Source organism: Hevea brasiliensis, chromosome 6 (genome assembly GCF_030052815.1).
Source record: "Hevea brasiliensis isolate MT/VB/25A 57/8 chromosome 6, ASM3005281v1, whole genome shotgun sequence".
Lineage (NCBI taxonomy): Eukaryota > Viridiplantae > Streptophyta > Magnoliopsida > Malpighiales > Euphorbiaceae > Hevea > Hevea brasiliensis.
The window spans coordinates 26,745,217-26,817,305 of NC_079498.1; the positions used below are offsets into that span (position 1 = coordinate 26,745,217).

At 31.8% G+C, this 72,089-nt stretch overlaps 6 protein-coding genes, 1 non-coding gene and 1 pseudogene across 10 annotated transcripts; 3 read left to right on the top strand and 5 right to left on the bottom strand.

Annotated features, from left to right (window-relative positions):
* The first annotated feature begins 8,942 nt into the window (after nt 1–8,942).
* On the top strand, nt 8,943–11,380 carry LOC110649802 (S-norcoclaurine synthase 1-like). Its single transcript, XM_021804506.2, has 4 exons — nt 8,943–9,402; nt 9,487–9,734; nt 10,482–10,806; nt 10,997–11,380. The coding sequence occupies exons 1-4, from the start codon at nt 9,145–9,147 to the stop codon at nt 11,240–11,242; spliced, it is 1,077 nt and encodes a 358-aa protein (XP_021660198.2). The 5' UTR covers nt 8,943–9,144; the 3' UTR covers nt 11,243–11,380.
* A 1,740-nt stretch (nt 11,381–13,120) lies between these two features.
* On the bottom strand, nt 13,121–17,666 carry LOC110649800 (probable LRR receptor-like serine/threonine-protein kinase At3g47570). The gene is made up of 3 exons (XM_058148509.1): nt 14,931–17,666; nt 14,195–14,646; nt 13,121–13,380 (listed from the first exon to the last, which is right to left on the bottom strand). The coding sequence occupies exons 1-2, from the start codon at nt 17,617–17,619 to the stop codon at nt 14,201–14,203; spliced, it is 3,135 nt and encodes a 1,044-aa protein (XP_058004492.1). The 5' UTR covers nt 17,620–17,666; the 3' UTR covers nt 13,121–13,380; nt 14,195–14,200.
* Nucleotides 17,667–21,188: 3,522 nt separating this feature from the next.
* LOC131180617 (LRR receptor-like serine/threonine-protein kinase EFR) lies at nt 21,189–22,604 on the bottom strand. The gene is made up of 3 exons (XM_058147964.1): nt 22,385–22,604; nt 21,564–22,243; nt 21,189–21,383 (listed from the first exon to the last, which is right to left on the bottom strand). The coding sequence occupies exons 1-3, from the start codon at nt 22,602–22,604 to the stop codon at nt 21,189–21,191; spliced, it is 1,095 nt and encodes a 364-aa protein (XP_058003947.1).
* A 2,089-nt stretch (nt 22,605–24,693) lies between these two features.
* On the top strand, nt 24,694–43,087 carry LOC110650557 (protein FAR1-RELATED SEQUENCE 5). Of its 4 annotated transcripts, none has more exons than XM_058148511.1 (5): nt 24,709–25,109; nt 25,838–26,277; nt 27,802–27,989; nt 41,826–41,879; nt 42,500–43,087. In XM_058148511.1, the coding sequence occupies exons 1-4, from the start codon at nt 24,950–24,952 to the stop codon at nt 41,839–41,841; spliced, it is 804 nt and encodes a 267-aa protein (XP_058004494.1). In that variant the 5' UTR covers nt 24,709–24,949; the 3' UTR covers nt 41,842–41,879; nt 42,500–43,087. The 4 variants fall into 4 exon arrangements, with proteins under 4 accessions (XP_058004497.1, XP_058004496.1, XP_058004494.1 ...); XM_058148512.1 differs by having other exon boundaries at nt 24,710–25,109; nt 42,550–43,087; XM_058148514.1 differs by lacking the exons at nt 27,802–27,989; nt 41,826–41,879 and having other exon boundaries at nt 24,694–25,109.
* LOC131181121 (small nucleolar RNA R71) lies at nt 30,339–30,445 on the bottom strand. The gene has a single exon (XR_009149749.1). It is a non-coding gene; the product is annotated as a small nucleolar RNA R71 (small nucleolar RNA).
* A 720-nt stretch (nt 43,088–43,807) lies between the features above and the next one.
* On the bottom strand, nt 43,808–47,122 carry LOC131180618 (probable LRR receptor-like serine/threonine-protein kinase At3g47570; annotated as a pseudogene).
* Nucleotides 47,123–62,540: 15,418 nt separating this feature from the next.
* LOC131180797 (S-norcoclaurine synthase 1-like) lies at nt 62,541–65,036 on the top strand. The gene is made up of 4 exons (XM_058148510.1): nt 62,541–63,020; nt 63,105–63,352; nt 64,097–64,421; nt 64,613–65,036. Exons 1-4 carry the CDS (start codon nt 62,763–62,765, stop codon nt 64,856–64,858), a joined length of 1,077 nt encoding a protein of 358 aa, XP_058004493.1. The 5' UTR covers nt 62,541–62,762; the 3' UTR covers nt 64,859–65,036.
* Nucleotides 65,037–66,780: 1,744 nt separating this feature from the next.
* On the bottom strand, nt 66,781–71,278 carry LOC110649799 (putative receptor-like protein kinase At3g47110). The gene is made up of 3 exons (XM_058148508.1): nt 68,507–71,278; nt 67,768–68,219; nt 66,781–66,961 (listed from the first exon to the last, which is right to left on the bottom strand). Exons 1-2 carry the CDS (start codon nt 71,193–71,195, stop codon nt 67,774–67,776), a joined length of 3,135 nt encoding a protein of 1,044 aa, XP_058004491.1. The 5' UTR covers nt 71,196–71,278; the 3' UTR covers nt 66,781–66,961; nt 67,768–67,773.
* Nucleotides 71,279–72,089: the final 811 nt, after the last annotated feature.

A 72,089-nucleotide genomic window follows, 5' to 3' on the forward strand; every position in this document is an offset into this window, starting at 1 on the left:
TTAATAATAAATTAGTATAGTAATTTTTGTGAAATCCATAAAATAATAAAATATTATTGAAAAATCTTTTAGTAGATGGTGAAATAAAATATTAGTTTTATATTTTACAAATTAAAATTCAATTACTAAAAAAAAACCAAAATTAACCCAGAAATAAAAAGGGAGAGGGTAAAAAACAAGCCCATTATATTTGGGCCCAAGCTTGCTTGTATTTTTTTTTTCTTTTTTCACTCACGCTACTGCTCAAGTTAAGTCTAACGTTTGAGTTTTAATCAAAAATTAATTATAAAAAAGTTATAAAGTAGAATAAAACAGCAAAAGATGTTTCTCTAATTACTAAAAACAATAAGAAAATCACTTAAAAATTAATTATGACTAATCTTAACATTTTAATTTTAAATCACATATCCAATTATTTAAAATTGAGAGTAATTATAGTTAAATTTTAAAATGAAATTAAAAAAAAAATTCAATTTTATTAAAAAAATAACAATTTATAATTAATTTTGTTATAACAAGCATGCAAATCTAAGGCATACACAAATCGCACAATCACACAGTATAGAAAAAAGAAGAAGAATAACACAGGATATAATGTGGTTCAACCGTAAGATCTATGTCCATGGATAAGACAAGAGAAGAGAAAAAGTTCTACTATGATGAAAAGTGCAAGATACAATCACTCAGAACTCTCAAACCCTAACCTCAGTGTGTTTCATGAATATCTTACAACTCTACTACAAAGGGCAGAATATTATAATATTTATACTGGTCCATACCATGGGGGCGTTGCCCTCGCACCCTCAAACAGATCAACGATGGGCTTCGGGCCTGAGCCTATTAGCTCGTACCCTTCGCTACCATCACAGATCTCACTTTTTATCTTAATCGAGTTGCAGTGCAAAACTTTCGGGTCGAGTCATAATTTAGATCCATGAAATATATCCAAAATTCAAGCCACAAAAAATAACAATTCTTCCCCTTGGCTTGAATTCCCTCCATCATCAATAAAATAACCACAAACTCTCTGTCTTGCCATATGCTCGTGCAATGATACTACTGAGCACTACAAACACCAACCAAGTCTAGGCATTGCCTAAACTTGCTAACTGGGATTCCCTTGGTCATCGTATCTACTAGATTATCTTGTGTAGAGGCTTTCTGCACAACTACTGTCTCCTGAGATACAATGTCTTGAATGAAGTGATATTTGACATCAATGAGCTTAGTTCGCTCATGGTACATCTGATTCTTTGTGAGATGTATTGCTTTCTGGCTATCACGAAACACTGTTGGCATATTCTGTATCAACCCAAGATCACCCACCAACCCTGTAACTATAAAGCTTCCTTTACCACCTCTGCTAAAACCATATATTCAGCCTCTGTGGTAGATAAAGCAACTGTAGCTTGCAATGTTGCCTCCTCGTGCTCAAAACAATTAGCCTTTTTCATTCTTGACTTAGATCTAGCCTTAGTTTTCTTATTGCTGGAAGAACCCTCCCTTGAATGTGTTCTTCCCCTGCTCACTAAACCTTTCCCCTCAAATCTTTCTCTATTATCTAGAAAATTCTTTTTCAACTCCTTTGATTTTAGAGAATTACTAATATGTCTAGTGAAATAGTGTTTTTTTCATACAACAGAGCATCAACAAAAGCCTCATAGGAGAGTGGCAAAGAACATAACATAATAAGAGCCTGATCCTCACTATCAATCTCTATATCAACATTCTTCAAGTACATAATGATTGAATTAAATTCAACCAGATGTTCTTTAATAGGCGTACATTTGCTCATTCTCAGATTGTAAAGCCTTTTCTTCAGATACAGGCTATTGGTAAGCTATTTAGTAGAGTATAACTCCTCCAATTTCTTCCATGCCACAGATACTGAGCTTTCACTTGCAATCTCTTGTAGAATATTATCAGTTACGCTCATAAAAATCATACTCAAGGCTCTCTCCTTCAGATCAACCTTCTCTGCCTCTTTCATACCTTCTAAAAAGTTATCCTAATTGCCTTCCATAGAACTTGTAGGATCAAGGAAGATTTAATTTTAATCTTTCACAGATTGAAACTCGATCCACCATCAAACTTCTCCATCTCATACTTTGTTAAAGATGATGCCATCTGTAAACCCTAGGTTTTGTGTGACACTCCTTACTCGGCCTACAGTGTAGCCGAGCAAGGAATACCACACTTTGTGTTGGAGCATTTTATCTTATCTTATTTAATTCATCCTTAATTTAAATCCCAATTATATATTTTAATATCAAAATTTTCAACCGGAGAAACTGATGGAATTTCCCCTGTTTTATTAATATTTGGCGTATGACACTATTCACTTGTTTAAAAATATTTCATATAAATTCATAGGCTTTCATCCATCATCTCAAACTCAATTCATATAACCATTTCTATACATATTCATTCATGCTCAATTTATATATGAAATACTCAAATTTCATTAATTTACATCATATACAAATTTAATTACACAAGTTCATAATTTACATTATAAAATTAATAAATATTTACAATGTACAAAATTACATTGCCATAATCTAGTGAACCCTACCAAAATGTACTTCGTCAGGAGATGACACTATCTGACACTGATGCAGATCCGATCAGAACAATCCCTGTCGGATGTTTATTGGGCCTTATCTTTTTCTCCAGTACTTACGCGAGGAAAAATCAACGCGCTAAGCATAACGCTTAGTGGTGCAATAATAATATGGAAAGAAACTAAATAAAAATAAAATAATGAACTTATGTTATATTTTCATAGGAGATGCATTTTTTTTAATTAATATTTGAATGATATTTATTTTGTTGATTCTTCCATTCCTTTAATTATTAGTTAATTTTCAACATTTAATTCTAATGCCCAAGTAACCTATGACAAACTGACTGGACTGGATAAACGAGTAAACTAGTACTGGACACATCTGTGTCTCGGGCAGTCATACCGTGAGACACATAATATCAATCAGGTATGCAACAGAGTGGCTAAAAAGCCATGATAGCAATCGGGCATAAAGCCATGTGTATCATCATGTAACAGAATGGTTGGAAGCCATAAATAACAGAATGGCATAAAGCCATGATAACAGAATGGCACAAGCCATAAGCAGTACTACAAATCAGAACCCTATTGGCATGCTAATTTATCCAACCAATACAAGCATGTATAGGCATACATGGGCAATTCATATTCTTAAGTGTTCATAAATCAAATAATTTCTTCACATGTTATATATTCATGCTTCATCATAAATTTATTCTAATCATGTTACGAACATGAGCCCCAAACACATATTCATATAATATTCATGTTCCTTAAGTCATTGGTATTAGTTATCAATCATATTCTAAGCCATTCTAGAAGTACTTTATAAATTCTAGGATTTGTATCTTGACTTACTCATATATTAGGCCAAGCTATAGTAGGAATTTGACCACACTTTCTTCATGAAAGTTGTTCCTTATTATCTTAGGTTTAATTTCCCTTTTGAATCCTCCAATTTGGAGTTGTGTAGCTCTAGTTATGGTCAATTTTCTCGGGTCTGGTCTAAGGTACTGACTTGTACTTTACTAAGTTTCCAGAATTTTTACCATATTTTGCAAGTGATTTCTAAGCACCTTAGGCTCAAAACTGGGTTCAGGTCCCTAAAACAAAGTTTTAGACCTTTGTCTTTCCTTTTCAAATCATTTGATTCACTCCAATTGGAGTTTTCTAGTGAAAGTTATGGTCTGATTAGTATCCGGGTGTCAATTGGCAATTTGTTTCACTTATAGGAATTTCCATGATTGGAGTTCCTGATTTATCCTAGTAATTTCCCTAAGTTGCATTGAGATTCAGGTTCTAGCCAAAACATCAAAGTTGTAGCCCTAGGTCTTATGAAGATTTTGGCTTTTGAATCACTATATTTGTAATTTTATAGACTAAGTTATGACATTTTTACCACAACTAGTTGGGTGGCCTAAGGTCCAGAATTTTTAGATCAGGTTTGGTCCAAGCAGATTTGATGGACAATTTTTGCTTAGCAATTTCAATTAGTTAGGGCCAAAACTAAATCTCTTAATCTTTATGAAAAATGTTTTACTATGTCTTAGGATTTTATGGGTTTAAGAATCAAGTCATTTGGAGTTTCCTAGAGTAAGTTATGCCTAAATGACTAAATACTGTTCATATGGTCATTCTGTCCAGGTTCAGAATGCCACATCCGAATTCAAGCAAATTTTAGTGCAATTTGTGTTCAATTTCTAGGCAAGTTTTCTTCATAAAAATCGTGGCATTATGTCTTAAGTTTAATCTCCAATTAGCCTCACACCAATTGGAGCTGTTTAGCTCTACTTATAGCCATAAAATCCCACTGGACTCAGAGGTCCAAAAATCCTGCGCAAAGATCACACTTCCAATTCTTAATTCAATTCAACAACCAACTTCAAATCACAACCAACACACATCAATTGGTTAATAATTGACCTCAATAACATCAATTTCATACCATAGCACCAAATTCCCAATTTCTTCAAAACCCTAATTTCACTTCTTCACAAATTCATGAAATCTAATGCAACTTCAATCAAAATTCATATATACACATCAATTAACATTAGTATACAAGTGTGATTTCATCAAAATCATCAAAGACCCTAGCCCACTCAAGTGGACCAAAATTTCCTCTTCCCTCTATATGCATGATTTCTTTCATTTTATGTGCGTATATCAACTCAAATCAACTTACTTGCAAGGATTAAACAACTAATTTAAGGGTTGATTGCACTTATCTCACTTGAGAGATTTTCCAACTTCCAAAACTTCAAATTTTCTTCTTCTTTTGCTCTCAAACTCTTAAGCAAGGTCTAAAATCAAATTTTAGTGTTGGAACTTATAGGGAATATGGTGAAAATCTAGAGAAATTTGAGCTTGAAGGGAATGAAAATGGTGGAAGGAAAGAATAGCAGAGGTTCAGCCAAGGGAATGTGAGGGAAGAAGATGACCAATTTTTATTTTATTTAATTTCTTTTGTCTCTTTTATATTGGTTTGTCTAATTATAATTGGTTAAAAATTTTAATCACATCATCCATAGTCATGCTTATGTCATAATTGGGAATTTAATTTTCATTTCTTCTATCTTCTTCTTTTCCATTACATATTTCTATTTGAATTTTTTTTTAAATTTCCTTCTTAATTTATTATATTAATTTCACATAATTTAATTGACAATTTGGTCAAAAGTCAACTATGAGTACCAAATATCCAAAATACCCCTCATCGAGTTATAGTCTATCTTCTTCGATAATGACTTTTAACTCCATAACTCGAAGGTCAATTTGATTTTAATACTGCTTATTTCAATATATTTTCATTTTAATTTTTTTTGGGTCCTCAAACTGGCTTTGAAGAGTACTATTCATGAACTGAAAATAGTACTGTTTAGAGCTCAGAAGTTCAGAATGTTACACTTCGCGCACAAATCTCTGATATCAGTTTGTTATAACATGCACATAAATTTAAGGCACACACAAATTGCACAATCGCATAGTATAGAAAAGAAAAGAAGAATAATACAGAATTTAATGTGATTTAACCATAAGGTCTACGTCCAGGGACAAGACAAGAGAAAAAGTTCTACTATGATGAAAGAACAATATACAATCACTCAGAACTTTCAAACCCTTACCTCAATATATTTTCTGAATATCTTACAATTCTACCACAAAAGGCAGAATATTATAATATTTATACTAGTCCATACCGCGGCGGCGTTGCCCTTACATCCCCAAACAGATCAGTGGTGGGCTTCGAGTTTGGGTCTATTGGCCCGCGCCCTCCGCTATCACCATAGATCTCACTTTTTATCCCATCGAGTCGCAGCACGAAGCTTTCGGGTCAGATCACAATTCGGGTCTATGAAAACATATCCAAATTTCAAGTCACAAAAATAATAAATTTATTTTTTTGTGAATAACAAAATGAATTTAAATAATAATTTAATATCTTTTGCATTTTGCTGCTATAAATTTTAAGGGGCGACAATAATTACTCCTAATTTTAAAGATTCGGATCTGTGATCCTTAATAACTAGCGAAAAGATTTTGCTTTTTTCTTTTAATTTGTTTTAATAGATAAAACATACGCACACATGGATTAGTAATAGAAATGGATCGCCGTTAAAATTATGACAATTTTAATAGAATTTTTATTCCTATATAACCCACACACGCACACTCACATCTAATTAGCCTATATATATATATATATATATATATATATATATATATATATATATATATATATATATATATAATGATGTGTACATATGCACTTATATACACACATATCCATGATCTCCTTTGTTCATTGTTCTTGCAATTTAGGAAAGCCAATAGATAAATAAATTAAAAATAGCTAAAGCAAGGCATGTGGAACTAATGCGCTGTTGCAAACTCCTATGCAAAGATTCATATATAGATTAAACAATAACAGCAAAGGAGAATTGATGATGTCCTGCGCCCTTCAAAATTCCCCTGAATATCAAAACTAGAAGAAAAAATAAGCCAAATATGGCATAAAAAATTCGGTATAGCACAATTTCATTTCCATAAAAAGAAATCATATAAATTCCCATTCGTATAATATTTTATTAAAAATTGAGTGACTAAGCACAACAAATTAACTAAGTTTTAATTTACGAATCAACTACACATAGTTCAATTAAAGTAGACAATTTAATAATTGGTTTTGAAAAGATTTTGAGTTTGAATTTCGATAGAATTTTTTTTTTAAGTTTAATAAAATAAAAAATTATATAATAAAACAGTTTATGGAATGATAATTTAATAATCAGTGGACATGTATATATGTGTGGTCCCAATGAGTGAACCTAAGACTTATAAAGAAAACGAGCAACGATGACGGAGAAAGTGATCTAGGATACAAAGATTGTTGCGGCAATAGAGAAGGCAATGGATTAGGTATTTGTGAGTATTCAGTCCTATTAAACTCTAATAGGATAAGTTTAAGTAGTATATAATTTGAATTTGAAATAAATTCGGATTTGAAAAATAATACTTGTGACGGATCTATGTTTTGAGTATTAGGTATCTTTTACCTAAAACCGTTTATGAAAATAATTAATTAAATATAAAATATATTTTTTATAATAATTTTTATAAATTTTTATATATTATATTTTAAAAATAGAATTTAAATATTTTATAAAATTATTAAAATTTTTAAATATAAATTATCAATAAAAAATATTTTTTATATAAATTATCAATTAAAATATATAAAATTAAATAAATTTAAATTTTTTCAATAATAATAATTAAGTTTAAGACATATTGAGGTAATTAATAATAAATTTTAATTAAATTTAAGATATATTTAAGTATTAAATATATTAATCGAATTTAAATTTAAATTAAATAATTTTCATAAATACTTAATGTATCGCCACCGACCTGTGAGTGAGAGTGAGGGTACAGTGGAACTGGCAAGTAGAGGACATAATTTATTCACAACACGCATATACGTATGCATGATTGGATCGTACATCTGGATTTAGCTAGGGAATAATTTTCTTGAAACCAGAGGACTGTGACTTGCATAGAAGTAACCCCTTCGATTTTAATTAAAATTTATACTATAATATATTAATAATGGTGCATGGATGATTCTATCGTCGTCTTGTGCTATTGGAAACTTGGGTGCTTTATGATTCAAGACGGTTGAAGGGTAATTTTTATAGTAGTACCTGAATTTTATTTTATATTTTATTTTTATTTTTTAATTTTAATTTTAATTTATTATTAAAAAATTTTTAAATTTTAATTTTATTTCACAAAAATTCCTCCAAGTATCAAGTTTTCAGGATAAAAAAAAAATAATGGAATAGCTTTTCACCTCATTTCAGCTCAAATCTAAAAAAATATTAATTATTTTAATCACTATCTAGATTTATCATAAAAATATTAATATTATTATAACAATTTACTTTTTAGAAATAAGGATTAATATTTATTAAAAAGTATTGAAATTGTATTTATAAATATCACATTATAGTTTAACTAAATTTTTTTAATATGAAAATTTACCGTTGAAAGTTAAAAGGATTTTTTATGAAATAAAATTAAAATTTAAAAATTACAACAAAATCGTAATTATCAGGAATACCAATACCATTATAACAATCTGTTTTTCTAGAAAAGAGGATTAATCATTACTGAAAAATATTAAAATTATATTTATAAATATTATATTATAATTTAACGAAATTTTTTTAATATGAAAATTTACTATTGGAGATTAAAAGGATTTTTTATGAAATAAAATTAAAATTAAAAAATGGCAACAAAATGGCAATTATCAGGGATACGAAAGAAGAAATATTACAATTTTTGTTTTTGATGATCAGGAAATTACCTCATATTGCAATGTCCATCCAAGTCAATAGATAAAAGAAAATGTAAAATAGGTTGAAACTTGAATTTTTTTTAAAGAAACTTAAATTAAAGTTTAACGAGGTAAATCATTTGATGGATTAATTGGTTTAGTTGAGCAATTGCTTTTTTTTTTTTTAATTTTTTTATTCCGTGGTGTCTCTACTTATTTATATGGATAAGATGAGATTAATTTATAGTTAGGCCATGGTGGTATGCAGTAAAACCCTTTTGATAATTTTAGTATTTGAACTCTTAACTTTATAGGTAAATTTAGTCTAAGACTTTGATAAATGTTACAATTTTTAGATTAATTTTTATGATCAAAATAAAACTATTATATTCTAAAAATTTTCTCAGTTTGGATCCTTCACCAACTGATCCCTATTCACTAACTGCCAACACGATCATACCATCTAACTTAGATTGATCCTTATAAATGAGGCAACTTTCCACAAGATACAAAACTGCCGAATCAATGCTTAGGTCAGATTCCACCAAATTTTTTATACCATCAACAAGAAATAAATGTCTTATTCATTTTAATGACAAAGTGCTTGGCCAATGGGTGTAGTTTCTTTCATTTTTAGTTGGATTGATATCACGAATAGGTCTGTCCATGGATATATAGAATTGTTTAAATAAGGTAGATTATCTCTGAAAAAAAAAGAGTAGGGAATATTGGAGAAATGGGGAACGAAGAAGGGTGGACAAAGGACGTAGGAGGTTCTCTTCCTGTTGAGAATGTGCAGGCACTTGCTTCCAAGAAGCTTAAGGACATACCACACAGATACATCCGGCCTGACCTGGAATTTGACGAGGTTTCCATGGATGAATCTCTCCAAATTCCAGTGATTGATATGAGCAAGTTGGTGCGAAATCAATCAGGCCATGGTGATGAACTGGGTGAGCTTCACAGGGCCTGCGAAAACTGGGGATTTTTCCAGGTATCCATTAAAATCCCATCTACCCTTAACAGAATTCTCTGTGTTTTTGGATTCTGAAGTAACTGTAAATAATGGTTGATGTAGCTGATAAATCATGGGGTTCCAGCAGAAGTGATAGAGAATATGAAGATGGAGATAAAAGAGTTCTTTAAGCTGCCATTGGAGGAGAAGATGTCCTGTGCTCAGCTGCCAAATGATATTCAAGGGTATGGGCAAGCCTTTGTTGTTTCTGAAGAGCAAAAGCTTGATTGGGGTGACATGCTTTTCCTTCTTTCCAAGCCTGCCTCAATAAGAAATATGCGATTTTGGCCTACTACTCCCACTTCTTTTAGGTAAATCATTTTGTTAAAGGGAAATATATTCTATTATATCATGATTTGATTCATTTTGATTTCCGGGTTGTTTTTCATTTAATTTTTACAAGATTACTATTTATTCATTTTTAATTTTTTCATATAAATCAATTTAATTTTGATCATAGTTAAGTAGTTGGTTAAGATTGACAGGGAAACCAGTAGAGCTAATGATTACAGGGCAACCACTATTCGATTATAATTAAAAATCTAAATTATTTAGTATATCCACTTTTGATTATCATCAACCTTCTGATTTAATAATAAATATGGTTATAAATTAATTATTAGCCATTTATAAATACTTTAATCAAACACGTAACTTCGTAAAAATTTTAAATACTTATAAGTTCAATTAACTTATAAATACTAAGCTGATTTTCATAAGTAAAATCAAATATTTTTATGTTTTTTAAAAAATTATAATTAAATTAATTGACCTTCTAAGTTTTAATTATTAATATATAAAAAAAGATTTTGAATTATATATTGATATATAAAAATGTAATATTTTTATTAATAGTATATAATAATATATCATAAAGTATAACTTTTTATTAAAAACTGAATTGAAAAATAACTGAATGCATAATCTCAACTGATAGTCTAGCTATAAATCCATAGTTTTTTGATTTTTTTAATCTCTCCTGGCTTATATATTGATGCCCATGGTGTTGTTTTATTATTGAGTCTCCTGTTTTACGTTGGTCACTTAATTTGTATTAGAGCAACCTTTGACAAGTATTCATCAGAGGTGCAAAGAGTTGCAGTATGCTTGTTGCGGTTGATGGGCAGGAATTTGGGGATAGACCCAGAGAAGCTTAGAAGCATATTTGAAGATGGAACACAAGCGATAAGAATGAACTATTATCCACCTTGTGTAGAGGCAAACAAGGTCATGGGCCTAAATACTCACTCTGATTCCACTGGATTGACATTGTTAATTCAAGCAAATGAAGTTCAAGGATTACAAATCAAGAAAAATGGTAAATGGGTACCCATCACACCCATCCCTGGTGCTTTTATTGTCAATATTGGTGACATCATTGAGGTAATTAACATCATTTGCGCTACTTTCTTTAGAGTATTTAGGCCCAGTTTAATATTGCTTTTGTCCACCAACGAGCTTAGTTTAGTAGTATTAGAGTTATCTTTAGGAATGTGAGAGATCCTGAGTTTGAGTTTCTCAATAACATGAAAATGGAATTGGAATTTCAAACCCACGATTCTTATTGAAGCAGATAATGAGCAATGGGAAATATAAGAGCATAGAACACAGAGCTGCTGTAAACCCAGAAAACGAAAGGCTTTCAATTGCAGCATTTAATGGTCCAAATTTGAAGAGCATTATAGCACCTCTGGAAGATCTTGTTAAGGAAGGGACACCAAATTACAAGTCCTTGACACATGAAGAATTTGTGAAGCGGGTTGTGAGCAGCAAACTTGATGGTAAAAGCTTAGTGGGTCACATGAAATTGGTACACTGAAGAAAGCTTTTGCCCAGTTTGGTAGAATAATTTTGTTAATTTGATCTTTGATCTATTAACTTAAGCTTCTCTCCTTGAAGCCTTGTTTAAATTAGTACTATTTTACCATTTTACCAATAACAGAAAGCATATATATTATTAACCTTATTATTATTATTATTATTATTATTATTTATTTCTCTTGATTTTTCTCTTCGCTTTATCCAAATTACATGGTAACTGAAACAAATTACAGTTTGATTTAGTTAATTGCTTAATTATTAACTAAATTGTACATAGCCTAACAAGAGAGCTCACAAAAGAAGCCCAACTCAAGAAACCCATTGGAAAGCATAACTTAACCCAACCCGTTCAAGCACAAACAATACACAAACGAGGAGCACAATTCACCCTCAACTCAAACAAGCCCACAACATGAACAACACAAGTATATACAGACAAATCAAGTGGGGAGCTCCTTTCAACTCTAATGTACTTAAACAATAATGCATATATAACATGCGTATTATTCGATTATAATCGAATAATTGAATTGAACTGATAGAATTTAATTATTTTCATATGAGTAAATTTAATTCTGTTTGATTTTTTATTAGTAATAATCAAAATTTTCAAATTTTATTATTGATTTGATTATCTTTGATTTAATAATTAAACTAATCGAAATAACCGAATTCTTATTAATTAATATAAAAATTATAATTTTATTAATAATATATTATATGTAATTATTATTTTATAATTTTATAATAATATTTAACTTATAATTATTATTTTATTAATATTAAATCACATTTTTTATTTTCTATAAATACAAAAGGATTGTAAATATATATTTATTAATATTTTATTAAATAATTAATAATATAAATTTTATTTTTTTTGTTAATTCGGTTATAACCGATAACCAATCAAATATTTTCGATTCAATTTCTATTCAATTCGGCCCGGTTAATATTTTTAGAGTTGAATAATAATTTATTTAGTTGAAAATTGGGTTCGGTTAACTGAATGCTCATCCTTATATAACACTAAAAAAAAAAAAAATTTCAAATATGGATATAAAATTTTTGTTGATGAAGGCTTAATGATGAATTTTTTATGGACAAAAATTTATTACTGATACTTTCGTTAATAGTAAAAAATTTTCGCCTTTGCTACATTTAGCGACAGGCTTAGCGACGACGTTATTTTGCCATCACTTATTTTAGTGACGTGGTCACTATTGACAAATCTCATGACCGTCAAAGAAATTTGCTAATGCTGTTGCTAATCCATCATTAATTTATCACTAATTTTGATTATTTTTAAAATAATTCATCGGAAATCCATCGATGATCCGTCACTGATTTTACATTATTTGTCAATAAAATTAAATTTTTAATTAAATTTTTTCTTTCATTCTTATAAATTTATTAAAACAATTCATAACAATAGACCAATTATAATGTTCTAGATCAATATAATTAAAATGTATATATTATTAAAATTAAATAATTCATACAAATTAAAGTACCTGATATTTAAAAAAATATATGATCACACCTATAAAAAAGTATCACTTATATATATATATATATATATATATATATATATATATATATATATAAAACAATTTAGGAAAGATATAATCGCACGAAGAAGAACAAAACTAAAATAAAAAGAGGAACAAAATAAATTTAAAATAAGGGATTTGGATATATGATTGTAATATATATAAATTATTAATAAATTATATATATAAATTATTAATAAATTATGAATTTAAAATAATATCATTTTATTTATTAAAAAATTTTGAAAGGATAAAGACAACTGAAAATGGACGAGTTTATACATGTGGTATCCAGAAAAAAAAAAAAAAGAAATTAATGATGATGGTTGATAATTAAGGCAAATCAATTTATTAATAAAAGCATACATATATAATAGAACAAACAGTAAGCAGGTGCCAAAGTTTTACACCATACATAATCGATTTATGGTAAAAATAAAAGGCAACTGCATGCCTTTGAAGTTTTCTTATGCCAACAAGAGATGTTCAGAAAAATATAAATACAGCTTTATTTACTTTGCAAGGGCTTAGTAAAGGAGACGCAGGAGCTAGTCTTCTGAATTCTTCAGTAAATGTTTTTCTCCTGAAAATTGAAGAAAGAAATTAGTAAAATTAGTCAATATGAGCGACAAAAGGAGAAGAATTCCAATTAAGCAAGAATATATTAACAACTTCATGTAATAATTTTTGCTTAAAAAAAAGAAAAAAATTTCATGTATCAATTGAAATCTTGGAAGCATTTTGAATTATACTTAGGCCCTGTTTAGTCACTGTTTTTATAGTCAAAATACTATCTCTCTTATTTATACTGTTTGACAGCATAATGTTTATACTAATGTTTAGAGGTTGGGGGAGTAGTTCATTAAAAGTTACTTTTCCTAACTTTTAGAGGTTAAAAGATCATTTTGACTAAAGTCAATAAGATGATAAACTAGTTTACATTTAACAGCTAATCTAATAGCTATTTTTACCAAATAATTTTATTTTAAATCATTATATAAACAACTAACAGCTACTAAAATAACTAACTGCTATTAAAACAATCAATATTATCGAACATGGTCTAGAGATGGTAATTCATACTTATTCTAGTAATCTGTTTCAAATTTATAACAGAATTAATTGAAAAAATGGATTTGTTTAAGGAAGTATTTTCAACTATATTAATAGGTGGCAACTCTTGACTAACCTGAATTTCATTTTAAAGTTGAAAGAATAAATTTTATTTTCAAATATATTAATTTTTTCTGAAAAATATTAACATTTTGACTTCAAACGACCCATAACTCATAAAATGACAAGAAATTGTTTTTAATCGATTATCAGCAACAACATTTATCAATTTTATTGGTTATATTAAAAGACAAAGAAACTTTAGACAATTGCAATTTACTTGCCTGCGTTTATCCATAGATTCGAATTCCCAGGAAAGTGCTTCTAATCAAATGCAGTTCTTTAACAACCTCCCTCATATTCATTCTATCTTTGGGTGATTCTGTTGAACATGCTACTCCAACTTTGAATACCGAAAGCAAGCAACCTTTCTCATTAGCAATGCTTGTTTGGATCAGGTTCCCATTATTGGTTGACTCTGCTTCTGCACGTATTTCTATTTGCACATCTTTTCCAGCATTTGTTGCTGGTGTTTCTTTTATTCCACTTGAGATAAGGGTTGGGTCTGTGATCTGCGCTAGTCTTTCTGGCAGTGCATCCTTCACAAAGTTGTGCAAATTTAAATGGCCTTCAAATATTTTATCTGTTGGCCTTTTTCCTGAGAACATCTCCAATACAAGGATCCCAAAACTATACACATCGCCCTCTTTTGATGCAGTACCACTCATTCCATACTCTGCATTTTATAGAACTTATTAAGTTAATGTATCAAGTTGCACATCAATGTTGTAACACTCAAAGGACTATCAATTGGCAAGCAAACAAATTACAATAGAAAAACTAAATAATTGATGAGCACATATATGAATATAACTAAATGACTCCATACCAAATTTGGTTGTTGCAATTGACACTAATATGAGAAAATGTATATATAATTTACAAAATTACAATTTTTTTTTAAATGAAAGTTTACTTTTTGTTATCATTAATTAAAAGTAGAACTAGTTTAGATGTTACCTGGAGGCATGTAACCAATGGTCCCCCTTACTCCAATTGTGCTGGTTTGAGTTTGAGATGCATCGTTGGTGTTCAAGAAGAGTTTAGCTAAACCGAAATCGCTTATGTGTGCAACCATGTCATCATCGAGAAGAACATTGCTAGGCTTCATGTCACGATGAATGATTGGAATTTCGCAAAGGTCGTGAATGTAATGTAATGCAGATGCCACATCAATTGCAATGTTCAGTCTTTGAAGAAAATTCAAGTTTATCGACTGATTATCGCTGTGGATATCGTGATGCAACTGCTTCTCCAAGCTTCCTTTACCCATGAATTCATAAACTAGAGCTTTGAATTCATTTTGTTTGTAATCGACGCTAGAGCAATATGTTAATAGCTTAACCAGATTCCGATGCCTCACTGTCCTTAACACCTTGCATTCTGCCATGAAGCTTTTTGAAGCACCATTTGTTCCAAGTTTGAGGACCTTAATAGCCACAGGTCTTTCCATTTGATTGAGAAATCCTTTATACACTGAACCAAAGCTGCCAGATCCAATAAAGTTATGGGCAGAGAATCCACTTGTTGCATCATAAAGATCCCGGTAAGATACATTTACAAGGCCATCAATTTCCTTGGGTGCAGCAGACGAGCTCTTTTTTGATACTCTTCTTCGATAAGCAAATAGGAAGGTCAACATCAACAGGACAAAGAAAATCACACAAGGAATTATGATTGCTAACTTAATAGCAGTGGACTTTCCTTTCTTCATTGCTTTAGTAGGGCATTTTGGTTGATGGAGTTCTGGCACACCACCGCAAAGCTTAGTATTACCCATCAATGACATTGCACTTGCGTTTCTGAAAACTCCTTCTGTTGGAATCTCACCAACAAGATCATTAAAAGAAAGATTTAAATATAATAGATACCTTAAACTTTGCAGGTCTTTTGGAATTTCTCCAGTGAGATTATTTCGTGAAATATCTAATTTCTGGAGTCCCTTCAAGGAAGCCAAAGATGAAGGAATGATTCCTTGGAAAGAATTTCCTTGCATGTAGAGATATTCCAAACTTAAACAAAGCCCAATGGTTCCAGGAATTTCTCCGGAAAGCATGTTTCCTGAGACATCCAAGGTATTTATATTTGTTAGCTCTCCAACATCTGCTGGCAGGTCACCGGTTTGTGAATTCTGTGATAAATTTAAGTATCGAGATAAGGAAGAAATACGAAGAACCTCCTTGGGTATAGATCCATTGAGGTTATTTCCTGAAATATCCAAATACTGCAAATTCTGGCAATTTCTTATACTTGCAGGAATATTCCCTTCCAGATTGTTCTGTGAAACGGAAAGTACAAACAATTGAGTGAGATTGCCTATAGAGGATGGGATCCGACCTGACAATCTATTTTGTTCTAGGTTCAGCTGCTGAAGTTTTCTTAGTTGTCCCACAGAAGAAGGGATGACTCCAGCGAAAAGATTGTGCCCCATGTCCAATGAAATTAAGTTGATGAGATTCTCTAATGCTTCAGGAATAATTCCTCTGATTTGATTATTTCCAAAATTCAGCTGGTTAAGTTGAACTGTCAGATTCGCTATTGAGCTGGGCAAAACACCTCCAAAATGGTTTGAACTGAAATCTAAGCTTGTCAGATCACTGCTGTTTTTCAAAGATGCTAAAAAGGCCAAATCACTTGTGGAATTATATCCTAGATTATTCTCGCGAACATTTAGCCACCAAAGACTTCTTAAATTTCCCAAACAATTTGGGACTTGTCCTACAAAAATGTTATTGGAAAGATCAAGTCTTTCCAATTGAGATGCATTGCAAAAGGAATTTGGAATTGACCCAGACAACAAATTGTATCCAATACCAATCTGTCGGAGATTTGGAAGAGTAATCCCTATGTTGTTTGGTAGGCTACCACTAAACTTGTTTTTTGTAATTCCAATTGTTCTAAGAGATGAGATATTGGAAAGGGATAAAGGGAATATACCAAATAGATTATTTTCTGCAACACTGAAAAAATCTAGGCTTTTTAATTGGCCTATTTCATCTGGAATATTTCCCTCCAACTGCAACTGTGCTGCAGCAAGGATAATAAGCGATGAAAGGTTGCCAAGGGAAGGTGGAATTTTTCCACTCAGATTGTTTATACTGATCTGAAGCACTTGAAGCATTGCCAAAGAACCAAGCTCTGCAGGTATTTTCCCACTTAGCTTATTCACTACCAGGTTGATTATCCTGAGATGGGAACAGTGGGTCAAGTTGATTGGAATTTCTCCTTCTAGTGTGTTGTTGTTGAGATAGAACCTTTGCAACCGAAACAAATTACCAACTTCCTGTGGAATTTGACCATTGAAACTATTGTTTCGGAGGTTTAGGACTCTTAAAAAACTCAAATTGCCAATATATGGTGATATGGATCCAATCAAATTGTGGCCTTCTAACACCATTGAAGTGACTCTCTGGTGGCGGCGACTGCAAGTGATTCCATACCATTGGCAAAAAGGGAGAGAATCATTCCATGAGTTGAAGATTTCATGTGGATCACTGACTATCCCTGATTTGAATTTGAGCAAAGCAAGCTGATCAGTCTCATTTCCTGAAGAATGAGCTTGCATGAATTGCCAGTTTAAGGAGAGGAAAATAACTAGTTGAAGATAAACAAGAAAAAGCTGAAGCAAACTAGTATTATAAATCTTCATTTGCTTGGGAGTAAGAGGTTACTGGGAGATTGCTTAGCAATGGTTATCGTGATGTATATATAAATATACAAAAATGGAGTTGACGTGTTGCACAGATTAATTTGCCAAAAAAAATTCAAATTACTGTAGCTTATTATGATGGCTCATGGAGGTTACTTTCCTTAGTCCAGAGTTGGTGGGGCGTCCTTTTCAGGCATTGAAGTGAATCGGATGAAATAGAGCTAACTCCATTCAGGGTAGCTTGTCTTGATCAAGTTGATATTGGATCACTTAAATGACTATTGTACAATTGTAGTTGAACACTTGAACTTGTCGATTAATGTACAAGTTGCTTCTTTCTACTTAGATCGGCTGTTTTTATTCTTTATCAGTAATCATCTTTGAGTAATAATAAGAGTTATGATTATCGAACATATATGACATACAAGAACTACGAAAATCAACCTGAAATTAGAGCAAAATCAGACAGCTACCTTCTTGATTTGCAAGAATTGATTTACTGTTTAATTAGTTAACTAATTAGGAGATTCATTCCATGAGTTGAACATTTCACGTAGATCACAGCTTAAGAAAAGCCATTTTAAAATTACGATAGCTTAATTAAGGAGAGTTCTTTCACAAGTGCTGCTAGTGACCGTTGATGGCGTGCATTTAATTGGGATGAAATTCACCCAACTCCATTCAAGATAGCTTGACTTTATCAAGTCCAAAAATATTAATATCGGATCCACCTAAATGTACTATTCTATAATTCTAAAATTGTAGTTGAACTTATCAATTAATGTGCAAATTGCATGTTTCCCCTGATTCTAGGGATGGCATCGGCTCGGATTTTTGCCGGTACCCAATTCAACTGAATCCTAATAGGACAGATTTAGATATTATATAATCGGATTTGAGTTTGAAAAATAATATCTGTAGCGAATTCGGATCTGGCTTGGGTTTTATTTGTTAAATATCCATTACTCGAACCCGTTTATATAAATACTTAATTAAATATAAAATATTTATTTTTATAATAATATTTATAAATTTTTATATATTTTATTTTATATAAAATAGAATTTAAATATTTTATGAAATTATTAAATTTTTAAAATATAAATTATTAATTAAAATAATTTTTTTATACGAAATATTAATTAAAATATATAAAATCAAATGGATTCGGCTTTTTTTCGGATAATAATAATTGGGTTTAGGACGGGTTCGGATAGTTAAGAATAAATTTTAAACGGATTTAGGTTTTGATCACATTAATCAGGTTCGGGTTTGAGTAGGTTGATTTTTGCGGGTACTTTATCCGTTGTCATTCCTACTTGATTGCCTATTTTTGTTCTTTATCAGTAATCATCCATGAGTAATAATATGAGATTTATTAAAAGAATTATTGCATATACATATATATATATATATATATATATATATATATATATATATATATATATATATATATATATATCTGTGTGTGTGCGGCTCCAGGACACAAATATGTGAGATTTATGTATTTAATAAGTGAGTTTCACTATATATTCTGTTTCCTGATATATTTAGGCAAGAAAAAATCTTTAGAGGAAAATTGTTTAAATTATTAATAAAGTCATTATAGAGAAAATGTTTTTAAATAAAATAAAATATAACAAAATTTCTTAACTAATTAAACAGTAAATTAATTCTTATAAATTAAGATATAAGATATATAATAATATTTATTTGATAAATATATAGATCTCACATATTTATATTTTAAATATATAATAAATTAAATTTAAATAAAAATAAAATTTAATTAGCTTGACATTAAAGCTACCCAATTGCCACCTCTCCTCAAAAAATTTAGGAATTATCTTCCATCGATCATAAATACTAATCAAGACAGAGCAATAAATTATACAGCAGATCTAGTTATTACTCATCAGTCTGGCCCACTTGATTTTTCTGTGTCAATTTTAGCTTAGGATTAGCCTCTATATATATTTTTTTTAATTTTATCTTAATTAAAAATAATAAATAATTTTTAATATGAAAAATTAGGATAAAATTATTTTATTTTTTAAAATAATATTTATTAAGTGTGAACTTATTCAACCTTATTAAAAAGTATAGAGATTTATTTGGCTAAAAACTTATTTTTAGACTTATTTAACTTTTTTTAAGACTTATTTAACTCTTTATTAAAAATTTAGAGGCTTAGATTTTTTTCCTACTATATTCACACTTTTGTAATCATTACACGATAAAATTAGAACCTAATAAATTTCAATTTGCCCTCAAACTTCTTGAGAACTTTAAATAAGGCAATTTTTAACTTTTTCAATTATATTAATCCATAATTTTCTACTTAAATTGAAATAGGCCTTTTTTTTTTTAAATAATTAAAATAATATTTTTTAATTTTTATTAGTAAAATATTAATTTTATATTGTAAATATCAAAATAAAAAAAAAAAACTAAGAACACCAATGAACTTAGAAAAAAAAAACCGTTAATTTGACATTTTGTAACTATTCCTTCTCCTCTCCAATCTTTGGTCACTAGGTTGCCTCACATCAGACATACTCGCACAATGAACTTGTAAGAAATTATAATAATAGGCTTTAAATATGTAGTTACTCTCTTTAAGGGAATTATACCCCATTATGTTGCTGCTGGTTAGTATGGGCAGAATAATAAAATCAAAACATAATTCTAGATAGTAATTCTAGAATTCTCCTAAGATTGAATTAAAGGATAAGTGTGATGATTGTAAGCAGGAATAAAGAGAAAAAATAAAAGAGAAATGTGTGAAAACAATTTATGTTCAAACTATTATTTATAAAGTTTTTGTACCTTTTAAAGTAGACATAACTTTCACTTTATATCTGTTAAAATAATTACAACTATTCATTTTACATTTCTTAGAACAATTATAACTATTAGTAATAAACAATTTATTTTGATGCCCTTTAATGAACATACATAATTCTTGCGCTTCAAAGTTATTTGTTCAAGTAACTGTTAGTTAATTAAAATAAAACAAGATGAAATCTTAATTATTTTTTGAGCAATGCCCAAAGTGCCTCAGGTGCCCAATCTTTTGACGATTAATTAGATATAATTTAATTAAAATTGTAGAGTTCCCTCCAAAATTTTCCACCAACCAAATCTATTTGATTTGATAAGAAAAAGCTTATAAACACCTTTTCCTTCTTATACCCTTCTAACGTGGGACAACTTTTCTTATAACTAACTGACGTGGTCTATGAAAATTCCTTATGAGTATAGACCTACAAAACAAATGACAAATGGGTCTGAGATCCAGTAAGTTTGCCTCTGGAGAAGACTCTTAGAGCTGATATGAGAGAATAGTGAATAAAATTGATTAGGGAGAAAGAAATTTACTTTCATAAATAATTTGATATCTTTATATAGGATGTAGATAAAGATTTATTATAGTAAGTCAACTATATAATTATTGGCCCATGCTCCCCACTACCACTACAGATCTTACTTTTTATCCTAATCGAATCGTAGCGCAAAACTTCTGATCTGGTCACAAATCGAGTCCATAAAAAAAATATATCCAAAATTTAAACCACAAAAATAACACAATCTTTCTCATTAGCAATACATGTTTGGATCAGGTTCTCATTATTGCTTGACTTTGCTTCTGCCCATATTTCTATCTGCACATCTTTTTTAGCATTTGTTGTTAGTGTTTCTTCCATTCCTCTTGAGAGAAGGGTTGGGTATGTGATCCGCGCAAGTCTTTCGGGCGGTGCATCCTTCACAAAGTTGTGCAAATGAAATGGCCATCAAATATTTTATCTGTTGGACTTTTTCCTGAGAACATCTCCAATACAAGTATATATAATTTAAAAAATTACAAAAATTGACTATAATTTTAAAAAACCAAAACATTTACTTTTGGTTATCAATAATTAAAAAAAAGAAATAGTTAAGACATTACCTGGAGGCATATAACTAATGGCCCCCCTTATTCCAATTGAGCTGGTTTGAGTTTGGGAGGCGTCGTCGGTGTTTAAGAACAGTTTAGCTGAACCAAAATCACTTATAAGTGCAATCATGCCATCATCGAGAAGAACATTGCTGGGCTTCAAGTCACGATGAATTATAGGAATTTCGCAAAAGTCATGAATGTGGTGCAGTGCAGTTGCCACGTCAGTTGCAATATTCAGTCTTTGGAGAAAATTCAAGTTACTTGACTGATCATTGCTGTAGATATTATGATGCAACCACTTCTCCAAGCTTCCTTTGCCCATGAACTCATAAACTAGAGCTTTGAATTCGTTCTGTTTGTAATCAATGCTAGAGCAATATGTTAATAGCTTCACCAGATTCCGGTGCCTCACTGTCCTTAACGCCTTGCATTCCACCATGAAGCTTTTTGAAGCACCCTTTGTTCCAAGTTTAAGGACCTTAATAGCCACAGGTCTTTCCATTTGATTGAGAAATCCTTTATACACAGAACCAAAGCTGCCAGATCCAATTAAGTTGTGGGCAGAGAATCCACTTGTTGCATCATAAAGATCCCTGTAAGATACTTTGACAAGGCAATCCATTTCTTCGAGAGGGACAAATGAGCTCTTTTTTGATACTCTCCTTCGATAAGCAAGCACAAAGGCTAAGATCAATAGGACAAAGAGAATCACACAAGGAATAATAATTGCTGACTTAATAGCGATGAACTTTCCTTTCTTCATTGTTTTGGTAGGGCAATTTTGTTAATGGAGTTCTGGCGAACCACCACAAAGCTTAGTATTACCCATCAATGATATTGCACTTGCATTTCTAAAAATTCCTTCAGCTGGAATCTCACCCTCAAGATTATTAAAAGAAAGATTTAAGTACAATAGATACCGTAAACTTTGCAAGTCTTTTGGAATTTCTACATTGAGGTTGTTTCGTGAAAGATCTAATACCTGGAGACCCTTCAAGGAAGCCATAGATGAAGGAGTGATCCCTTGGAAAGAATTTCCTTGCATGTAGAGATATTCCAAACTTTAACAAGACCCAATGGTTCCTGGAATTTCTCCAGAAAGCATGTTTCCTGAGACATCCATGGTATTGATATTTGTTAGCTTTCCCACATCTACTGGCAGGTCATCAGTTAGTGAATTTTGTAATAAGTTCAAGTATCGAGATAAGGAAGAAATGCGAAGAACCTCCTTGGGTATAGATCCATTGAGGTTATTTCCTGAAATATCCAAATACTGTGAATTCTGGCAATTTCTTATACTTGCAGGAATATTCCCATCAGCTATCAGCTTTGATTTTTTTGAATTTAGCAAATACTCTAATTCACCTGTTTGGATGTCTATCAGCTATCAGCTGCACCAAACAGTTAAATCAAACATCTTCTAAATAAAATCAACAATTCTAACATAAAAAACATTTTTTAAAAATATTTTCTTTAAAAATTATTTTTTAAAAAGATTTTAAAATATTAGAACTCACGTATTCTTTTTGTAAAATTTTAAGAATTATATAATAATTTAATTAAGAGTTATAATATAATACACCCTATAAAATTTTCACTTCTCACACGTTTATTATATACTAATTTTTTTTAAGTGTATGTTGCATGTTATTATTCTCATTATATATATTTATAATTTAATTTATTTTTTTATTATCATATTGTTATAAATATTTATTTAATTATTTTAATTAAAATATTAATTTTAATTAATTATATAGATTTAAATTTTATTGCCAAAACAGAGGAACCTTCATAAAAAAAAAAAAAAAAAAAAATATATATATATATATATATATATATATATATATATATATATATATATATATATATATATATATATATATATATTTACAGGAGAGAAACAAAACCATCACATACTCCTCATCGTCCTTTCCATCTCGAACAGGAGATTCAATAAAAAAAAAAAAAAAAAAAATATATATATATATATATATATATTTACAGGAGAGAAACAAAACCATCACATACTCCTCATCGTCCTTTCCATCTCGAACAGGAGATTCAATACAATCAAATCAAAGAAAGAAACATAATTACCAAGATAAAAAGATTTTCGGTTTGGTTTTTGAGTTAGTTTGAGTTTTGATTAATTTATAGAATTGAACCCATCATTTTTCTAATTTTGACTTTTCTATTTTATGAATTTTTATATAGTAAACTTAAAGAATAAAAATATATATAAAAAAAATGCAATAGAATAAGTGTGAGTTGATAAACTAAATTGAATTGATTTTTGTTTTTAAATTCAATTCACTTTAATCTCTTTTTATTCAATTCAGTTATTATTATTATTAAATAATTTAATTTTTGATTATTTCACTTAGATTTAAAATCGAATCAATTGATGGTATATTTCGAAATTATTTTTTAGGAAAAAAATATTATTTTTATTATTAAAAAAATAAAAAAAATTATTTATTATTTTAATATTTTTATAATTAAAATTCAATAAATATAAATTTAAATCAATTTTTAATATTGGATATATTTTAAAAAAAAGTATTTTTATCAACGGCAAGCAGCTTTTTTTTGTCCCTATTCCATTGTTATAAAAAGTCTTTCCAATGGTACTTGGTCTAATGCAGTTTTATTAAATTTGGATCAAATTGGTTCATCAGATTGGTGAAAATGGGTTTGAATTTATAGTTAAATTAGATGAGAAAAGAATTAAACCCAATACCTTATGAGGCCTTTAAACCCACAACCTATTGATCTAACTTAATAATAGTATATTTATTATTTAATATATATATCTTTTATTCTAAGATAATAAATTTTATAAATAATATGTTTATTTATTTTTTAATATATAACTAATATTCTATAAATATTAAAAATGGAATTACGCATTTTAAAATTTTTTTTATCACTTGTATATATTAAAAAGTAATTATAATATTTAAAATTAAATATTTTTATATTAAATTTAAAAATATTATTAAAATTTATATAAATATAATTTAATAAATATTGAAATTTTTATTTTAAATTATTAAAATTTAATTAATTAAATTTATTTATTTATATTAATATGTATTATATTTAATTAATTTTTAATAATTCACTAACTAAATTATTGATCAGCTGATTGAACCATTCACTGTCCGTCCAGTCTCTTCGCCCGGCTAACCTCCAAAGCCTGGTTTAATAATACTGGTTTAATGTGAAGATTCGAGTGCGTGGCTGAATATAAAAATGGTCCTTTACTGTTTTGCCAAGCATACTAAAGATTTGCTGCCGAGGCTCGCATGGTAAACTTATGCTATTTGCGGCCCAAAAATCTAATCTTGAAAAGTGGTCAACGGATGGGTGGGGTCTTGCCTTTGAATGTTTCACCACGTTTCACTTGCTGTTTTAATCTGTGCTCTTTCCAAGCAAGAATCCCAACTTTCCCAGCAACTTCCCTTTTCAAGTCTTCCTGAAAAAATCCCATTTCCTCAATTCTCACCACAGAAAATAACAGAGGAAGCTTGCTTCTTTAGCCTGAGTAAGTGTTTTTCTCTCTGTATTATTTACTTAAGACTGTAATTTCTTTCCTTTTCTCTTCTTTGTTGGATGCTTTAACTAGAGTTTCATGAGTTTGAATCCTCCGTACCAAGGCCTAAATGATCTTTTAAATTTTGGGAATTGGGTTAAATGAGCAAAGCTTAGTTTATAGTCCTATTCCTGTAGTAATTTCAAGAACTGCTGGGAAGGAAAGGGCAGAGATTTCTAGTGAACAAAACCATGTTGCTTTGTTTTGGTGGTTCTTGTTATAATCTGAAATAAAGGGTTTCTATTAAAAGGAATAAAAAATTGAACTCTTTTTAGGTTTCCAAAGTTAGCCTGAAAACGTCAGTGAATTTTCTAGTTAGTAAAGTTATGTGGTTGATATTTTGTATTTGAATAGCGCCATAATTCGCTTGGTGAAGTGAATAGGTGAAAAGTTAAATGAACTGCATTATTGAGGCCTTGCTATAGTGGCAAAAGATTCAACGATGAAAACCTGCAACTAGGAGATTCCTGGGTATATTCCCACTAATACTGGGTTATTATTCTGGAGATATCTAATTGTTTGTTTGTATTATTTTGTCCTTTACAATGTACTTTGGCATTGTTCAATTGTAAATATAACAAATTTTGATGTATATCCAGTATTTGTAGCTTCAACTCTTATCTTTGGGGCTAAAACAGCCAAACAGTGCAAAAGTGTAATCATTAAATTTTGTGCAACAGTGGATACAAGGATGGATGATGCTGATGGAAGACTAGAAATTTCTAGGGGAGGGGAGCCGAGTCCACATGAAATTGACAAGAATCAAGAACCATATGAGGGTATGCTATTTGAGTCAGAAGAAAGAGCTAAAGCATTTTATGATGATTATGCCAGACATGTGGGGTTTTCAACGCGTGTTTTGTCTTCCCGAAAGTCAGAACGTGATGGATCACTCATCTCTCGGGGAATAGGTTGTAGAGGAGGTTCAGATGGTAGGAGAAGAGGTAAAAGCCATATGCAAGATAAGCAACAAGAAGGTTGCAAGGCTAAGCAACAAGAAGGTTGCAAGGCTATGATTTTGTTGAAAAGAGAGAAGCCTGGGAGATGGATTGTTAGAAAATTTTTGGGGGCCCATAATCACCCATTTGTAGATCAATTGCCAAAAAGTCGTCAAAAGCTTGTAAGTTTTTCATACTTATTAACACTACATCACTTTTGGAGATTGGAATCCTACTCTTATGAATTCTATTAAAAAAAAAAAAAATCATAGACAAGAGGAAGCTGTTGTATGTGCCTTTGTTCGATGAGCTTTTGTTCCTCTCCAATGATGTCTTATTACTCAATTGCTTTTTTTTTTTTTCAATTTTTTTTTTCAATTTTTTGCCCTATTGGTTTACATGAAATCATGTTCTTTCTGTTGTGTAGTTACTAGTGATGTTATGTCTTGGTAATCTATATTTACTTGGATATTGCCTGAAACTTTGTGGTTTATTTGCTTTTTGTTCACTTGAAGTTGGAATAGTGCCATTCTGGAAGATTGTAAAGTTTCCCACCTTAAAACTTAGGCCCTTCAGTTTTGGAGTTAGTCTTCTTCTGAAAATTTTCTCAGATTAGATACTCTTCATTTTATTAGAACAATAGCAGTGACCCAATTTATAGTTCAACATCAAGGGCTGTTCATTGCTACTACCCAAAGGAATTAGGACTTACAGAGCTGCTTCCTTAAAAATTATGACATAATACATAAATTTGGCCTAACTGTATTTCTTGATCATAGAAGGTGGTAGAGAGCAACCCTCTTGAAAGAGTATAATGATGTAATTTTACTGGTCTTGAGAAGGTGTCAGTGGAATTGTTTACTTTTTTGGCCTTGTTTGATTCCTGTGATCTTGTCAATGTTTCTGCCTTCTTTATGTTAGTAACTTGAAATATTTTTCTACTTATAGTGGGTGTGATTTATTATAAAATAAAAAATCTTTGGCATTCCCTGCTTTTGGTAACCATTCCTTTCATCTTTCTTATTGTATGTAACTCCAATTGTTTATTCTCTTTCTAGGATTTCTTGTCAGTTGTACATGATGTTTGAGACAGTCCATTATATGATAAGGGTTCAAAAATATGATTCTGAATTCTCTGCCCTGTGAAGATAAACTCTTTAAACTCTTTCTATTTTCGAATTCCTTTTTGTAAAGAAAGAATGCTTCCAATGGATGCATACCTGTTAATTAGGATATGGTTATCTCATTTGTGAGAATGGTTCTCCTATTCAGGCAGGAATGATACCAATATACTAGAAAGGGAGAAGTTTGACAATGCTATTGCCACTTAAATTTAAATATTTTTGGGTTTAGAATTTGTCCAAAGATTGCCTTTTATGTGTCATTCACTTGGTTTCCATGAGAAGGGAATATAGGATGAGGATGATAGATGCTCTAGGAGGGAGGAATAGCAACAAAAGTTATTTGTTCTAATTTAACAGTTAGGATTATATTAAGGATCTTCATATCTAGCAAGTTGCTTTTAGCTGGTAGTTTCTGGTTTTGCAAGACAATGATCTATAAATGGGTAGCACATGAAGGTGCTGATGGACTGTATGAAGAATGGAAACTGTAGTTTGTGATTAAAGAACCTATAACTTATTTGTTCTACACTCTTGTTCAAGCTTGTGGATTAATTAGTGATAATATAATTTTTTTTTTTGTAGGATGAGAAGGATAAGAAGATTCAGGAATTAACTACAGAACTGCGCATTAAGAAACGGTTAAGTACAGCATATCGAGAACAGTTGCTTACATTTATGAAAGATTTTGAAGACCACAATGTTCACTTGTCAACAAAAGTTCAATTAATTTTTGACAATCTTAAAAAGCTTGAGGCAGAAAGGCAGGAGCTTTTACTGATGCATACATTTTGCATAGTCATTTAGGTCTAATTTCATAGCCATTTTATTCTATTATTAGTTATTTTTAGCTAATTTCATTAGTAAATTAGTTAGTTTTTTATAATTGTCGATTTTGGATTAATTTGTAATTTTTACTTTGTTTTGTAGGAAAAATGGTGTTTTTGAAGGACTGAAGAGAAATTTTGCCATTGAGGAGTGACTTCTACAGCCAAAGATGTCAAAAACAAGTTTTCAAGCTGAAATATGCATTGACCAAATTGTGCATAACTTGCCGCATAAGCTATGCAGATCTGCATAAGGAGAAAAATCACTGTTCTAATACCTGCCGAAATGTGCATAAGGAGACTGCATAGCTTATGCACATTCACGCCTCCCTTATGCACTCTCATGGAATTGTGCATAACCTATGCACCAAGTCATGCAGTTTCGCATAAGTGAACCAGAACCAGCCGAAAACTGCATAAGGGACTGCATAACTTATGCAGTCCACTTATGCAGTCCCATAAAGAGTTCATTAATGAGCTAGCAGAAGATTCCCTCAGAAAATCCCTCCTAGAACACACTATTTTAGGGCTCCATGTCAGAAAATGTTATAAATAGTCCCATTTTCCCATTTTAAGGTGAAAAAAAGGGAAGACAAGGAGCAGAAAAGGAAAGGAAGAGGAGAGGCAGAATTTGAAGAGTCACTTTCACCTTCCACACCATTTTCAACCAAGATTTGCAGATTTATTTCTTTCCTTACATTTTTCTACATTTCTAGTGTTTAATTTCTTATTTCTTAGCTTAGATTAAAGCTTCATTTCCTTATAAACTCATAATATCTTGTAAGCATTATGGATAGTGAGTAATTTACTTTTGATTCTGGAGTAAGGGTTGTAATATTTGAGATATTTTGTGGATTTTGATTGGGTAATCTATATTTTGTGGTCTTAATGAGTTTTATTCACTTCTTGTGTGCTTAATGACATGCTTAGTGTAGGATCCCATTAAGTAATGTTCTTCATCCATGGTTGAAGCACCGAAAGGAGAAGGCCTTGTGATAGATAATCAAGGAATTAGACTTAATTAACTTAGATTAAGAGGATTCACAGATTAATTAAAGAACTTAATGGGTCTTAATTAATTCTAACTCCACGAAAGTAGGATTAGATTGATTAAGGCACTCTTTGTCTCACTCGAAATGGAATTCAAAGGAATTAAGAATTAATCTCCTTAAAACCATTAGTTTCACAAGATTGGATAACCAATTTAAAATCCCAAAATAGCTCGAATATGAAATCCCGAACTTCGGAATCGCCTTTTTACCATTGTTAATTTTCAATTGAATTTAATTGCTTGCCATTTTAAATCTTGCCATATTTGAATTTGCTTATTTCAATTTTATGCAATTTTAGTTAAATCATTATATAGTTGAATAGATTATTAATTTTGCACATATAGACTTCATACTCCAATACCCATTCAATCTATTGTTTTAATTTTGAAATTAGTTCAATTTAGTCAACTTTTTATATCAAAAATTCAATCATTAACTCAACTCCTCGTGGGAACGATATCTTTACTGTATTACTTGTACGACCCGTGCACTTGCGGTTGGGCCACATCAAGTTTTTGGCGCCGTTGCCGGGGAGTTGTTTGTTTAAGATTGAATTCTTGATTATTTTAGTTGTTTATAGTTTTATCTTTGTTATCTTTTCATTTTGTGTTTGTTTGTTCTTTTTCAGGTACTTTTAATCTTTTATGAGAAGAGCTAGAAGCACAAGTGATACATCATTATTATTCAATCCTGAAATTGAGAAATTTTGTAAAGCCAACAAGAAAGAAACCAGAAAAAGAAAATAAGCTTTGAGAGAAACCGAAATTGAAGCAGACATGGCTGATGAAAGAATTAGAATTGGTGTTGGTAATGCTGGAAATGGTCAAAACAATGAAAATGAAGCCCAAGGGAAGAAGTTGTTAATGCAAACGTGCCTAGGGGAAGTATGATGGATCATGCTTTTTCTCATTTTGATGACTTGAGAGAGAGCATAGCAAGACCAAGAATTGATGCAAATAGCTACAAGATGGATTTTGGAGTTCTTCAAATGATTCAAAATTCTCAATTTGGAGGACATCCTTCTGAAAATCCACACACACACCTGAAGAAGTTTGCTATGATTTGCGACATGCAAAAACAACCTGGAGTGTCTGATGACGCAGCAAGATTGAAGCTATTCCCGTTCTCTTTGAAAGATAGAGCATTGGATTGGCTTGATTCTTTACCTCACAACTCCATTACAAATTGGGAGCAACTCACTGATGCATTTTTTGCACAATATTTTCCACCTGGAAAAACTCAAGAACTGAGGAATCAAATGACAGCTTTCAGACCAAGAGAAGATGAAACTCTCTATGAGTCATGGATGAGATGGAAGGAATTAGAGAGACAATGCCCACATCATGCCATTCCGAAATGGATGATAAACCAGAATTTTTACACAAATGTCACTCCTGCAATTAGAGGGATTATTGATGCTCAAACAGGAGGAGAATTTATTATGAAGCATGAAGATGAAGCTTATGAGCTATTGGAGAAAATTGCAAAGAATACTCATCTTTGGAGTAGTCCAAGAGGACCAGCTCCAACTCAAAAAAGGAAAGCTGCTAGAATGTATGATCTTGATCCATTCAACATGATTAATACAAAGTTTGATGCACTTACTAATGTTTTGGCTAAGAAGATGGAAGACTTGAGTATGTTGGTTAGTTCAACATCATCATCTGGAAGTTCACAACAAGTGGCTTATGCAGAGGAAACTACCAGCTGTGGAGTAGATTATGGAGAACAAGCAGCATATGTTGGTAATTATGGAAACAAACATATGGGGAATTCTTATTCTCAAACTTATAATCCAAATTGGAGGAATCATCCCAACTTTTCATGGGGAAATCAGCAAAGTCAAGTTCTAAATCAGAATTTTCAACCACAACAGCAACAAGGAGTTCCATATCAGCAAAATAGGCAACCATTGCCTAATTTTCAGCAGAAAAATATGAATCCTCCACCAAAACAGCAAGAACAAAATTCCACCACTGAAGCTTTATTGCAACAGATTCTTGCTAACCAAAATAAGCATGATGAGGAGATGAGAGAGATGAAAGCAAGGCTAGAACAGATGCAGACACATAACAGAATGCTGAAAAATCAGATTGCACAACAAGCATCTTCTTCAGGTGCCAAGTCTTTTGGAAAGCTTCCAAGTCAACCAGAAAACCCAAGAGAGCAGTGTCAAGCTATTACTTTAAGAAGTGGGAAAGTTATAAATGATGAGAAGAGTGAAAACAGTGAGAAGAGAGAAAATGAGAAAGAAACTGATGAGAGTGAAAAACAAGAGAGTGCAGAAAAATGTAAAGAGAAAATTGAAGAGAGGGAAGAGAAGTATATACCTCCTGAGCCCTACAAGCCACAACTTCCCTTTCCACAAAGATTTCAAAAAGCCAAGCTTGATAAGCAATTTGGGAAGTTCTTAGAGGTTTTGAAGAAACTTTACATAAATGTGCCGTTTGTTGATGCTCTTTCACAAATGCCCTCTTATGCAAAATTCTTGAAAGAAATTCTCTCAAACAAGAGGAAACTTGAAGACCATGAGACTGTAGCTTTGACAGAAGAATGTAGTGCTATCCTTCAAAGGAAACTTCCCCCAAAGCTCAAGGATCCAGGGAGTTTTTCAATTCCATGCCACATTGGGGAATCATGTTCTACAAAAGCTTTATGTAATCTAGGGGCTAGTGTTAGCCTTATGCCCCTCTCCATTTATGAAAAGCTCAATATGGGAGATCTTAAGCCAACCCACATTTCTCTTCAGTTAGCTGACAGATCAATCAAGTATCCTGAAGAGATTTTGGAGAATGTGCCTCTGAAGGTTGGAAAGTTCTATATACCTGTTGACTTTGTCATCTTGGACATGGAGGAAGATTCTAATATCCCAATCATCTTGGGAAGACCCTTTCTAGCTACAGCAGGAGCATTGATTGATGTTAAGGGAGAAAAGCTGACTCTTAGGGTTGGTGAAGAGCAATTGGTTTTCAATATTAATAACACTATGAAGAAGCATCATTCTGAAGCTGATACTTGCTTGAGAGTTGATATTATTGATGAGCTGGTTGAAGAACATTTCAGAAAGAAATATCCAGAAGATCCACTTGAAAATTGATTGGTTCATGGAGGAGGCATAGACTATGACAACCCTCATGTGGCTGCATATGCTCAACACTTAGAGGGTAGTCCACCATTCATTTCTGCTCCAGTTTTTCAACTCATACAAAAGGAAATAGCAGAATCTAAGCAACCATCATTCAAGGAAGAAGATGCACCTAAGGTAGAACTTAAGCAACTTCCTTCTCAGCTCAGGAGGATGCCATTTGGGTTGTGTAATGCACCAGCCACTTTTCAAAGGTGCATGATGGCAATCTTTTCAGATTTCATTGAAGACATAATGGAGCGATGTGCAGATACTGACATTGTGTTAAACTGGGAGAAGTGTCATTTCATGGTTCAGGAAGGGATAGTGCTTGGACATTTGGTGTCTAACAGAGGAATAGAGGTTGATAAAGCCAATGTTGAAGTGATAGAGAAGATGGCTCCTCCTACCAATGTCAAAGGAATTCGAAGTTTCCTAGGACATGCCGGGTTCTACAGACGCTTTATCAAGGATTTTTCTAAAATAGCCAAACCTTTGTCTAATTTGTTAAGTAATGACACACCATTTATATTTGACCAAGAGTGTTTGGATGCCTTTTGCAGGTTGAAACAAGCTCTTATCACTGCACCAATCATGCAACCACCTGATTGGAGCCTACCTTTTGAAATTATGTGTGATGCTAGCAACTATGCAATTGGGGCTGTTCTTGGTCAAAGAAAGGACAAAAAGGCTTATGCTATTTATTATGCTAGTAGAACACTGCATGAGGCTCAAACAAATTATGCAACAACTGAAAAGGAATTTTTAGCAATTGTCTTTGCATTAGAAAAGTTCAGACCTTACATTATTGACTCAAAGGTGGTTATATTTTCAGATCATGCAGCCATCAGGTATTTGCTCCGTAAAAAGGAAGCTAAACCTAGGCTCATTAGGTAGATTCTGATGCTACAAGAGTTTGATTTGGAGATTAGAGATAAGAAGGGAGCTGAAAATGTAGTTGCTGATAATCTTAGTAGGTTGAAATTGGATGATGAAGAATTGGATAAAATCCCTATTGATGAGTTTTTCTTGGATGAACAACTTTTCTCTCTTGTTGCTAAACTACTTTGGTATGCAGACTTTGTGAATTATCTATCTTGTGGAGTTTTACCTCTAGGTATGACATGGCAACAAAAGAAAAAGTTTTTGCATGAGGTGAAATTTTATAGATGGGATGATCCTTTACTCTTTAGGAGATGCTGTGATGGTTTAATAAGGAGATGTATTCCTGATGAAGAGACACAGAGTATTATGCATCATTGCCATGCTTCTGATTATGGAGGACATTTTGGAATCTCTAAAACAGCTAGTAAAATTTTGCAAGCTGGTTTCTTTTGGCCAAATCTTTTTAAGGATGTGAGGAAATTTGTGTTGGATTATGATAAATGTCAAAGGAGTGGAAATTTGTCAAAAAGAGATCAAATGCCCCTAAATAATATTCTTGAAGTGGAATTATTTGATGTTTGGGGAATAGATTTTATGGGGCCATTTCCTCCTTCATATGGTAATAAATACATCCTAGTTGGAGTTGACTATGTGTCAAAGTGGGTGGAAGCTATTGTAACTCCAACTAATGATGCTAGAGTGGTAGTGAAATTCTTGAAGAAATTTGTCTTGAGCAGATTTGGAGCTCCTAGGGCTGTAATTAGTGATGGGGGTTCCCATTTTTGTAATAAGCAATTTGAGAGCTTAATGAGGAAGTATGGTGTAGTGCACAAGATAACTACCCCATACCACCCTCAAACTTCAGGACAAGTTGAAATTTCTAACAGAGAGCTCAAACATATATTGGAGAAAACAGTGAACAATTCTCGGAAAGATTGGTCTATCAAAATAGATGATGCTTTATGGGCATATAGGACTGCCTACAAAACCCCTATAGGAACTACTCCCTTTAGGTTGGTATATGGTAAATCTTGTCATTTACCTGTGGAGCTAGAACATAGAGCATATTGGGCCATTCAGACCTTGAATTTTGATATTAAGCAAGCTGGTGAAAAGAGACTATTGCAACTTAATGAGCTTGAGGAATTGAGGATGGATGCTTATGAAAGTGCCCGTATTTACAAAGAAAGAACTAAAGTCTGGCATGATAAGCATCTTCGAAAAAAAGAATTCAAAGAGGGTGATTGAGTTTTATTGTTCAACTCAAGATTGAAATTGTTCCCTGGAAAACTTAAATCAAGGTGGACTGGTCCATATAGAGTTTCTAAGGTTTTCCCTTATGGAGCAATTGAAATTTAGAGTGAAAAATCTGAGAATTTTAAGGTTAATGGGCATAGATTGAAACATTACATAACTGGAGACCCAATAAAAGGAGCAAGCTGTTACAAGCTCTACAATCCCTCACCTCTTTTCAGTGAAATTCATGAAAAGTCCAGCTAAGGACTATAAATTAGCCCTCTTAGGAGGCATCCCAAGTCCTTTTATTTTGCTTTTGCTGATTTACTTTTACTTTCATTACTTTTGTTTTTATGTTGACTCTCCCAAATTCAATTTTTGACATTGTTGAATTTTGCCCCTTGTAGATGTATTTCAATGAAGAAAGGCTGATAAACTGCTGGGGCTGTTACCTAGTTTATGCAGAGAGGAAGATGAAATCTGCAGCAAAAAAAAAAAAAAAGGGTGTCTGCAGCAAATGGCTTGTGTTTTTGGTGAGATTGGGTGTGTAACTTTTAAGTATATGTGTTTTTAATGCTAATATGGTGGTAAGTTGGTCATTTTTGTAGTTTTGAGAATATTTGGGTTGTGGAATTCAAGGTGGACAATATTGCATTCTCTTGGCATAACTTGGAGAGTTCATTTCATCATTTGTAGATAAATGCAACTTTATGCAGATTTTATTGAGTTTTAATGTGCTAAATGTTGATTTGCAGAATTTGAGTCAAAATGGCATGGGTCACAAATTTTTTATGCAGGATCCATATTCTACAAGCTTGTGCGATTCATTTTTGATGAACTTTGTATATATTGATGTGTTTTTGATGAAAATTTCTCATAGTTTATGCTTCATAGAATTACATTTCTTCATTTTATGGTATTTTTCACACTTGCAAATCATGTTCCATTGCAATCTTAATCTTGTTGAATTGTGCATAAGCAACTGCATAGCTTATGCAATCCTGCATAACCACAATTCTTGCCATTTTCATTCATATTGCAAAGTGCATGAGAAGAGTGTATAGCTTATGCAACTCTGCATAGCCTAATTTTGTCAAATTTCATATCTTTAGAAACCTGCTTAAGCAGAGTGCATGACTTATGCACATTTGCATAACTTTAAATTCCTCATTTTCTCTCTCTGCCGAAGTCTGCATAAGGAGGGTGCATAACTTATGCACTTCTGCATGACCAAAAACTCTGAATCTCCAAACCTGCCGAGGGGTGCATAAGCAGAGTGCATAACTTATGCACTACTGCATGAGCTATTTCTCTAAAGTCCAAAACCCACCGAGGGGTGCATAAGCAGAGTGCATGACTTATGCACTTCCGCATAACTAAAAACTCTGAATCTCAAAACCTGCCGAGACATGCATAAGCAAAGTGCATAGCTTATGCACTTCTGCATAAGCTCACATTCTGAAAATCAAAACCCACCGAAGAGTGCATAAGCAGAGTGCATAGCTTATGCACACTTGCATGACCACCACCCCAAAATTCCAAAAGCTGCTGAGACATGCATAAGCAGAGTGCATAGCTTATGCACTTCTGCATAACCTCACATTCTGAAAATCAAAACCCACCGAGGAGTGCATAAGCAGAGTGCATAGCTTATGCACACCTGCATGACCACTCTCCCTGAAGGTCAAAACCTGCCGAACTGTGCATAAGGACAGTGCATGACTTATGCACTTGTGCATGAGCTATTTCTTTGAAGTCCAAAACAAGCCGAGACATGCATAAGTAGGGTGCATAAGTTATGCACACTCACTTTTCACTTATGCAGTCTTACACAACCTAATCCAAAACTCCTGTCGGCACCCATTTCTCCCGCCTCCCGTATTTTCTGTTCCCGACCGTCCATTCCCCTCCATTTCTCCCGACATTTTCCTCCTTCCCTTCTTCTCCACACCTATTTCTGCCGCCTAAACCCTAATCTCTTCGTGCATATTTTCTTTTCCCCTCATCTCCTCCATCTTCTCCATCGGCAATGGAGTCGCCTCCCCATTCCCGTCCAGCTTCTCCTCTCGAGGTCTCGCCATTGTCAACGCTACCTCCCAATCCCGATTCCCCTCCACAAGCGACACCCCCACCACCTCCCACAACCACCTATAAGCGGAAAGTTAGGTCGAAATCTGTGCGACTCATGTCCTCTGCCCCTCCTCTATCCAAACGCAAAGAACCACCCACCCCATTTTCAGAACCACCACCCAAAAACCCCAAAACCTCAGCCTCCACACAAGCCAAATCACCCTCTTCCAGCAAAAAGCAAATGTCAGCAGTCTCATTGGTTTCAAAACTCCCTTGGTCTCTTCCTGATGCAGTTCAAAAGGCAGCGTTTAAGAGACTTAAGGAAAGAAAGGTGCAACCCACTAGGTATATTTCAGTGGACTCTCTCCAGTCACTTGGTTTATTTGACAATGTGGTTGCCTATCTTGATGGTATGGGTTGGATGGAATTTGTGCACAAGCAAGAAATTGTTTACCCAGCCTTAGTATTGGAATTTATTTCCTCATTCTCTGCCAACCTGAAATTGCATGATGTAGATTTTAAGCCAACTATGAAATTTCGATGTTTAGGGCAAATTAGAGAGTTATCATTGGATCAATTTCATAGCATTTTTGGTTTCGCAATTGATGGGCTATTTAGAGTGCCATATACTGGGGTAGAAGTAGCAAATAAGGGTATTTGGAATGCTGCACAATTTTGGAGAATCATCACAAACCAACCTCAGACTTTTTCTGCTGGCAGATCAAAAACCTCTCAAATACTTGACCCTGCACTTAGGTTTATTCATAGACTGATTGCTAGCACTATTTTCGGCAGAGGGACTAGTTCTGGTGCTGTGGGGAAATCTGAATTATTCATGTTATGGTGTGCTTTCCACAAGGTCAAGGTCTCCCCTGGTTATTTCTTTTGTGAGCATGTGTTGCATATTGCCACCAAATCCATAGGTGACATTGTCTTGGGTGGGCTCATAACTGTCATAGCCAAGCATTTTGGTTTTAGTCCTGAAAAGCACCCAATACCAGCACTTGTGGACACCTTATATTTTGATACTGCACACCTATCCAAAACAGGGTTCAGTTTGCCACATTCTGACATTGCACAACCTGCAGCAGAAACTGAGCCCATTGCACAACCAGAAGCCCAACCTTTCCCATAAGTTCCACAAAGACTCTCATCAACCTACCCCACCCCTCACCAACAGAGACCCCAAAGATCTTCTCGCCACCCACACCTCCTACAGCTGAACCTTCCTCATCCACAGCCCCTCCTGCCTTCAACACTAAAGCCTTATTCACCTACCTTGACAGGCTTAGTGATGATATATACTTTATGGATAGGAAGCTTGACACTGGTCTTGATACTCTCAAGGATCGTCATGATCACCTATTTGACCTTGTCATGGAAACCAGGGACAAGCAGAAAGAATTGAAGGAGATGGTGAAGCAACTCATGATCTTTCTGGGAATGCCACCTCCACCTCCATCACCTCCTCCAGCACCATCATTTCGACAGCAACCAGCAGCTACCAGCCCCTTAGCAACATCCTTGGACAAGGGCAAAATAATAGAACTAGATTAGTTTTTGTTTTACTTTTGTTCCAACTTGTAGGACTTTTCCTTTATAAATATGTTCAAACATTTATAGTTTGTTTTGAATTCTGTTTGTTTGTTTTGAATTAGTTTGTTTTAAATTCTGTTTTTCTTGAAGTTTCATTGGATAGCTATTACATTAGTTTTCTTTGATTTTCATTGCACTTATTGCCCTTTGGTACATATTTGCCCATACTCTGTATATATTTCAATGCTTCTACTGCTGGTTGTACATTTCCCCTTGCTAATCATCATGCAGCAGCTTTTGTATACACTGCACAGGCTATGAATTTCCTCATGCAAATATTTTGCATAGCCTGTGCAACCCTTTCTGCTACTTATGCAGAACTGCACAGGTTGTATTCCCCTTATGCAAATATCCTGCATAGCCTATGCAACCCATATTGCCACTCATGCAGAACCGCATGACTTATGCACCCTACTTATGCACTTGATCTGGACAGCATTTTACTCTGCATAACCTGTGCAGCTTCTTATGCATCCCTTTATATCTTGAATTCTCCTCTGCCCCATACCAGGTAACTCTTTCTTTTTGCTCTTAATTTTCACTAATCCTGGTTATTCCCTTTGCTTTGAGTTTTTATAATACACTACTTGAGACATTGAGGACAATGTCTAATTTTGAGTTTGGGGGTGCACATTTTGATTTTTGCTTCATTTTTCACATTTTGAGTATAGGAACATCTCATCCCATTTCATTTACATATATTGTAAATATTTTACATATACATCCACACATACATATACATAACACATTTACACACACATTATACATCACTTAGAAATTGTACACATTGCATACAAATAGACTTCCTCCATTTAGTTAATGCATTACTCATTTTTAGGAATCATGCATCATGCATTAAATTCTTTTGCCAAATCCCTTGAGTATTGAAAAGTTGCCTATGATAGTGATTTGACTTACCTTTAGTAGGGTTTGTGGATTGAAAGTTTCCTAAGAGGTGCAAAGTTTTGAAGTGTTATCCCTTGCCTATATCTTCTTAGCCAAAAAGCCACCCAACTAGTCATTTGGAGATGGAAGTGTTTAGAGGGAGTTATTGGATATAAGGTAGTCAAATGATGTCTCACCAATCCTAGAACAAATATTCTAAACCTTTCAAGGCGAAATACCAGCTTATACTTGAAAAGAGAGATGATTAGACATTCTTTGATTTAAACCTTCTCATTTTAAACCTTTAGCCTTTTTCCTAATTAAAATTAACCATTGCAAACCCCTTTGAGCCTTTTTATTCCTAATTTTTCTTGAAACCCTTATTGCTACCTAGCCAATGAACCAAACACTCCAACCCTTTTCATGAGGATAATTGAATATAAGGTACACTTTATAAAAAAAAAGAAAAAAAAAAGAAAAAAAAATATACAATAAAAGGGAGAAGAAATGCTTGTCATCTTGTAAAAAAGTGCTAGTATATGTGCTTTTCACCATTGTCATTCAAAATGAAAGAAATCCACCCAAAGTATTAAAAGAAATGAGTTTGGGTGTGGCAAATTTTAGGGACAAGCATCAAAAGAAAATGCAAAATACAAGTTTAAAGTATCAAAATGTCCCTCCATTTTATGTGTTTTGTAAAATATGCTAGCACTTGACAATCCTCATTGTGTATTTCTCTCTCCTATATAAAAAAAGAGAGAAAAAGAAAAAAAATATATAATAAAGTGTACCTTATGTTTCAAAATTGAAAATATTCTCATGCTTTGAAGCCTTTTTACCCCTTTTTCTTCTTAGCCTCATTTTGAACCCCATGGCCTCATTACATCCCTAAAAAGACCTTTGATCTCTTGATAGTATTTGCTACATTAGTGGAGATAGGAGTAGGGAATTTGCCTATGGGATTGGAAAATTATCCATTCATTCATTTAATTCCATCATTCTATATAGAGACACTTTGGTTATTGATGGTCCTAGAATTCCTTTTGAGCATGACTCTCTCTTTTGATTGGTTGGTTTGGGGATTTTGAATGATAATTGACTTGATGGCTAAGCGGTGAAAGCTTGGATAAGCATTAAATTCTTTGCATTTTGAAGGATGGGTATATGGATTGCTGGTATGGCTAAAGGGGTGTTAAGTTACTGTAATAGGTGATTTTCATAGCTCTTTGGATAAGGCACCCCTAAAAAATTTTTGCATCACATTCTAAAGTTTGCTTGAGGACAAGCAAAAGCTTGAGTTTGGGGGTATTTGATGCATACATTTTTCATAGTCATTTAGGTCTAATTTCATAGCCATTTTATTCTATTATTAGTTATTTTTAGCTAATTTCATTAGTAAATTAGTTAGTTTTTCATAATTGTCGATTTTGGATTAATTTGTAATTTTTACTTTGTTTTGTAGGAAAAATGGTGTTTTTGAAGGACTGAAGAGAAATTTTGCCATTAAGGAGTGACTTCTACAGCCAAAGATGTCAAAAACAAGTTTTCAAGCTGAAATATGCATTGACCAAATTGTGCATAACTTACCGCATAAGCTATGCAGATCTGCATAAGGAGAAAAATCACTGTTCTAATACCTGCCGAAATGTGCATAAGGAGACTGCATAGCTTATGCACATTCACGCCTCCCTTATGCACTCTCATGGAATTGTGCATAACCTATGCACCAAGTCATGCAGTTTCGCATAAGTGAACTGAGTAATCAGCGCATAAGGGACTGCATAACTTATGCAGTCCACTTATGCAGTCCCATAAAGAGTTCATTAATGAGCTGACAGAAGATTCCCTCAGAAAATCCCTCCTAGAACACACTATTTTAGGGCTCCATGTCAGAAAATGTTATAAATAGTCCCATTTTCCCATTTTAAGGTGAAAAAAAGGGAAGACAAGGAGCAGAAAAGGAAAGGAAGAGGAGAGGCAGAATTTGAAGAGTCACTTTCACCTTCCACACCATTTTCAACCAAGATTTGCAGATTTCTTTCTTTTCTTACATTTTTCTACATTTCTAGTGTTTAATTTTTTATTTCTTAGCTTAGATTAAAGCTTCATTTCCTTATAAACTCATAATATCTTGTAAGCATTATGGATAGTGAGTAGTTTACTTTTGATTCTGGAGTAAGGGTTGTAATATTTGAGATATTTTGTGGATTTTGATTGGGTAATCCATATTTTGTGGTCTTAATGAGTTTTATTCATTTCTTGTGTGCTTAATGACATGCTTAGTGTAGGATCCCATTAAGTAATGTTCTTCATCCATGGTTGAAGCACCGAAAGGAGAAGGCCTTGTGATAGATAATCAAGGAATTGGACTTAATTAACTTAAATCTAGAAATAGACTAAGGATTAAGAGGATTCACAGATTAATTAAAGAACTTAATAGGTCTTAATTAATTCTAACTCCACGAAAGTAGGATTAGATTGATTAAGGCACTCTTTGTCTCACTCGAAAGGGAATTCAAAGGAGTTAAGAATTAATCTCCTTAAAACCATTAGTTTCACAAGATTGGATAACCAATTTAAAATCCCAAAATAGCTCGAATATGAAATCCCGAACTCCGGAATTGCCTTTTTACCATTGTTAATTTTCAATTGAATTTAATTACTTGCCATTTTAAATCTTGCCATATTTGAATTTGCTTATTTCAATTTGATGCAATTTTAGTTAAATCATTACATAGTTGAATAGATTCTTAATTTTGCACATATAGACTTCATACTCCAATACCCATTCAATCTATTGTTTTAATTTTGAAATTAGTTCAATTTAGTCAACTTTTTATATCAAAAATTCAATCATTAACTCAACTCCTCGTGGGAACGATATCTTTACTGTATTACTTGTACGACCCGTGCACTTGCGGTTGGGCCACATCATTTACAACACAAATAACTCCCACAAGCAGAGCTTACCCACATTTCTTCATACTAGTTAGTCTTGCCTCTTTGTTTAGTTTAATTCTTTAGTCTAGGAGTAGCAGTTGTAGGATGTTCCATGGTTGTTGAATAGCTCTTTATTTGAAGTAAAAGAACTTCCACATGCAGAGCATAACAACATTTCTTCATACTAGTTAGTCATGCCTCTATGTTCATTTTAATTCTCTTGTAGTGGTAGTAGGATTTTTTTGAATGTTCCATGGTTATTGAATAGCTCTCTATTTTCCTTTTGATGGTTTCTGATATTGAAGTTATTAATGATGACAATTGGCTATTAACAGACCTGATGATATTAACTTAGTTGTTGTGTATTTTTAAAATGTCATCGTATGACTTCTTCACCATTAGTTGTGACCTTGTCTCCTAATTTATGTTGTAATTTCTTTTATAATGGCAGATGCCAGCGTAGAAATTTTCAGAAATATTAAGAGTATGAATCAGGAAACTTGTTTTTAAGTTTTCACCTAGAAGCTTGAGTTTGTAATTTGAGAGGTTGTTTAAAACATGAAAGTATCAAGTTTTCACCAGCATTTTGCTTAGGAAGCATACAATTTCAGATTTCCATTGCTTTCTTTACCCAATTATCTTTTTATCTTTCCATCTTCTTGTTGCAGAACAAGTATAGAACCTGACCAACAAAATCTAATGGAACATTCCTTAATAGGAACTGACCGACAAAAAAGCAGTGAGAGTTGCTTTCAGGATATCACAGTTACAGCAATAAGAGTAAATCAGTAGTCACCAATTTCATGGCTGTGTGGTTGCTCCTCCTTCCTGGGACGGGGAAGTTTGGATCTCCTAGATGGATGCAAAGAGGAAGCTGGATGATTATGTGCATGCATATGCATGAACTAAGCATATTGAGAAGTTGCAGTGGATAATATTCTTCTGCTAATTATATACTCACGCAATGCGGCTTCAAATTGGTTTTCATGCATACTCCAAAGGCAACAGTAACATTTCTGATTATCTTAGGGTTAATGATGGATGATTTGGTCCAATGTTTAAATGTTGAGTTTAAGTTAATTGCTTGAATTGAAATTTTCTTCATTCAGTGGATTGTTATATCAATGTTTATAGCATTTTTTAATTTCATTAAATTTTTTTCGAGTCATTCCAGTCTCTATAGGTTAGGAACAAGTGTGGTATGTGAATTGTGAGACCTTGGATATTTAAGGATATCTATTTTGATTGATTATGAAGCTTAGGTATGTGAAATAAATAATTGCTTGATTATCAATAAGAAGTTACTGATACTTATTGATAATTAAGGCTCATCAATTTATTAATAAAAGCATATATAATAGAACGACAATACGTAGGTACCAAATTTTATTATTTGTCTATGCATGCATGCACATAGTAGAATACGACAGTGATGAAACTTTAATATCTTAAACTAGGAGGAGATCTTCAAGATAATACAAATAGAATTTTATTTACTCTGCAAGGACTTAATAAAGGAAACACAGTAGCTAGCCATCCATTCGACTTCTTCAATAAATGTTTTAATTTCTCCCGAAACCAAAGAAAAAAAAAATAGTAAAATTAGCCAATTGACCAAGGACAATCCACCCAGAATTTGATTTTAAAATTAAATAAATAAAGTTGCTTAAAATTAATTAATTTTTCTAAAAAAATATTAACATTTTTATTTAAAACAACTCATAATTCATACGTTGACATAAAATCGTTTCAAGAATATGATAAAATAACTTGACATAAATCAGCCAAAAAAAGATCACGCAGGAAATAATCTGAACACACCTGGCTTTCTGCCACCTCTGGCTACACTAGCTAAACAAAGGAAGATTATATTCTTTTTAAGAAAGAGTTATCAGTAAAAGCACACAATTAATTTTAATGGTGATTTGAAATGACAAACACTTTAGCGCATTGCATTTTTCACTTGCCTGTCTTCATTATCCATAGATCCGAACTCCAAGAAAAGTACTTCTAATCAATGCAATTCTTTAGCAACATCCCTCATTCTATCTTTGGGTGATTCTGCTGAACAGGCTACTCCAATTTTGAATAACGAAATCAAGCAATCTTTCTCTTTACTAATACTTGTTAGGCACAGGTTCCTATTATTGCTGGACTCTGCTTCTGCATGTATTTCTGTCTTCTCTTCTATTTCAATATTTGTTGTTGGTGTTTCTTCCATTCCTCTTGAGAGAAGGGTTCTGTTATTTGTGCAAGTCTTTTTGGCAGTGCATCCTTCACAAAGTTGCAAAGAGTTAAACGATCTTCAAATATTTTATCTGTTGGCCTTTTTCCCGAGAACATCTCCAATACAAGGATCCCATAACTATACACATCTCCCTCTTTTGATGCAGTGCTACCCATTCCATATTCTGCAATTTATAGAATATATTCAGTTAATATATGAAGCATTGAGGCTGGACAATGGACATCAGTGTTCGGTCACTTAAAGGACTATCAACTGGTAAGCAAACAAAGTAAAATAGGATAACTAAATAATTGAAGAGCACGTATGAATTTAACTGGTTGACTCATACCAAATTTGATTACAGTTGACATTAATGCGTGAACTAGATTAGTTGTTACCTGGAGGAGCAAAGCCAACGGTCCCCCTTATTACAATTGAGCTGGTTTGAGTTTGAGATGCATCAACGAGCTTCAAGAAGAGTCTAGCCAAGCCAAAATCGCTTAAATGTGCAGCCATGTCATCATCGAGAAGAACATTGCTGGGCTTTAATTCACAATGAATGACTGGAATTTCACAAAGGTCATGAATGTAATGCATTGCAGTTGCCACATCAATTGCAATATTCAGTCTCTGAAGAAAATCCAAATTTCTTGACCGATTATCGTTGTGGCTGTCATGATGCAACCAATTCTCCAGGCTTCCATTACCCATGAATTCATAAACTAGAGCTTTGAATTCATTCTGTTTGTAATCAATGCTGGAGCAATATGTAAGCAGCTTAACAAGATTTCGATGCCTCGTTGTCCTTAACACCTTGCACTCAGCCATGAAGCTTTTTGAAGCGCCCTTTGTTCCAAGCTTGAGGACCTTAATAGCTATCGGTCTTCCCATTTGATTGAGAAATCCTTCATACACCGAACCAAAGCTACCCGATCCAATTAAGTTGTCGACAGAGAATCCATTTGTTGAATCATAAAGATCCCAGTAAGATACCTTTACAGGGCAATCCATTTCTTTATGTGCAGCAAACGAGCTCCTTTTTGATGTTCTCCTTCGATACACAAGCACGGAGGAGAACATCAATAAGATACAGAATCACACAAGGAATTACGATTGCTAACTTAATAGCAATTAACTTTCCTTTCTTCAATACTTTGGTAGGGCATTTTTGTTGATGGAGTTTTGGCACACCACCACAAAGCTTATCATTACCAATCAATGAAATGGCGGTTACATGTCTGAAAACTCCTTCGGTTGGAATCTCACCCACAAGATCATTTAAAGAAAGATTTAAATGCAATAGATACTGTAGACTTTGCAAATCTTTTGGAATTTCTCCAATGAGCTTGTTCTGTGAAAGATCTAATACTTGGAGACCCTTCAAGGAAGCAAGCCAAAGATGAAGGAATGATTCCTTGGAGAGAATTTCCTTGCATATAAAGATATTCGAAACTTGAACAAGAACCAATGGTTCCAGGAATTCATCCAGAAAGCATGTTTACTGAGATATCCAGGGTATTTATATTTGTTAGCTTTCCCACATCTGCTGGCAAGTCGCCGGATAATGAATCCTGTGATATGTTTAAGTATCGTGATAGGGAAGGAAGATGGAAAACCTCCTTGGGTATAGATCCATTGAGGTGATTTCTTGAAATATCCAAATGCTGCAGACTATGACAATATCCTATGCTCATAGGAATATTTCCTTCTAGATTGTTTCTTGGGATGGAAAGTAGAGATAATTGAGTGAGTTTGCCTATAGAGGATGGAATTTGACCTGAGAATCTTTATTCTCCCAAATGTTAGTTCCTGGAGTTTTCTTAATTTTCCCACAGAAAAAGGAATGACTCCGATGAAAAGATTTTGATCTATGGACAATGAAATTAAGTTGATGAGACTCTCTAATGCCTGAGGAATAATTCCCGTGATTTGATTTCTTGTAAAAGATAGCAGAGTAAGTTGAATTGATAGATTGGCTACAGAGCTGGACAAAATACATCCAAAATTGTTTGAATATAAAGATAGAATTTTTAAATTGCTACAGTTTTTCAAAAATGTTAAAAAAGCCAAATCACTTGTGGAATTGTATCCTAGATTATTCTCTTCATGATTTAGCCACCAAAGACTTCTTAAATTTCCCAAACAATTCGGGACTTGTCCCACAAAGTTGTTTTCTCCAAGACTGAGTATCTCTATTTGGGAAGCATTGCAAAGTGAATTTGGAATTGACCCAGAAAACATATTACTTCCAACAGTAACCGCTGGAGATGTGGGAGAGTAATTCCGATGTTGTTTGGTAGGCTACCACGAAACTTGTTTTGCACAGTTGAGATCGTTTTAAGAGATGAAATATTAAAAAGGGATAAAGGGACAATACCAGAGAGTTTTTTGTCTGCAAAACTAAAAAATGTTAGGCTTGTAAACCGGCCCAATTCATCTGGAATATTTCCCTCCAGCTCCATCCTTCCTGCAGCAAGGATAATAAGCAATGAAAGATTGCCAAGGGAAGGTGGAATTTTCCGTTCAGGTTGTTTGCACTAATTTGAAGCTGTTCAAGCATTTCCAAGGAACCAAGCTATGCAGGGATTTTTCCAGTTAGATTATTCCACTGCAGTCGGATTATCCTGAGATGGGAACAGCGAGTCAGGTTGATTGGAATTTCACCCTCAATTGTGTTGTCATTGAGATAGAATTCCTGCAATCGAAACAAATTACCAACTTCATGTGGAATTTGACCATTGAAACTGTTGTTTTGAAGGTGAAGGATTCTCAAAAAACTCAAATTGCCAATATATGGTGATATGGATCCAATCAAATTTTGGCTTTTTAACGCTATTGAAGTGACTCTCTGGTGGCAGCGACTGCAAGTGATTCCATACCACTGGCTAAAAGGGAGAGAATGATTCCATGAGTTGAAGATTTGATATGGATCACTAGAAATCCCTGCTTTGAATTTTTACAAAGCAAACTGATTAGTCTCATTTCTTAAAGAATGAGCATGCATGAATTGGAGGTTTAAAGAGAGAAAAATAACAAGTTTGTAGATAAACAAGAAAAAGCTCATAAATCTTCATTTGGCTAGAAGGCAGCTGAGAGGATTACTTAGTACAGATTACTGATTATCGTGATCCATTTATAAAGAAAAGAAGTTTGGCGAGTTCACTATTTGCTTTAAGTTGATAAGTCATTTGATTTTATGAATAATTTGCGGGGTTTGAAATTTTGTATATTGATGGTGACAATAGTCTTTTTGATCAGACGCAGATGACAACGTGAACCTGCAATGAGAAAAAGTGACGAGGTGGATGACTTTTTGGTGGATCACTTCGATATTCAAGTTAGTGTTCTTGATCCTTTCATAGAGTAATGGAGACAGTAAAAGTAATGGATACTAAAGTATTTTTTTGTGATAGAGAGTAACGAAGATAGTAAGTGTACTTGGTATTTATAGGCTTTTAAAGGAAATAGCCGTTGTTTTGTTTAAGGCGGTGATTGTGGTTCGATATTTATGGATCTCCATGATATCTGTTTTTACTGAATTATATGCGAGATTATTGCTCGGTCCAAGAAATCTGCGTTGTATCCATTATTGGGTGTTTGCTCGGTAAGAGTTTTGTACACCATTTTAAGCGAACAAAGCTATTGTTTAGTCCTTTTCTTCTTGTTCGGCTTGTTGAGTCCCTGTTTAGGTTTGCCATGTTTGAAAATACTTCTTGCTTCGATTATCCATGCTGAAAATATCTTTGACTTTCTGACTTTATTTTAGGAGGGTGATATCATATATATATATATATATATATATATATATATATATATATATATATATATATATATGTGTGTGTGTTTGCTCGGTAAGAGTTTTGTACACCATTTTAAGCGAACAAAGCTATTGTTTAGTCCTTTTCTTCTTGTTCGGCTTGTTGAGTCCCTGTTTAGGTTTGCCATGTTTGAAAATACTTCTTGCTTCGATTATCCATGCTGAAAATATCTTTGACTTTCTGACTTTATTTTAGGAGGGTGATATATATATATATATATATATATATATATATATATATATATATATATATATATATATATATTGTTTAAATTTATTCTATTATTTTAATTTTATTAATTATAAGATAAATTATAATATTAATAATAATTACATCTAATTTAGTGAATCAAAATTGACATATACATGTAAAATCAAGTTAGCTTAATAATTATTTATTTATAATCGTTATCGAATTAAATAATTTAGAAATTTTTGATGCAGTGAGTCACTACGATAAGCCACGTATAATGTTTACAGAAAGTGAATGGCCAAATACTAAAAGTGAATGCATTGTTAAATATATGATTGCAAAAAACACATAAATAATCATAATTAAAAAATTAAATAAATTAAAATATAAAAAATAAACAATAAAATGAAAAAAGTAAAAGAAATATATAAAAATTATGTAATTCATTTAACTCATCGGTGAAATAGCTGATTATGATTAATAGTATTGAACAAATTCGAGGGAAATTGTTATAACTTGTTCTATGGGTTGGTTCAGACCCACAAACTTACAGTGAAAATAAATAGATTAAATATTTACATTTAAATTTTTGTATTTATTATACATATCTTATTTAATTTTATATGAATTTTAATAAAATATTTAATTTATTGATTATAAAATTATTTTTATATAAAATCGAATTTATATAAGATGCTGGGGTTGTGCACTTTTTTGGGAGAATCGAATCGAAGAACAAAATAGAATCGATAGAAACTATACCGAACTGAAGTTTTTTTATACTTTCGTTAGGTTCTAATTTTCACTAAAAATCGAATTGAAATCGCACTGAAATCAAACCCAAATTGTATTAAAATAAAATCAAACCGAGAATAAAATTTATACATATATTTTTTCATTTTTTTAAATGTATTATATACTTTCAATATATATATATAATTATGAACTAAATACAACCTAATATTATACTTCATTTCTCTATTTTTTTTAATTATAAATATATTAAATTATCTTATAATTCTTAATTATAAATGTACTATTATATTATATGTATGTTAATTGTTAATTATATTTGTATTTTATAGTTAAATATTATATAATTAATAAATAGATAAAATATAAATTATATGATAGAATGTTATATGATATAATATATTTAATTCTAAATTATATGTGTACATTATAGTTAAAGATTATATAATTTAGAAATAGCTAAAAAATATATTATATGAGATATTATGTATCAATAACTCAATTCAAAATTTAAATGCTAATTAAGTATGACTTTTTAAAGAAATAATTATATAAAATTATTTTAAGAACCAGAACCAAACCAAAACTAAAGAACTGACAACCGTATTAAACCGAAATCAAAATTTTAGTTCGGTATCAATTTCTAGACAGACCCCAAACTACATCGAAACCGCACACCCTATTATAATAAAAAATAAATAAATAATAGTAAAAGATGGAGAAGTAATGGGTTGGGCAAGAAAGAAATAAAAAGAAAGTAAAAGATGAGTAAAAAAAAGAATGGGGTAGTCATAAATAATAGGTTGGGCAAGAAATAAGAAGAAAGTAAAATGATGAGGAGAAACGGAAAAACCATAAATAATGGGTTTGATTTTTATATGAAATCAATAATAGTTTAATAAGATTGGTCTTTTTTTTTTTAAATCTTTGAGGGAGTAGAAAATTTCAAATTTAAGTATTTGTTTTATAGAAAATTATTTTCTGTATTTTTTTAGCTTTTAATTGAGACATCTAAAAAAATGTCAATAAAAAATATTTTTTTAATTAAAAGAAAAATTAAATTATTTTTTAATAAAAATAACTTTTTCTTTTCAAAAGAAAAAAATTATTATTTATTTTCTAAATTTTTATAATTTTATTAAAATGTGAAAATACTTATACATATATGACATAAACAAATAGTATTAGTTCAACATTCCAATCAAACAACAAAAATTATTTTTATAGAAAATATATTTTTTATTTTTTATGAAAAACAATTTTTATATACAAAGTTATTTTTTAGGAAATTAATGGAGCTTTAGTTTTCTTTTTTAATTTAATAATTTGATTTTTTAAAATTTATGAATATTGAAATAATTTATTATTTATATAATAAAAATTATATAAAAACATTATCCTTATTGTATAGTGTAACACCCCAAAATTTCAAAATTTATTATTTTATGATCATTATTGGTATTTTAATTTTATTTAAATTTTAGGAATTTTTTTTGAGATTATTCGGATTTTAAAAATCGGGTTCGATTTTCTGAAAATATAAACTTTAATGATTTTTAAAAATTTATTTAAAGACCACGTGGCAAAACTAAAAATATATTTGGAGTCTACGTATTTTTCTGAGTTTTCTGGAATTTTTTCGAAATTTTTGGACCTCGTTTTCGGTTTCGAGGCAGAGTAAAAAATTTAAAATTTTGTATCCTGAATCGGATCGGCTGAATCGAACCGGACCGGATCGGACCGGTCGAATCGGACCGGCCTTTTCTTTTTCTCCCTTCTTTCTCCCGCGCGCGTCTGACCCCTCTCCCTTCTCTCTCTCTCTTTTCTCTCTCCTCCCTCCTCCCCTTGCCGCGCCGCCGCCTCCCCTGCCTTCCCACCTCGCCGGCGCCCCACCTCGGTCCTCCCCCACTGCCGGTCGCCGCTTGGAATGCCGGAAAACGGCCTCAGAAAGGACGCGCAGCGCGCGCGACGCCTGAACTTCCCGGCCAAAATCCGGCCGATTCGGCCACCAATTGGATCGAGTCTTGTGTCTAAAATCATCTACTCGGTGAGAGCTTTCCATAGACACCAAGAACGCCGAAATCCATCAAGCGGTTTGTCCAATTTTTGCTCGGGAAGTTTTAGCCCATTTTGACTTTCGGGCTAGATTTCTCGCAAACCGTGAATCCCACGAGAAAACCGAGAGTACCAGAGCGCTCCACTCGTCGAGAGCTTCACGGCGACATAAATTTTGAATTTTTCCGACACCTTTTTTCGGTGGGTCCCACGGAACTTCGTAGTGTTTTTTCGAGCATTAAATGAGCTTAGAAAATTCTGAAAAATTTATGTACTAACCCCCGTGTTGTGGGCTTCGTGTAGGTATCCTCAATTCGAGGAAATTCGACAGTTGACCGGGTCTGTGAATTTCCGGCCAGACAGACCCATTACCGGAAAAGTCTCCGAATTGGATCGAAGTTTTGGCTGCCCCCCCCATTGTCAGACATCCTGAGCGCGTTCCCGAAGTCGGAATCGGCAAAGGTAAACCCGAACCTTGCTTTTTCGTAATTTTCTAGTGCTTAAATAGGATTAAAAATCCATAAAATATTCGTGGTAGCTCAGAAAATTATGATTCTTTTTGCAATAGCCTAGTAATATTGCTAAGGACCGCGGGGCAAAGTTTTAGAATTTTTAGAGCTTGGTTGGGTAGTTTTCGCAAAAATGATCAATTATAAGGACTAAATTGAAATTTTACATATTGTGATGAATGACTGATTTGATGGGCCCAGGAGGGGCTGTGTGATGTGATTGAGTTATGGATATATGGATTGTGAATATAGAAGTGTGTTTTGAGCCATTTTACAGGTTGGGTAGGTCCTAGGTATAGGGGAGACTCTACCGGATTTTCGACACAACTTAGGACGTACTTGGTCTTTTCTTGATTTTTATTGAGTCATTTGTATTAAATAATTGTAATGTAATTGTCAGGTGAGCCGGGACAGCCTTCTTCCTCCGCCCAGCCGCCACAATAACCGTTGTTAAGTCTGTGAGTAAAATATTAATTTTAATTGTAATTTCACTATTATTATATGTTCAAGCATGCCCATGCATCACTTATATGCATATATCTATGTAGATAAACTTTAGGCACGATTTATATTGCATTGATAACTGTTAAAGTGCCATGGATATTGTTGTGGTAATTTGGAGCAGTGTGCGTGCGTTGGCGTGCGTGTGATGTGGTGTGGACTATGGATAGGACGGGTAGTCACGGCTTGAGTTCTTCGCTGGGGCCTGATCCTTCGGGGGGTAGTCAAGGCTTGAGTTCTTCGCTGGGACCCCCGATTTGGTTTATTAAGCGAAAGTCCGGCTTGAGTTCTTCGCTGGCACCAGGTTGGATTTAAGAGAGCTGTATAGGGGATCAGCTCCCATATATTATGATTTATACTACAGGGTGTGTGAGTGCTCCAAATTACCTTTTTGATGTTACGATGTGAAAATGTTGTTGATGTTGCATTTCACTCTACAGGGTGCATTGATTTTAGATAGTTATAGAGATTATGGTTAAAATTGATATTTTACTCTCTGAATCGAATGCTCACTCCTGTTCAATATTTTTCCAGGCCATAGGAGGATATTTTTTAGGTTAACCTGCTTCCTTTCCTCGCAGGTTGTTTATCAATGTTTGTGTAATTTTATTAACTCCTAGAATTTCCGCATGTGTTAGAAGTATTTATTTGATTTTGGTCTGTAATATTATTATAATGTTGGACCTGTAAACATATAATGATATGCCTGTTTGATGGATTGGATGAGGGAGCTGAGCTCCCATTTATTTTTATGCTGATGAGTATGTGGAGGGTGAGCTGAGCTCCCCAATTGATGATATATTTTGTTTACAGGTCGGGTGAGCCAAAAACTCCCCGTTGAAAGGTCCACTTTATGGCCGGACTCCGTCCGGTTGATTTCTTGATATTGGGCCCAAATGGGCCTTAGAGTTGGATTAATGAATAGTTAGGCTTACTACGGGCCTCGGGGGCTTTAGGCTGGCCCATGTCCTAGTGCCGGTCCGGCCCATAGGTTGGGTCCTGACATATAGTCGCCCAGATAACCTTTTAAAAGAAAATTTTAACCAAATGAAAATAATTGAAAACTGAGTAACAAAAATATATACAAACAGATTTTAGCAAACTAATGATAAAATAAATATTTTGTGCATTTCTTTCTTGCTTTGCAAAGAGATTAGGTCCCAATTAATTGGAATAACAAAGCTGAAATTTAAGCTCTGTTCTGTAATATTAGTTGTTTCAATAGCTATTAGCTGTTAGATATTAGCTGTCAGTAATTAGTTGTCTATATAGCTATTAAAATAGAAATGTTCGGTAAACATAGCTATTGAATTAGCTGTTAAATGTAAAAATCTTATTAATCCTAATCAAAACAATCTCTCAACCTCTAAAAGTTAGGAGGGATAACTTCTCATGAACCACTTACTCTATTTCTAAAAGCTAGTATAAATACTATGTCAATGAACGGTATAAATGAGATAAGTATTATTTTGACTTTGATCAAAACATTAAAAGTTACCTTAAAAGTTGTTACCGAACAGGGCTTTATAAAATTTATTCTCAACCCAAAATTCTTAAATTCACTCCATCTTTTTTTTTTAAATGAAATCATAATTAGTAAATATCACATACTTAAAAAAATAATAGCTATAATCATTAAATACAAAAATCTCCTTGATATACGTCCAAATAATATATATATATATATATATATATATATATATATATCTTTTAAACGGTTAATTAATATTTTTTAAAATAACATTATTATAAAATTTTTCATTATATTAACTTATATAGTTTGAAATTTATAATTTTGATGCAAATGATTTAAATAAAATATATTTATAATAGGAATATCGTGATCATAAAATTACTTTACTTTTAGTTTTTATTTGAATAAAAGCTAAAATTAAAATAAAATATAATAAGTTTTTTAGAAAATGATTTTTTAAAAATAATAAAAATATTAAATTTCATATCAATTGCTGATACTACTACTACATAATGAATATAAGGCAATTGCCGAAAATCACTGTCATAATAGTAGTCATAAGTCATTGCTATATTTGCTTTTATTGTCAAGTTAAAATTTACAACTTTCAGCAATAAAATCAAGTTATTTAATTAGACACAGTCTCCTTCAATCAAAAAATAGAGCTCCCCAAAAACCCATTTTGACCGCACCCTCAACTTCTCACCAACCCACAGTCCATTTTCCTTCCTCCGACCCATTCTTCCTAGTAGCATTGGAACACCAACAAACTATTCCAGACTCCTCTCCCTTCCCATTGTTGACTAACCATCACGCCACTGCCACACCAAGTTTGACGATCCCTACGACAGACCCACCTGTATCTTGGCCCAACTTCACCAAGTTTAATAATATTGTGCTAATATTATTAAAAAATAATTTATCAATAGAAATTATAAATAATAATTTTCTATATAAATATATTATAATAAAATTACTAAAATAATTTTATAAAATCACAAGGAAATTAAAAAGAAAAACTATATTAGTCTAATCCATCGTTATAATTTAAGTTTATATTAAAAAAAAAATCCATAGCTAAGCCGTCTCTAATTTATAACAACTTAATGATGTTGTGTTTAATTATTTCTTAATAAATATAACAATGGCTAATTCCGTCACTAAGTAAAAACTAATATATCGAGTTAAATTGCTGCTAAATTTATCAATAGGTTTTTCCTTTGTGACGGATAACATCTTAGCCTTTTATTTTCTATAATTCTATTTTACTGTTTTCAGATAAATTGGATAAACATTTTAATTTTAAACCATCAATATGTTTTAAATTTAATAATTCATATTATTAAATATTTATTGTATTTTTAAATTAACAACAATTTTATTTAATTTTTTACAAGTCAATTTTGTTTAAAAAATTTTGGTGCTTATTTTTCACCCTATGTTCATTGAATGTTTTTATTTTTATAGTTATATGAGACGATTCTATAAAAAAATATCAACCATAATAAAATTATAGTTATCTGTCAATCAATCTGTTCAATCAGCACCTAAATAATTGTTGAGTAACCTATAATTAATATAGAAAATATTCATTCTAATTCAAGAATGTGGTCTAACATATAGAGTGATGTAGACCAACCGCAAGTGCACGGGTCGTTTAAGTAGTACAAGAAAGTTATCGTTCCCTTGAAGAGTTGTGTTATAAATTGAATTTTTGATATAAGAATTTACTAATATGAATTAAATTTAAACTAAAAATTAATTAAATGACGAGATTGTAGATTTAACATGCATAGATGCAAGTTCAGTAAAGAAATTAATTAAATGGCAAGTATCACTAAAATGGCAAGAAATAAATGCAGTAAAATGAAATATGGCAAGAATTAAAGTAATAAGCAATAAAAATTAACGAATAACAATGATAAAAAGGTGATTCCGGAGTTTTGGGTTTCATATTTGAGCTGTTTGGAATTTTAAATTGATTATCTAAATACATGAAAATTATGGGTGTCAAGGAGATTAATATTTAAATCCTTTGAATACTCTTTCGAGTAAGACAAAAAGTGCATTAATTAATTTAATCCTACTTTCATAGAGTTAAAATTAATTAAGACCCATTAGGTTCCTTAATCAATCTGTTAATCCTTTTAATCTTTAATCTATTTATAGATCTAAGTTAATTAAGTCCAATTTTTTGATTATCGATCACTGAGTTTTCTCCTTTCAATGCTTTAATCAATGATTAAGAACAATACTTGATGGGATCCTACACTAAACATGTCATTAAGTACACAAGAAATGGATAAAACCTCATAATACCTCTAAAATCTGGATAAATCAACTCAAATCCTCAAAATATATCAAAAATTATATACCAAACTCCAGAATCTAAAAAGAACTACTCATTACTCATGTTTGATACAATGATTTTAGCAAAATAAGGAAATAAAAGATGAAAAGAGAATTAAAATTGAAGAAACCCGATGCAAGAAGTGTAGAAAATGGTGGAGAAGAAGAATTAGAGCTTTAGATGGAAAATAACGAAATTGGCAGTTCCTTTGTTTCCTGCTTTCTCCATCTTTCTCTCCTCATTTGCAAAATGAGGTAATAATGCCTTTTTATATGCCCTGACATCAACCCCACAAATGGATTAAAATGGTGTTTGGTGAGGTCATACACGTGTGACAAAAACTTGCCTCTTCAGTCAATTAATGAGGAATTGCATGGCTGAAACTATGCCCATACAATATCTTATACAGAGTCAGAACTCGAAAGAATGAGTGAAGACAGGTTTACATGGCCATGCACGTCCCTATGCATGTTTCTATAAGCTTCACAGAGTTTCTGTGAAGGTGCATAAGCATTTGCATAAGCTATGCGGAAGGTCATGCACATTTTGGCAAGATTAGGAGATTTTCTAGTCAGTTGCATAAACTATTGCATAATCTATGCATGAGACCATGCAGATTTTGACAAGCTTGAATTCATCCTCTGTGAAGGTGCATAAGCTATGCAGGAAGCCATGCACACTTTGGCAGAGTTGCAATGTTTCACCTGTCTCTTGCATTAGATAGTGCATAGCCTATGCACTAGGCTATGCAACTGTTATTTTTTGTGGTTTGAATTTTGGATATATTTTTCATGGATCTGAATTGTGATCCGATCCGATAGTTTTGCCTTGCAACTTGATTGGGATAAAAAGTGAGATCTGTGGTAGCAGCGAAGGGCATGGGCCGATAGGTCTGGGCTCGAAGCTTACCACTGATCCCCTTGGGGGTGCGGGAGCAACACCTCCGCGGTATGGACCAGCATAAATATTGTAATATTATACCCTTTACGTTAGAGTTGTGAGATATTTGAGAAACACACTGGGGTTAAGGTTTGAGAGTTCTAAGTGATTGTATCTTACTCTTTTCATCATAGTAGAACTTTTTTCTCTTGTCTTGCCTGTGGACGTAGACCTTACGGTTGAACCACGTTAAATCCTATATTATTATTCTTCTCTTTTCTATATTGTGTGATTTGTGTGTATGTCTTAGATTTGCATGCTTATTATAACAATAACTTTTGACAACTTAAGAATTTTTTTGATTTTTTGGGCACAAACTATATAGGCTGTGCAGCTCATTATGTAACTTTTGGCAGTCTTTAAAAAATCTTTAATTCTAGACTTCAATTTTTGCACTTTTAGACCTTGGAATTCACTCTCACTTGCAAAATTACCTTTTGGTCCCTCAAAACATCATTTTGTCTACAAAACAAAAATAAAATTACAAATTAATAAAAAAATTGAAAATTATGTAAAATTAAGTAAATAACTAATAAAATTGACTCAAAATGACTAATAAATAGATAAAATGACTATAAAACTTAATCTAAATGACTATATGAAATGCATCTATCAATGAGCTATCAATCTAATATGAAAGAAAAGGTCCATGTTTTAATTGGACCTCCCAAATTGAATCTCTACATCCATCACTAATCACCATTGATTCCATCGCCAACCTTTCCCAACATTTATTTATGCAATTACTTATATTTTTATTTGAAGATATTACGTTAGAATAATGTCTATTGCTAATGGCTGCTGTTAAATAATTGTAATTTTTGTCTGGTTTGAGTCATCTGTGAAATGTTTGGTTTAAAATGGTTGCATAGCTCAATTGGAAAGAAAATAATTGTAAATTGTTCCAAGGGTTGGGCAGGACACGGGAATTGACTAATTCGCAATAAAGCTCAGGACAAAGAGGAATGTGCAAAGAAGGAAACATATTTTATTATAACTTAAGGGGAAAATAAAAAGAAAAAAGGAAACAACACAATTCACTTTTATTTATTGTTTAAGGTTCTTTTTACACTGATTAGGAAAATAACTAAATCACTTAAATTATAAGAAAATAATTCTTAATTTGACTAAATTATCTTTTATCTCACATAATTAAAAGAGATGATAAAATTAGTTTTAGCAAATTATAAAAAAATTATTGTGTTTGGTAGATATAAGAGTAAAATTAGAAAAAAATAATTAATATTCCTTAATATTTTAAAAAATGTTGTCCCAAAAAAGAATCCAAAAGAGGGGGTGAAGTGGACTATAATTAATTTTTTTGGCTCTTGCTTAGAGCTAGACACTTAAATGAGTGTTGAAATGGTGTTCAAGTGTAGCAAAGAAGCTCAACAATTAATTCAAACAATAACAGCCGAAACACGCAATATATCCTCTTTTTTGAAGCTTTGAAACAATAAAGCACAGGCAAAAAAGATCACAACTCAATAAATTAATCAACTTTATTCAAGCATCAGCCATACTTAAAAATCATACTAATGTGTGAAGTAAACATCTAAGCAAATAACTCAGCACATATATATCAAAATGAGCAAGTTAAAGTGTTCAAATATTAAGAGTAGGGTTGAGAAGACTGAACACATAATGGTTCGGTCTCCAATGCCTATATCCACTTTCTCAAAAATCATTCTTTGAGCTTTCCTCTCTACTAAGTGACTCTTTTCAAGTACAAAAGTAAAGCCTTTTGCTTCAACAAGCTTCATGGGTGGTTGGCCAACCTCTACAGGAGTATCCTCATTCTTAAACTCAATTCAAGCTTCACCTATGTGCTTGGAAATCTTTACAACTCCTTTGAAAAGGATTTTGATTGTGTTTGGAAGTAACCCTCAACTCAAATTTACAGATTTGAATGGCTATTAAAGAATGAGAGAGTAGATTTGCTAAGAAAATGCTCAAGAACAATTTCAGCTCAATATTAAAAGCTCTCAAGAACAACTTTAGAATTTCTCACTTAAAGTATGACTTTCAATACTAAAACATAAGTAAAAATCATGTATTTATAGTGTCATTTGAAAAACTAGCTGTTAGAGTCACAAATATCAAGAAACTGGTTTGATTTGATATGTAAAATTCTGTCCTTTTGCGATATGTATCAGGTCTATGGAGATGAGGAAATTAGATGTCTAATTTCAAAATTATTTGTCTAAGGGCCAATTTTGGCATAAAGAAAATTAATTGTCTAATTTCAAAATTAGACATCTAATTTTGCTTATGCTTATCAAAATTTGAGGTTTCAAAAGGACATTTAAAAATTCATTTTGGAGCTTTAACAATCTTAATCATGAAGAATGAAACTTATTTAAAACTTTGGATTTGAAAAACTTTTATAGGAAAATAGTTTTCTTGGTCAATCAACTTCTTATCTTTGTACAAACCCTTATGAAATAACATACTAAGAACCTACTTGAGACTTCAGCTTCATTAAACAATTTCAAGCCTTTCCAACCATCTAAGTACATCTTCAAGTGATATTTCCTCATTCTATCGAAATCCTTTATTACTTGATATATCAAAGGCAAGCTGAAATTTATCTCAAATAGATCTTAATATAAGAATTCTAACTTTTTATATAAAAAAAGAAAACAACTTAATATAAGAATTGTGAGTATTTTGACTTAAAATATTAATTAGTTGAAAAAATTAATTTTCAAATTACATTATATAAATTATTGAGTTTAACTTTTAATTATATTGTTAATTTTACGAGTGATTAAGTTCAAATTATTTCAAATTTTATGTAATTAAAACAAGTTACAAGTCACTATAAATCCAACATATCCAGATCAAATTAATGAACCACATCAAAATTTATTACTTCTACGTAAAATAACATTAATAATAAATTAGTATAGTAATTTTTGTGAAATCCATAAAATAATAAAAATATTATTGAAAAATCTTTTACTAGACGGTGAAATAAAATTTTAGTTTCATATTTTACAAATTAATTTATTTTAAAAAATTTTAATTTTACGGTGAAAAATTTTAATTTATTTTAAAAAAAATAATAATTTATAGTCAATTTATTTTATTGTGAATAACAAAATGAATTAAATAATAATTTACTATTTTTTCCATTTTGCTGCTATAAATTTTGAGGGACGGCAATAATTACTACTAATTTTAATGATTTAGATATGTGGCTCAAAATGTTTAGATATAATTAACAATTAGTGAAAAGATTTAGCCTTTTTTTCTTTAATTTTTTATTAATAGATAGAACACATGCACATATGAGTTAATAATAGAAATAGATCATTGTTAAAATCATGATAACTTTAATATAATTTTTATTTTTATATAATTTACACACACTTCACATCTAATTAGCCTATATATATTGATGTGTACATATGCACTTATATACACACACATCCATGATCTCCTTTGTTCATTGTTCTTGCAATTTAGGAAAGCCAATGGGCAAATAAATTAAAAATAGCTAAAGCAAGGCATGTGGAACCTAACGTGCTGTTGCAAACTCCTATGCAAAGATTGAACAATAACAGCAAAGGAGAATTGATGACGTCCTGCGCCCTTCAAATTTCCCTTGAATATCAAAACTAGAAGAAAAAGTAAGCCAAATATGGCATAAAAAATTCCGTATAGCACAATTTCATTTCCATAAAATAAATCATATAAATTCCCATTCGTATAATATTTTATTAAAAATTGTGTGACTAAGCACAACAAATTAACAAAGTTTTAATTTCCGAATCAACTACACATATTTCAATTAAAGGAGACAATTTAATAATTGGTTTCGAAAAAAATTTAAGTTTGAATTTTGTTCCAAGTTATTTTATTTTATTTTTTTAAGTCTAATACGAGGAAAAATTATATAATAAAATAATAATTCTATATAGAATATCGTATATGGAATGACAATCCAATAATCAATGGACATGTATCTATGTGTGGTCCTAATGAGTAAACCTAAAACTTATAAAGAAAACTAGCGACGATGACGAAGAGAGTAATCTAGGGCACAAAGATTGTTATGATAGTATAGAAGGCAATTGATAGGATATTTATGTATATCCAGTTGGATTAAACCCTAATAAGATGAATTTAAATAGTATATAATTTAGATTTGAGATGGGTTCGAATTTGAAAAATAATATCTGTGATGGGTTTGAGTTTTGACTATTAGGTATTTAAACCGTTTATATAAATAATTAATTAAATATAAAATATATTTTTTATAATAATATTTATAAATTTTTATATATTATATTTTAAAAAATAAAACTTAAATATTTTATAGATTTATTAAATTTCTTAAATATAAATTATACATAAAAATATTTTTTATGTAAATTATTCATTAAATTATATAAAATTAAATAAATTTTAATATTTTTTTAATAATAATAATTAAATTTGAGACATATTAAAATAATTGAGAATAAATTTTAATTAAATTTAAAATATATTTAAATATTAAATATATTAATTAAATTTAAATTTAAATAGTATAATTTTCACATATATTTTATTTATTTTTATCTATATGAGAGTGAGAATTAGAGTACAGTGAAATTAGAGAGAGAGAGAGAGAGAGTAGTCGGCAAGCAGAGGACATAATTTAGTCATATCACGCATAGACGTATGCATGATTGGATCGTACATCTGGATTTAGCTAGGGAATAATTTTCTTGAAACCAGAGGACTGTGACTTGCATAGAAGTAACCCCTTCAATTTTAATTAAAATTTCTACTACAATATATTAATAATGGTGCATGGATGATTCTATCGTCGTCTTGTGCTATTGGAAACTTGGGTGCTTTATGATTTAAGAATTTTATAGGTTTCTGATTTTTTTTTTTGTTTTTTAATTTTAATTTATTATTAAAAAAATTTTAAATTTTAATTTTATTTTATAAAAATTCTTCTAATAAACTGCATCGAGTTTCTAGGATTGAAAAGAATAATAGAATATCTTTTTACCTGATTTCACTCACACTTAAAAAATATAGACTTTTTTAATCACTGAACTATAACAAAAGCACAAATACCATTATAACAATATGCTAATAGAAAAGAGATTAATCTTTATTGAAAAGTACTAAAATTATATTTATAAAAATCATGTTATAGTTTAGTAAAATTTTTTTTAATATAAAAATTTACCGTGTTAAAAGAATTTTTTATGAAATGGAATTAAAATTTAAAAATTTTTAATAATAAATTCAATTGAAGGGTAGACGGTTGTAGCATGCATATCTAGGCTTGTCTATATGGCAAATCATAACCCAATTGCAACAAAATCGCAATTATCAGGGATACGAAAGAGGAAATATTACGATTTTTGTTTTTGATGATCAGGAAATTACCTCATATTGCAATGTCCAGCCAAGCCAATAGATAAAAGACAATGTAAAATAGGTTGAAACTTGAATTTTCTTTTTTATTTTTTTTAAATAAACTTAAATTCAAGTTTAATGAGGTAAATCATTTGATGGATTAATTGGTTTAGTTGAGCAATTGCTTTTTTTTTTTAATTTTTTATTACGTGGTGTCTTTACTTATTTGTATGGATGAGATGAGATTAATTTATAGTTAGGCCATGGTGGTATGCAGTAAAACCCTTTTGATAATTTTAGTATTTGAACTCTTAACTTTATAGATAAATTTAGTCTAAGACTTTGATAAATGTTACAATTTTTAGATTAATTTTTATGATCAAAATAAAACTATTATATTCTAAAAATTTTCAGAGTTTGGATCCTTCACCAACTGATCCCTATTCACTAACTGCCAACACGATCATACCATCTAACTTAGATTGATCCTTATAAATGAGGCAACTTTCCACAAGATACAAAACTGCCGAATCAATGCTTAGGTCAGATTCCACCAAATTTTTTATACCATCAACAAGAAATAAATGTCTTATTCATTTTAATGACAAAGTGCTTGGCCAATGGGTGTAGTTTCTTTCATTTTTAGTTGGATTGATATCACGAATAGGTCTGTCCATGGATATATAGAATTGTTTAAATAAGGTAGATTATCTCTGAAAAAAAAAAGAGTAAGGAATATTGGAGAAATGGGGAACGAAGAAGGGTGGACAAAGGACGTAGGAGGTTCTCTTCCTGTTGAGAATGTGCAGGCACTTGCTTCCAAGAAGCTCAAGGACATACCACACAGATACATCCGGCCTGACCTGGAATTTGACGAGGTTTCCATGGATGAATCTCTCCAAATTCCAGTGATTGATATGAGCAAGTTGGTTCGAAATCAATCAGGCCATGGTGATGAACTGGGTGAGCTTCACAGGGCCTGCGAAAACTGGGGATTTTTCCAGGTATCCATTAAAATCCCATCTACCCTTAACAGAATTCTCTGTGTTTTTGGATTCTGAAGTAACTGTAAATAATGGTTGATGTAGCTGATAAATCATGGGGTTCCAGCAGAAGTGATAGAGAATATGAAGATGGAGATAAAAGAGTTCTTTAAGCTGCCATTGGAGGAGAAGATGTCCTGTGCTCAGCTGCCAAATGATATTCAAGGGTATGGGCAAGCCTTTGTTGTTTCTGAAGAGCAAAAGCTTGATTGGGGTGACATGCTTTTCCTTCTTTCCAAGCCTGCCTCAATAAGAAATATGCGATTTTGGCCTACTACTCGCACTTCTTTTAGGTAAATCATTTTGTTAAAGGGAAATATATTCTATTATATCACGATTTGATTCATTTTGATTTCCGGGTTGTTTTTCATTTAATTTTTACAAGATTACTATTTATTCATTTTTAATTTTTTCATATAAATCAATTTAATTTTGATCATAGTTAGTTGGTTAAGATTGACAGGGAAGCCAGTAGAGCTAATGATTACAGGGCAACCACCATTCGATTATAATTAAAAATCTAAATTATTTAGTATATCCACTTTTGATTATCATTAACCTTCTGATTTAATAATAAATATGGTTATAAATTAATTATTAGTCATTTATAAATACTTTAATCAAACACGTAACTTTTTAAAAATTTTAAATATTTATAAGTTCAAATTAACTTATAAATACTAAGCTAATTTTCATAATTAAAATTAAATATTTTTATGTTTTTTAAAACATTATAATTAAATTAATTAACCTTCTAATTTTTAATTATTAATATATAAAAAAAGATTTTGAATTATATATTGATATATAAAAATGTAATATTTTTATTAATAGTATATAATAATATATCATAAAGTATAACCTTTTATTAAAAACTGAATAGAAAAATAACTGAATGCATAATCTCAACTGATAGTCTAGCTATAAATCCATAGTTTTTTTATTGTTTTATTCTCTCCTGGCTTATATATTGATGCCCATGGTGTTGTTTTATTATTGAGTCTCCTGTTTTATGTTGGTCACTTAATTTGTATTAGAGCAACCTTTGACAAGTATTCATCAGAGGTGCAAAGAGTTGCAGTATGCTTGTTGCGGTTGATGGGCAGGAATTTGGGGATAGACCCAGAGAAGCTTAGAAGCATATTTGAAGATGGAACACAAGCGATAAGAATGAACTATTATCCACCTTGTGTAGAGGCAAACAAGGTCATGGGCCTAAATACTCACTCTGATTCCACTGGATTGACATTGTTAATTCAAGCAAATGAAGTTCAAGGATTACAAATCAAGAAAAATGGTAAATGGGTACCCATCACACCCATCCCTGGTGCTTTTATTGTCAATATTGGTGACATCATTGAGGTAATTAACATCATTTGCGCTACTTTCTTTAGAGTACTTAGGCCCAGTTTAATATTATTTTTATCCATCAATGAGCTTAGTTTAGTAGTATTGGAGTTATCTTTAGGAACGTGAGAGATCTTGAGTTTGAATTTCTCAATAACACGAAAATGGAATTTTGAATTTCAAATCCACGATTCTTATTGAAGCAGATAATGAGCAATGGGAAATATAAGAGCATAGAGCACAGAGCTGCTGTAAACCCAGAAAACGAAAGGCTTTCAATTGCAGCATTTCATGGTCCAAATTTGAAGAGCATTATAGCACCTCTGGAAGATCTTGTTAAGGAAGAGACACCAAATTACAAGTCCTTAACACATGAAGAATTTGTGAAGCTGGTTGTGAGCAGCAAACTTGATGGTAAAAGCTTAGTGGGTCACATGAAATTGGTACACTGAAGAAAGCTTTTGCCCAGTTTGGTAGAATAATTTTGTTAATTTGATCTTTGATCTATTAACTTAAGCTTCTCTCCTTGAAGCCTTGTTTAAATTTGTACTATTTTACCATTTTACCAATAACAGAAAACATATATATCATTAACCTTATTATTATTATTATTATTTTTATTTCTCTTGATTTTTCTCTTCGCTTTATCCAAATTACATGGTAACTGAAACAAATTACAGTTTGATTTAGTTAGTTGCTTAATTATTAACTAAATTGTACATAGCCTAACAAGAGAGCTCACAAAAGAAGCCCAACTCAAGAAACCCATTGGAAAGCATAACTTAACCCAACCCGTTCAAGCACAAACAATACACAAACGAGGAGCACAATTCACCCTCAACTCAAACAAAGCCCACAACATGAACAACACAAGTATATACAGACATATCCATATCAAGTGGGGAGCTCCTTTCAACTCTAATATACTTCAACAATAATGCATATATATCATGCTTTATAATCGAATAATTGAATTAAACTGATAGAATTTAATTATTTTTATAAGAGTAAATTTAATTTTGTTTAATTTTTATTAGTAATAATCAAAAATTATAAATTTTATTATTGATTTGATTATCTTTGATTTAATAATTAAATTAATCGAAATAACTGAATTCTTATTAATTAATATAAAAATTATAATTTTATTAACAATATATTATTTGTAATTATTATTTTATAATTTTATAATAATATTTAACTTATAATTATTATTTTATTAATATTAAATCTCATTTTTTATTTTCTATAAATACAAAAGGATTATAAATATATATTTATTAATATTTTATTGAATAATTGATAATATAAATTTTATTTTTCGATAACCGATCAAATATTTTCGATTCAATTTCTGTTCGGTTCGGCTCGGTTAATATTTTTAGAGTTGAATAATAATTTATTTAGCTGAAAATTGGGTTCGGTTAACTGAATGCTCATCCTTATATAACACTAAAAAAAAAAAATTTCAAATATGGATATAAAATTTTTGTTGATGAAGGCTTAATGATGAATTTTTATGGACAAAAATTTATTACTGATACTTTCGTTAATAGTAAAAAATTTTCGCCTTTGCTACATTTAGCGACAAACTTAGCGACGTTATTTTGCCATCACTTATTTTAGTGACGTGGTCACTATTGCCAAATCTCATGACCGTCAAAGAAATTTGCCAATGCTGTTGCTAATCCATCATTAATTTATCACTAATTTTGATTATTTTTAAAATAATTCATCGAAAATCCATCGATGATCCGTCACTGATTTTACATTATTTGTCAATAAAATTAAATTTTTAATTAAATCTTTTCTTTCATTCTTATAAATTTATTAAAACAATTCATAACAATAGACCAATTATAATGTTCTAGATCAATATAATTAAAATGTATATATTATTAAAATTAGATAATTCATACAAATTAAAGTACCTGATATTTAAAAAAATAAATTAAAATATGATCACATCTATAAAAAAGTATCACTTATATATATATATATATAACAATTTAGGAAAGATATAATGGCACGAAGAAGAACAAAACTAAAATAAAAAGAGGAAAAAAATAAATTTAAAATAAGGGATTTGGATATATGATTGTAATATATATAAATTATTAATAAATTATATATATAAATTATTAATAAATTATGAATTTAAAATAATATCATTTTATTTATTAAAAAATTTTGAAAGGATAAAGACAACTGAAAATGGACGAGTTTATACATGTGGTATCCAGAAAAAAAAAAAAAAAGGAAATTAATGATGATGGTTGATAATTAAGGCACATCAATTTATTAGTAAAAGCATACATATATAATAGAACATACATAATATAAAAGCATACATACATATATGATGGTGCCAAAGTTTTACATCATACATAATCGCTTTATGGTAAAAATAAAAGGCAACTGCATGCCTTGGAAGTTTTCTTGTGCCAACAAGAGATGTTCAGAAAAATATAAATACAACTTTATTTACTTTGCAAGGGCTTAGTAAAGGAGACGCAGGAGCTAGTCTTCTGAATTCTTCAGTAAATGTTTTTCTCCTGAAAATTGAAGAAAGAAATTAGTAAAATTAGTCAATATGAGCGACAAAAGGAGAAGAATTCTAATTAAGCAAGAATATATTAACAACTTCATGTAATAATTTTTGCTTATAAAAAAGAAAAAAATTTCATGTATCAATTGAAATCCTGGAAGCATTTTGAACTATACTTTTAGTCACTGTTTTTATAGTTAAATTTTATCTCTCTTATTTATACTGTTCGGCAGCATAATGTTTATACTACTATTTAGAGGTTGAGGAAGCAGTCCATGAAAAATTACTTTTTCTAGCTTTTAGAGATTAAAGGAGCGTTTTGACTAAAGTCAACAAGATGATAAACTAGTTTATATTTAACAACCAATCCAATAGCTATTTTTACCGAATATTTTTGCTTTAAATCATTATATAAATAACTAACAGTTACTAAAATAATTAACCGCTATTAAAACAACCAATATTATCGAACAGGGTCTAGAGATGGTAATTCATACTTACTCTAGTAATCTGTTTCAAATTTATAACAGACAATTAATTGAAAAAATGGATTTGTTTAAGGAAGTATTTTCAACTATATTAATAGGTGGCAACTCTTGACTAACCTGAATTTCATTTTAAAGTTGAAAGAATAAATTTTATTTTTAAATAAATTAGTTTTTTCTGAAAAATATTAACATTTTGACTTCAAACGACCCATAACTCATAAAATGACAAGAAATTGTTTTTAATTGATTATCAGCAACAACATTTATCAATTTTATTGGTTATATTAAAAGACAAAGAAACTTTAGACAATTGCAATTTACTTGCCTGCGTTTATCCATAGATTCGAATTCCCAGGAAAGTGCTTCTAATCAAATGCAGTTCTTTAACAACCTCCCTCATATTCATTCTGTCTTTGGGTGATTCTGTTGAACATGCTACTCCAACTTTGAATACCGAAAGCAAGCAACCTTTCTCATTAGCAATGCTTGTTTGGATCAGGTTCCCATTATTGGTTGACTCTGCTTCTGCACGTATTTCTATTTGCACATCTTTTCTAGCATTTGTTGCTGGTGTTTCTTTTATTCCACTTGAGAGAAGGGTTGGGTCCGTGATCTGCGCTAGTCTTTCTGGCAGTGTATCCTTCACAAAGTTGTGCAAATTTAAATGGCCTTCAAATATTTTATCTGTTGGCCTTTTTCCTGAGAACATCTCCAATACAAGGATCCCAAAACTATACACATCGCCCTCTTTTGATGCAGTACCACTCATTCCATACTCTGCATTTTATAGAACTTATTCAGGTAATGTCTCAAGTTGCACATCAATGTTGTGACACTCAAAGGACTATCAATTGGCAAGCAAACAAAGTACAATAGAAAAACTAAATAATTGATGAGCACATATATGAATATAACTAAATGACTCCATACCAAATTTGGTTGTTGCAATTGACACTGATATGAGAAAATGTATGTATAATTTACAAAATTACAATTTTTTTAAAAAAAATGAAAGTTTACTTTTTGTTATCATTAATTAAAAGTAGAACTAGTTTAGATGTTACCTGGAGGCATGTAACCAATGGTCCCCCTTATTCCAATTGTGCTGGTTTGAGTTTGAGATGCATCGTTGGTGTTCAAGAAGAGTTTAGCTAAACCGAAATCGCTTATGTGTGCAACCATGTCATCATCGAGAAGAACATTGCTAGGCTTCATGTCACGATGAATGATTGGAATTTCGCAAAGGTCGTGAATGTAATGTAATGCAGATGCCACATCAATTGCAATGTTCAGTCTTTGAAGAAAATTCAAGTTTATCGACTGATTATCGCTGTGGATATCGTGATGCAACTGCTTCTCCAAGCTTCCTTTACCCATGAATTCATAAACTAGAGCTTTGAATTCATTTTGTTTGTAATCAACGCTAGAGCAATATGTTAATAGCTTAACCAGATTCCGATGCCTCACTGTCCTTAACACCTTGCATTCTGCAATGAAGCTTTTTGAAGCACCATTTGCTCCAAGTTTGAGGACCTTAATAGCCACAGGTCTTTCCATTTGATTGAGAAATCCTTTATACACTGAACCAAAGCTGCCAGATCCAATTAAGTTATGGGCAGAGAATCCACTTGTTGCATCATAAAGATTCCGGTAAGATACATTTACAAGGCCATCAATTTCCATGGGTGCAGCAGACGAGCTCTTTTTTGATACTCTTCTTCGATAAGCAAATAGGAAGGTCAACATCAACAGGACAAAGAAAATCACACAAGGAATTATGGTTGCTAACTTAATAGCAGTGGACTTTCCTTTCTTCATTGCTTTAGTAGGGCATTTTGGTTGATGGAGTTCTGGCACACCACCGCAAAGCTTAGTATTACCCATCAATGACATTGCACTTGCGTTTCTGAAAACTCCTTCTGTTGGAATCTCACCAACAAGATCATTAAAAGAAAGATTTAAATATAATAGATACCTTAAACTTTGCAGGTCTTTTGGAATTTCTCCAGTGAGATTATTTCGTGAAATATCTAATTTCTGGAGTCCCTTCAAGGAAGCCAAAGATGAAGGAATGATTCCTTGGAAAGAATTTCCTTGCATGTAGAGATATTCCAAACTTAAACAAAGCCCAATGGTTCCAGGAATTTCTCCGGAAAGCATGTTTCCTGAGACATCCATGGTATTTATATTTGTTAGCTCTCCCACATCTACTGGCAGGTCACCGGTTAGTGAATTCTGTGATAAATTTAAGTATCGAGATAAGGAAGAAATACGAAGAACCTCCATGGGTATAGATCCATTAAGGTTATTTCCTGAAATATCCAAATATTGCAAATTCTGGCAATTTCTTATACTTGCAGGAATATTCCCTTCCAGATTGTTCTGCGAAAAGGAAAGTACAAACAATTGAGTGAGATTGCCTATAGAGGATGGGATCTGACCTGACAATCTATTTTGTTCTAGGTTCAGCTGTTGAAGTTTTCTTAATTGTCCCGCAGAAGAAGGGATGACTCCAGTGAAAAGATTGTGCCCCATGTCCAATGAAATTAAGTTGATGAGATTCTCTAATGCTTCAGGAATAATTCCCCTGATTTGATTATTTCCAAAATACAGCTGGTTAAGTTGAACTGACAGATTGGCTATAGAGATGGGCAAAACACCTCCAAAATGGTTTGAACTGAAATCTAACATTTTCAGACTACTACCATTTTTCAAAGATGTTAAAAAGGCTAAGTCACTTGCGGAATTATATCCTAGATTATTCTCATTAACATTTAGCCACCAAAGACTTCTTAAATTTCCTAGACAATTTGGGACTTGTCCTACAAAATTGTTATCGGAAAGACTGATTCTTTCCAATTGGGATGCATTGCAAAAGGAATTTGGAATTGACCCAGACAACAAATTGTATCCAATACCAATCTGTCGGAGATTTGGAAGAGTAATCCCTATGTTGTTTGGTAGGCTACCACTAAACTTGTTTTTTGTAATTCCGATCGTTCTAAGAGATGAGATATTGGAAAGGGATAAAGGGAATATACCAAATAGATTATTTTCTGCAACACTGAAAAAATCTAGGCTTTTTAATTGGCCTATTTCATCTGGAATATTTCCCTCCAACTGCAATTGTGCTGCAGCAAGGATGATAAGCGATGAAAGGTTGCCAAGGGAAGGTGGAATTTTTCCACTCAGATTGTTTATACTGATCTGAAGCACTTGAAGCATTGCCAAAGAACCAAGCTCTGCAGGTATTTTCCCACTTAGCTTATTCACTACCAGGTTGATTATCCTGAGATGGGAACAGTGGGTCAAGTTGATTGGAATTTCTCCTTCTAGTGTGTTGTTGTTGAGATAGAACCTTTGCAACCGAAACAAATTACCAACTTCTTGTGGAATTTGACCATTGAAACTATTGTTTCGGAGGTTTAGGACTCTTAAAAAACTCAAATTGCCAATATATGGTGATATGGATCCAATCAAATTGTGGCCTTCTAACACCATTGAACTGACTCTCTGGTGGCGGCGACTGCAAGTGATTCCATACCATTGGCAAAAAGGGAGAGAATCATTCCATGAGTTGAAGATTTCATGTGGATCACTGACTATCCCTGATTTGAATTTGAGCAAAGCAAGCTGATCAGTCTCATTTCCTGAAGAATGAGCTTGCATGAATTGCCAGTTTAAGGAGAGGAAAATAACTAGTTGAAGATAAACAAGAAAAAGCTGAAGCAAACTAGTATTATAAATCTTCATTTGGTTGGGAGTGAGAGGTTACTGGGAGATTGCTTAGCAATGGTTATCGTGATGTATATATAAATATACAAAAATGGAGTTGACGTGTTGCACAGATTAATTTGCCAAGAAAAATTCAAATTACTGTAGCTTATTATGATGGCTCATGGAGATTACTTTCCTTAGGCCAGAGTTGGTGGGGCGTCCTTTTTAGGCATTGAAGTGGATCGGATGAAATACAGCTAACTCCATTCAAGATAGCTTGTCTTGATCTAGTTGATATTGGACCACTTAAATGACTATTCTAAAATTGTAGTTGAACACTTAACTTATCAATTAATGTACAAGTTGCTTCTTTGTACTTAGATCGGCTGTTTTTATTCTTTATCAGTGATCATCTTTGAGTAATAATAAGAGATATGATTATCGAACATATATGACATACAAGAGTTACGAAAATCAACCTGAAATTAGAGCAAAATCAGACAGCTACCTTCATGATTTGCAAGAATTGATTTACTGTTTAATTAGTTAACTAATTAGGAGAATCATTCCATGAGTTGAACATTTCATGTAGATCACAGCTTATTAGAAAAGCCATTTTAAAATTACGATAGCTTAATTAAGGAGAGTTCTTTCGCAAGTGTTGCAGGTGACCGTTGATGGCGTGCATTTAATTGGGATGAAATTCACCCAACTCCATTCAAGATAGCTTGACTTTATCAAATCCAAAAATATTAATATCGGATCCACCTAAATGTACTATTCTATAATTCCAAAATTGTAGTTGAACTTATCAATTAATGTGTAAATTGCATGTTTCCCTTGATAGTAGGGATGGTATTGGGCCGGATTTTTGCGGGTATCAGATTCGATTGAATTCTAATAGGACGGATTTGGATATTATATAATCGG

Bases quoted from the DNA above. Each gene is read 5' to 3' on its own strand.
- LOC131180797 (XM_058148510.1), top strand. From the start codon at position 62,763: ATGGGGAACGAAGAAGGGTGGACAAAGGACGTAGGAGGTTCTCTTCCT. The intron at 63,021-63,104 runs GTATCCATTAAA...TGGTTGATGTAG, and splicing joins AAAACTGGGGATTTTTCCAG to CTGATAAATCATGGGGTTCC. The intron at 64,422-64,612 runs GTAATTAACATC...TTATTGAAGCAG, and splicing joins ATATTGGTGACATCATTGAG to ATAATGAGCAATGGGAAATA.
- LOC110649799 (XM_058148508.1), bottom strand. From the start codon at position 71,195: ATGAAGATTTATAATACTAGTTTGCTTCAGCTTTTTCTTGTTTATCTT. The intron at 68,220-68,506 runs GTAACATCTAAA...TATAAAATGCAG, and splicing joins CATTGGTTACATGCCTCCAG to AGTATGGAATGAGTGGTACT.
- LOC110649800 (XM_058148509.1), bottom strand. From the start codon at position 17,619: ATGAAGATTTATAATACTAGTTTGCTTCAGCTTTTTCTTGTTTATCTT. The intron at 14,647-14,930 runs GTAACATCTAAA...TATAAAATGCAG, and splicing joins CATTGGTTACATGCCTCCAG to AGTATGGAATGAGTGGTACT.
- LOC110649802 (XM_021804506.2), top strand. From the start codon at position 9,145: ATGGGGAACGAAGAAGGGTGGACAAAGGACGTAGGAGGTTCTCTTCCT. The intron at 9,403-9,486 runs GTATCCATTAAA...TGGTTGATGTAG, and splicing joins AAAACTGGGGATTTTTCCAG to CTGATAAATCATGGGGTTCC. The intron at 10,807-10,996 runs GTAATTAACATC...TTATTGAAGCAG, and splicing joins ATATTGGTGACATCATTGAG to ATAATGAGCAATGGGAAATA.
- LOC110650557 (XM_058148511.1), top strand. From the start codon at position 24,950: ATGTTTCACCACGTTTCACTTGCTGTTTTAATCTGTGCTCTTTCCAAG. The intron at 25,110-25,837 runs GTAAGTGTTTTT...TTTGTGCAACAG, and splicing joins AGCTTGCTTCTTTAGCCTGA to TGGATACAAGGATGGATGAT. The intron at 26,278-27,801 runs GTAAGTTTTTCA...TTTTTTTTGTAG, and splicing joins CAAAAAGTCGTCAAAAGCTT to GATGAGAAGGATAAGAAGAT.
- LOC131180617 (XM_058147964.1), bottom strand. From the start codon at position 22,604: ATGCAAGGAAATTCTTTCCAAGGGATCACTCCTTCATCTATGGCTTCC. The intron at 22,244-22,384 runs GTAATACTAAGC...TATTGATCTTAG, and splicing joins AAGTGCAATATCATTGATGG to CCTTTGTGCTTGCTTATCGA. The intron at 21,384-21,563 runs GTCTTAACTATT...AACTTTGTGAAG, and splicing joins GTTATATGCCTCCAGGTAAT to GATGCACCGCCCGAAAGACT.